The sequence below is a fragment of the Mchenga conophoros genome, linkage group LG5, assembly GCF_057382185.1.
Source record: "Mchenga conophoros isolate Kocher_MC1m ecotype Shallow Benthic linkage group LG5, M_conophoros_male_GT1.1, whole genome shotgun sequence".
Lineage (NCBI taxonomy): Eukaryota > Metazoa > Chordata > Actinopteri > Cichliformes > Cichlidae > Mchenga > Mchenga conophoros.
Window position 1 is genome coordinate 1659372 of NC_140530.1, and position 71362 is coordinate 1730733.

General features: G+C 45.6%; 5 protein-coding genes across 10 annotated transcripts in view; 3 read left to right on the forward strand and 2 right to left on the reverse strand.

Annotated features, from left to right (window-relative positions):
- Window positions 1-5007, forward strand: part of atxn7l2a (ataxin 7-like 2a) — a 16076-nt gene extending 11069 nt beyond the window's left edge. Inside the window, exons 8-10 of one of the 2 annotated variants that reach the window (XM_085272812.1) lie at window positions 2062-2183; window positions 3327-4188; window positions 4865-5002. In XM_085272812.1, the coding sequence (XP_085128938.1) occupies window positions 2062-2183; window positions 3327-4188; window positions 4865-4882 (1002 nt within the window). In that variant the 3' untranslated portion in view covers window positions 4883-5002. Of the gene's footprint in view, window positions 1-2061; window positions 2184-3326 lie in introns of both variants that reach the window. The other variant, XM_085272813.1, reaches the window with a different exon arrangement.
- A 4318-nt stretch (window positions 5008-9325) lies between these two features.
- cyb561d1 (cytochrome b561 family, member D1) lies at window positions 9326-20617 on the forward strand. Of its 3 annotated transcripts, none has more exons than XR_014892388.1 (4): window positions 9326-10058; window positions 10424-10461; window positions 12648-18709; window positions 18749-20617. XR_014892388.1 is itself a non-coding variant. In XM_085272814.1 (3 exons), the coding sequence occupies exons 1-3, from the start codon at window positions 9902-9904 to the stop codon at window positions 13152-13154; spliced, it is 702 nt and encodes a 233-aa protein (XP_085128940.1). In that variant the 5' UTR covers window positions 9326-9901; the 3' UTR covers window positions 13155-20617. The 3 variants fall into 3 exon arrangements, 1 of the variants encoding a protein (XP_085128940.1); XR_014892389.1 differs by having other exon boundaries at window positions 12648-13652; window positions 13792-20617; XM_085272814.1 differs by having other exon boundaries at window positions 12648-20617.
- Window positions 17358-30276, reverse strand: zbtb40 (zinc finger and BTB domain containing 40). Its single transcript, XM_085272815.1, is given in 13 exon segments — window positions 17358-17647; window positions 18700-18748; window positions 18750-18882; window positions 20714-20870; window positions 22087-22301; window positions 22953-23117; window positions 24920-25126; window positions 25790-26161; window positions 26335-26548; window positions 27695-27837; window positions 28183-28607; window positions 28920-29102; window positions 30016-30276. Coding segments are annotated over 13 exon segments (2502 nt in total). The 5' UTR covers window positions 30042-30276; the 3' UTR covers window positions 17358-17434.
- Window positions 30277-31319: 1043 nt separating this feature from the next.
- usp48 (ubiquitin specific peptidase 48) lies at window positions 31320-59109 on the reverse strand. Of its 3 annotated transcripts, none has more exons than XM_085272811.1 (27): window positions 58388-59108; window positions 57702-57822; window positions 57421-57562; window positions 56201-56328; window positions 54859-54983; window positions 52873-52981; window positions 52577-52710; window positions 50379-50464; window positions 49742-49921; window positions 47513-47650; window positions 47254-47403; window positions 42903-43103; window positions 41926-42037; window positions 41700-41836; window positions 40918-40992; window positions 40666-40790; window positions 37633-37755; window positions 37459-37520; window positions 37207-37317; window positions 36709-36839; window positions 34715-34821; window positions 34518-34625; window positions 33892-34074; window positions 33683-33808; window positions 33515-33563; window positions 33403-33429; window positions 31320-32036 (listed from the first exon to the last, which is right to left on the reverse strand). In XM_085272811.1, the coding sequence occupies exons 1-27, from the start codon at window positions 58519-58521 to the stop codon at window positions 32014-32016; spliced, it is 3147 nt and encodes a 1048-aa protein (XP_085128937.1). In that variant the 5' UTR covers window positions 58522-59108; the 3' UTR covers window positions 31320-32013. The 3 variants fall into 3 exon arrangements, 2 of the variants coding, with proteins under 2 accessions (XP_085128937.1, XP_085128936.1); XM_085272810.1 differs by having other exon boundaries at window positions 41694-41836; window positions 58388-59107; XR_014892387.1 differs by lacking the exons at window positions 31320-32036; window positions 33403-33429; window positions 33515-33563; window positions 33683-33808; window positions 33892-34074 and having other exon boundaries at window positions 34593-34625; window positions 36709-36834; window positions 41694-41836; window positions 58388-59109.
- Window positions 59110-66817: 7708 nt separating this feature from the next.
- Window positions 66818-71362, forward strand: part of camk1ga (calcium/calmodulin-dependent protein kinase IGa) — a 20436-nt gene continuing 15891 nt past the window's right edge. Inside the window, exons 1-2 of the mRNA XM_085272816.1 lie at window positions 66818-66974; window positions 70020-70120. Of these exons, the coding sequence (XP_085128942.1) occupies window positions 66843-66974; window positions 70020-70120 (233 nt within the window). The 5' untranslated portion in view covers window positions 66818-66842. The remainder of the gene's footprint in view (window positions 66975-70019; window positions 70121-71362) is intronic.

A 71362-nucleotide genomic window follows, 5' to 3' on the forward strand; every position in this document is an offset into this window, starting at 1 on the left:
GACACACACACAGGAGACACACACAGCAGAGACACACACAGGAGACACACACAGCAGAGACACACACAGCAGACACACACACACAGCAGACACACACACACAGGAGACACACAGCAGACACACACACACAGCAGACACACACACACAGGAGACACACAGCAGACACACACACAGGAGACACACAGCAGACACACACACAGCAGACACACACAGCAGACACACACACAGCAGACACACACAGCAGACGCACACACAGGAGACACACAGCAGACGCACACACAGGAGACACACAGCAGACACACACACACACACAGCAGACACACACACGGGGGACGCACACACGGGGGACACACACACGGGGGACGCACACACGGGGGACGCACAGCAGACGCACACACGGGAGACGCACACACGGGAGACGCACACACGGGAGACGCACACACGGGAGACCCACACACGGCAGACGCACACACGGCAGACGCACACACGGGAGACCCACACACGGCAGACGCACACACGGGAGACACACAGCAGACGCACACACAGCAGACGCACACACAGGAGACACACAGCAGACACACACACGGGGGACGCACAGCAGACGCACACACGGGAGACGCGCACACAGCAGACGCACACACGGGAGACACACGGCAGACGCACACACAGCAGACACACGGCAGACGCACACACAGCAGACGCACACACAGGAGACTCACAGCAGACGCACACACAGCAGACGCACACACAGCAGACGCACACACAGCAGACACACAGCAGACACACACACGGGGGACGCACAGCAGACGCACACACAGCAGACGCACACACAGGAGACACACAGCAGACACACACACAGCAGACACACACACGGGAGACACACAGCAGACGCACACACAGCAGACGCACACACAGGAGACACACAGCAGACACACACACGGGGGACGCACACACGGGGGACGCACAGGAGACGCACACACGGGGGACGCACACACGGGGGACGCACACACGGGGGACGCACAGCAGACGCACACACGGGAGACGCGCACACAGCAGACGCACACACGGGAGACACACAGCAGACGCACACACGGGAGACACACAGCAGACGCACACACGGGAGACACACAGCAGACGCACACACAGCAGACGCGCACACACAGCAGACACACACGGGGGACGCACAGCAGACGCACACACGGGGGACGCACAGCAGACGCACACACAGCAGACGCACACACAGGAGACACACAGCAGACGCACACACAGCAGACGCACACACAGGAGACACACAGCAGACGCACACACGGGGGACGCACACACGGGGGACGCACACACGGGAGACGCACACACGGGAGACCCACACACAGCAGACGCACACACGGGAGACCCACACACAGCAGACGCACACACAGCAGACGCACACACAGGAGACACACAGCAGACACACACACGGGGGACACACAGCAGACACACACACGGGAGACACACAGCAGACGCACACACAGCAGACGCACACACAGCAGACGCACACACGGGAGACGCACACACAGCAGACGCGCACACAGCAGACGCACACACGGGAGACACACAGCAGACGCACACACAGCAGACGCACACATGGGGGACGCACAGCAGACGCACACACGGGGGACGCACAGCAGACGCACACACGGGGGACGCACACACACAGCAGACGCACACACACAGCAGACGCACACACAGGAGACACAGGCTGTGATAATGAGACCTGTGTGTTTCTTGTGTGTGCGTGTGTGTGTGTGTGTGTGTGTGTGTGTGTGTGTGTGTGTGTGTGTGTGTGTGTGTGGATAAAGCAGCATGGTTGCAGTGGTGCCACAGGCTCTTCCAGGCACTTCTCTGAGAGACTGACTGCAAACGGTGCTGGAATAGATACAAATACAAAAGTAGACGTGTGAAAAGCAACTCAAAGGATTTTGTGAAGTTCCAAAACAAACAGTTGTGTTGAATGTAAACTCAGACAGCAGCATATCTGCACAGCCTCTGTGCTCGGTGTTTAAAGGTGTGTTCTTGTTTTTAAAGGTGTGCTCGTTCGGAAGCCGTGTGTTGGGTCAGGGCATCTACACGTTTGACAGGAGACTACACCACCTGAGGTCTGCCTTCAGCAGCATGCTGGAACAGCACATCAGCGCCCATCTTTGGAAGTAAGACGTCCCTGAGCTTCATGTGAATATATGTGTGTTTACTACTCAGAGTTACTGTCAGCAGCTGTGGTGCAACAATGGAGCGACCCACGGACACCGGGGTCAGTGTCAGTACTGGGAGCACCCTGACTGCACCCTGCACAGGCTGCACAGGTAGTGCTCCAGCTGTGTGCTTTTCAGCTGGTTTGCTGCCTTCCCTGCACAGCCTCAACAGCATGCAGGAGTCTCCAGGAGATGGACAGATGCTGCAGGAGGTGCTTAACCCACATCAAGACTGGTGTCTGCTCCTCTGTGTGGGAACTCTGAGCACTGCCAGAGCCCCACAGGACGATCTGCAGCAGGCCACGGGTGTGAATGTCTCTGACATTATATTCTGTGCTTTAGACAGAGCAGTTCACCCTGACTGTGACACACATGGAGATGCTGACTGTAGCCTAGTTCAGCACGACAGGTTTGGTTGTCAGTCAGTGCTGATGTGGGAGCATGCCCTGACACTGTCAGCCGTGAACAGCAGCATGGAAAAGAGTTGGAGCTGCTTTGGTTCACTGTAAAAAGCCCAAACATTATCAAACAGTGTAGCTCCTTTTGTTCCTGACACAGGAAATGTGTGAGACACTGTCCTGCTGGAAGCTTCCATTAGAAAATGGATGCAGTGTGTTGATAAAGCGATGGATGCAGTCGGCAACAATACAGGTAGGCTGTGGCATTAAAACCACTCGGTCCATAACGTCACATCAGTGGGACTCGTTCAGGCAGAGCCGGACAGACAGAGCAGCAGTGTGACATGCTCACGATGCCACGTGTAACGTTCTTCCTCCATCAGATGCTCGGTCTGAGCCTGAGCAGGTCCTGAGGAGCTGTCGTATGGCAGCAGTTTCCTGCTAACAACGTGTCTGCTGACATGCTGGGCAGTGCAGGAACAGACACTCAGGGCTTACATGTTACAGCAGCACAAACAAGGCTGGCACAGAGGTGCACCCTGGGTTGTTTGGTTCAACGCCCCCTCAGAAGATGACCTCACAGTGCTGTCTGGGCTTTATGTTCCCCGTGGCAGGGTGAGGCGGGGGTGTGGCCACTGTAAACATGGCTGTGCTGTCAGACACTGCAGGTGGGCTCATCTGTTCTTTTTTTCCCTCTGTCCAGGAAAATACCTCAAGCTGCAGACCTTCAGTCTCCTCCTCCTCCAGCCAAGACCATCACATCCGTGTCTCCCACCATCATGTCCTCCTCTTCATCACATTCTAAGGTTCGCACAGGAAGTCATATTAGCTCCTCCCTCAAAACGGCGTCATCCTCATCATCTTCCAGTCGAGGGCCGGGGAGGCCCCCGACATCCACGCAGTTGGAGAACTACGGGAGCAATAGCAGCAGCAGCATCGCCGGTAGTCACGGACGACCCAAGAATCCAGTCGGACGTCCCAGCAAGCAAATGCTGAAGCTGCGAGAGCAAGTCGCTACAGCCGCTGTTCTCCGCAAGCGCAAAGTCCCATCCCAGGAAGGAGAGCACTCGGGTCCCGACAGGAACTGCATCGTCCTCCAGGACAGGGGCCGCCCGCCTTCCAACACGTCGTCTTTATCTTCCAAAGCGCACGCACAGACCAATGGCACGCTCTCCCCCAGCAGCAAACCCCACCCCCAGCCTTCCCCCACAGACGCCCAGTCGCCGAGCACAAAGGCTATTTGGACTTACAGACGGACACACCCTCCTCTGGGGGACCCTTCTCCCACCGCCAATTCCCACAGCCGTGCTTGCGTGGGAGACTCAGGGCTGCACGGGCAGGGCAGCGGGAGGGTCTTTGAGCACCAGATGGGAACGGTGAAGAAACGCAAAGCTGGTCGTACGGAGGATAACGCTCCCTCCTCTAAGCCTTCAGCCCACTGCCTGACTTCCTCCTCTTCTTCCAGCTCTGCCACTTCGTCTCCACGCTCAAACTTCTACCCCTGGAAAGACAATAAAAGCGGGACGCTTTCTGGGGGTGTGGAGAAGAAACTGGGCACACAGAAGGTAGGTTTGGACGAGGGGAAATGGGTGTACTGAGCAGTTCCAGTCCACACTTGGCCCCTGCAAAGGCGACTAGGAGTAACCCTTGAAGCTCTTTTGAGAACGGAGTGGTTTCTGTTGTGTTTCTGCTTGTATGGCTGCGTTAGTGAGGGCGGCCTCTGCCTGTGCAGCTACCTCGCAGCTCGTCACCTGTGTTCACTGGTGTAGCTGATGAGACTGCCTCTGCACAGCTGAAAGGATGCTGCCAGTCAGACAGTTTGTACCGTGCAACCAGCTCAGTGCCTCACAGTGCATGTAGAGGAATCATGTTTCTGCATAGACGCAGCAGTGTACTGCTGACGTGTTGAAGGTGCAGCTGCTGCCCTCTGGGTAATTACAAAGTGCCATAGATAAGTCAGGTCATACTCCTCAGAGTCTCTGTTGTCAGCGACGTAGTCTTGGACTAGACTAACACAGGTCTGCTGCAAGGTATTAAAAATGACTATTACTCAACCGAGAGCTGTTTCCATGACGATCAGTGACGCCCAGCAGCGGTGGACAGAAATTCCCGCCACGCTCCGAGGAGCGGTCTTAAACTGGCTCTGTGTGAAACATGGATCTTTGTTTATTATGAAGTGAATGCAAAGAGCAGCTGTCTAAACAAAAGTAATAATTTGACTAATTTTCTTCTGTCCTACAGCCAAAACTGCACCATTAAGTGTGCCTGCCTTACAAGCCACGATGAGGGAGCCAGCTCTGCTCAGTCCAGGACTGAGCCAACAGGACTGTGTGTGTCTGTGTGTGCCTTCTGTCTGTGGAGCGTACGCTCGGGTGTGGATGTGACCGCTTGTTTGTATGTGCAGTGTCGATGTAGTGTGGATTGCAGCTGGGTGTGTAGGTCTGGGTGAGTGAAGGAGGGTGGGAGGAAGTTCAGAGCGTATGGATTTAGAAATACCTCACGACCATCTGGTTATGCTGCTAAATGAAATGTTGGTTTATAAAAATTGATTAAAAATGTCATTTTCACTTGGTTTCTGTCACTTCTTTATCACTTTGGAAATGTGCTCTCATGTTGGGCTGAAGTCAGTGGTGCACGTTTTACAATTAGAAACTAGATGATGTGACTGCATTAACACATTTATCCCCACAGCTGCCTCAAGCTGCTTTGTTATTAAAGACTGCTGTAATAGAGGGAAACCCCAACAATGACCCTCTGACAGAACCGGGCTGAGGAGGGGGCAGCCGTCACGCCTGGTAGGGAGTGAGGGGACACGTGGAAGGTGGCCAGGGCTTAAATGATTAAATGCAAAGAGTGAGTGAAGACACAGCAGATTCAGGGTCACCTGATCCAGCCTTAACTACATACTTGATCATCTTAAAAGTCTGACATCTATCAGTACCATAGTACTATGAAGTCTTTTAGATTAAGATTGTGTATGAGGAGCAGAATTTGAGTCTGGATCAACAGGCAGACTGTCTCGAGTACCTGCCAGTACTCTGGCTGCAGCATGTTGGAACAAATAAAGGAAACGGGACATTTTTAGGATCGCCTAATATCAAATTACTGCAGTCCAAGCTACATCCAATAAATGCACAAACTAGTTTTTCACTATTACTCTGAGACAATATCTTTATAATTTTAGATTTTTTTTGTGTATTTGCATTTTCCGCACTGAAGGACAAGGTAATGCCACCCAGAGGAAGAATCTGCTTAGATACCATATTTCTAAGCTTTTCAGGGCCGAGTACAATAACCTCAGTTTGATCTGAATTAAGAAGCAGAAAGTTAGCGGCCATCCAGGTCTTTATGTCTTTAAGACATTCCTGCAGTTTAACTCATTGGTGTGTGTTATCTGGCTTCATGGACAGATAGAGCTGGGTGTCATCTGCATAGCAGTGTAAATGTATGCTATGTCTTCTAATGATGCTGCCTAAGGCAGGGTCCAAACTTTTTGCAAAGAGGACCAGATTTGGGAAGTTGAGCATGTGTGTGGGCCGACCATTCAGCCCGAAATATTTTGAACCATTAACATTAAATGCAAATGAACGACTTTATACGGACCCTGCAGGGGACATGGGAGAAAACAAATTAAGACGGACTTCTGCGAGATCTCGCAAAACAAACTCGGGATCTCGCAAAAGTTTTAGCCGCATTCTTCGGAGGCCGCCAGCTCCAAGCCGACCGGGAGGTCGAGGCACGATGTGCCGGGAAAGCGGTGTTCCTCCCGGCTGTAGTAGGTCTCGACCTCCCGTTAGCTTCGAGATGGCGGGTGTCAGATCTCCGAAAACGTCGGAGCACTTTTGCAAATATGTGATGTCTTGTAAACCGAGCAGGTATCTGACGTTTACACAACTACATTCACGCCTCAAAATATCTTAAAAGTGTATTTTGTGACCCAGAAAGAGTAATATCACAACTAAGTAGCTGCCGCCATTGTTGGAATTCAACTTTTGTGAGATCTCACAAAAGTCCGTCTTAATTTTTTTCCCCATGTCCCCTGCGGGGCTCCGTAACTTTATCATGTTAATTTTTCACACAAATTTTATTATGAATTTTTTTATCATGAATTAATAAATTTGACCAAAATAATGTATTTGAAAAACACAAAATGAAGAAAAATTAAACATCTAAATTCAAAACATGTGAACAGGAAAATAACATTAAGAGTTAACTTATTCAAAAGTACAAACACTGGGCCATATAAATCCGTACATCGCTCGTTCTTTAGGTTTTTAAATTGACTATCAAAAATGAAAAAAACTACTTTATGTTATTGGATTTTGAATCAGATCTCAAAAACAAAAATGGATGTTTTTTATTTCAATTTCAAAAATATGAAATTGAAATAAAATGTAACCCTAACCCTTGTAAATGGCCCAGGGCTGGCTCAGAAACAGTGGTTCTGATGCGCAAAATGTCACGCAAGTGAGTCGCTTAATCTCGTCCTCACGCTTCTTGTTCATGTTCATGACGGGGAATGTCTTCTCGCACAAGTATGTGAGCCAAACAAGCTCAGTATTTTCTTAGCAAATGTTCGAATCTCTTGGAACACGCCTTTATCTAGCTGGCGGTAAAAGCTGTTGGTGCTGACGGCGATACTCGGTGTCACACTGCAGCTCAATGAGCTCCGGCTGCAAATGGTCAGGAGCATCATCAGGGTCTATGGAAGAGGGAGAGGAAAAAGGCATGATTTTTTCAATAGCTGCAAAATCCCAAAAGTGCTGTTGAACCTTCTCAGCCAGAGAAGTCTGCTGCATCACCTCATTGCGCACTAACATTGGTCTGTAGGAAACTAGTCATTATTTCCTGTAGCGATGGGAAATGTGTGGTATTGGGCTGCATTTGTGACAGATGTCTTTAGAAAAGTAGCAGTTTGGTCCCAAAGGCTTTGATGTGTGAATACAGTTGTCTTACCAGTGCATTTTACCCCTGAAGGCTCCTGTTCAGCGTGTTCACATGTTGTGTTATTATAAGAGTTGTCTGATTTCCTCCCTAAGAGAGTAGAAGCGCTGCAATTCAATTCAATTTTATTTATATAGCGCCAAATCACAACAAAAGTCGCCTCAAGGCGCTTCAGTGCAGTGCCGACCCCCGACTGAGCCATCTCAGGTCATTGTGATACACAACATCCCTGTACTCAGCCTGGATGTTGAGTACAAACTGTTGACACTGGCGGTGGCACAGGGCTTTGGAGCGAATATCATTAATAGCCTTTATTGCCTTTTTCAGAACATGGTCGTATTTCAAATGTTTAGCAGAGTCCTTGTAGGTGAATAATACAGTGGAGTTTTGTAGCTTTACCTCCTTGTTTGCTGACTTTGTTACAGACTAGGGTCCATTTCTCTCCCCAGCCACAGCAGGTGCACCATCCATAATAACCCCAGTGACTTTATTCCACGGTAGCTTCATGTCATCTACGGCGGAACAAGCAGCAGCAAACAAATCTGCTTCTCGTTTGGCCCGTAAGGCTCTGGAGGCTCACTCATGTTCATTTCATTGTCCACCCTTCTAAGAAAAAAAATCAGTGACAGAGGCTGCGGCCAGTGGAAATTTGAACACGGGCCGCATTTGGCCCGCAGGCTGGACTTTGGACATGCCTGGCCTCGGGCCCCTCAGGTTAGCTGACCAGCTCCTCCTGAGCGTGCCCAGGACTAATCATAAGCTCAGAGGGAGTCGGGCGTTTGCTGTGGCAGCACCAAAACTGTGGAATGAGTTGCCTTTACATGTTAGACAGGACCTTCCTTATCTGTTTTTAAATCACGTCTTAAAACATATCTATTTGCAGCACAGCAGGACCTGTTGATCTCTCTTAATATGTTTTTTATTAATTATATATATTTATTTAATTTTAAGATATTTTATATGTAATTTAAACTGTTTTCTCTTTGTTTTATATTTGTAGTACTTTGGCCAACATTGTTGGATGTAAAGTGCGTTATAAATAAAGATGCTGCCTAAGGGAAGCATGTATAATGTAAACAGAAGTGGTCCTAGCACTGAACCCTGTGGAACTCCATAATCAACCTCAGTGTGTGAAGAGGACTCTCCATTTACATGCACAAACTGGAGTCTATTAGATAGATATGATACAAACCACTGCAGCACAGTACCTGTAACACCTACAGCACATTACTCTATACAAAGTATTATGGGTAACTGAGCGCTGCACTGAGGTCTAGCAGACATGTGTCTGCTCTCAAAGCCCAAAGAAGATCATAACTGTGATAGTTTCTGAAACCTGCAGATGATCAGCTGTTTCAAGACTTTTTGGGATACAAGAAAGATTGGCCTCTAATTAGCTAACACGGTAAACAGAGGACTTTTTAACGGTCTAATTACTGCTACCTTGACAGGCCTGTGGAACAGAGATCATATTTAACATACATGCATACATGATGTTAATGTCCTTGCCTCCATTTACACCAATTAGGCATAATGTTGTTAGTTAGCCCTTTGCTGACCCCTGAAGGTGCTGTGGTACTGGGAACCAAGATGTTAGCAACAGATTCTTTAAGACCCGACACTTGTGAGGACTTGTTTGCACTGTGAGATGGGGAATGTGGAGATTCAGCACCTCAAAGCGGTCCTGGACCACGTGTTGCATTAACCTGCTGAGAGAGGCGTAGCCATCAGCCATCCTTTCCACGCCCACCCCCGTGACATCACGCTCCAGCTCCAAAGCCCTATACTGTTTCCACGACAGGCTGTACATGATCTGCAACAATGTGCATTAATAATTGATAAGTCTACAATAATCATTTTCACCCATCTACGTGTACATGTAGATTCGCTCAGTTAACGCTGTTTTGTGCCTATGCACGGTTCTTAGTGTTTCTCCCTGCGCTCGGCTACAGCGGCTGACACGAGAATCAGGAAATACAAGTCGGGTCAGCTCACTGCGTAGTTTCTTCGAGAAAAGGTCGAAGCAGGAAGCAGAAGCGACGGTGTGGCAGCTCGGTGACTGTGTGCAGACTCGGAGGGATCGCACCGCCCGTTCTGTTTGCGTCCTCAGGCCGGAAATGGCCTTAACAAAATGGGTTTCGTAGGAAGGATGTGTGCGCACACACGAGCCTGGGCAAAGCAGCGACTCTGATGCTGCTCGGCTCGTGCTCGCTGTAACCGCGCGACTATGGAGCTCGTGCAGCCTCCCGACAGCACGGGCTCCTCGGTCCTCTCCAGCACACCTCGTATTCCCGCCGGACGCTGGAGCAGGTAGCCGGAGAGGCTGTGAGCAGCATGCGGTCAGACGTGGAGTACAGCCCGGTGGGAGAGGGCCTGGGTATGCGGGACTTCTGGCTGTACGTGTGGCTGCGGAGAGTGGCGGTGATAGCGACTCATGTCACCGGCCTGGGCCTGACGCTCGTCCTCTCCCTGCTGTCCAGACCCGGAACCAGTAAGTGTTGTGTACAGTGTTTTATCCCCGTCATCAAACCTGCCAAATATAAGGAAGTGATTTTGGTTATTTGTGATTTAGTCATTCACGTGACTGATCAGCTGCGTGGGCTTCTTTACTGATCAACGTAGTAGTAAAATAAATATTATTATCATGGTTTTCTTCCAGTAAACAAAATGATCCCGTTTCTGATGATAAACATGTAAACGAGTGCAGATTAGAGCCCGTGTTTGAGCTGTTGCATCACAGTGCGTGTCCTTGAGTGGGTACGTTTAGGTTTTGCTGACGGTCAGCTTGCTGCTGTTGAAGCTGCAGCACATGGTCAGCTGATGATTGTGTCATTAATCTGCTCTTTGTCTCTCCAGGTCTGTTCTCTTGGCATCCCATGTGTATGTCTGTCGCTGTAAGTTTCCAGTCCTCACACAAACACAGACACTCGTCTCACTCCTCTCACCCACGACCGCTCGCGGCCGAGTAAACGGGCAGCTGTGGCTCTTCTCGCATGGCTTTCTAAGCTGCTTAAGGGGATATTTCAAGTAATGGATGGAGATGTTGTTTCCTGCTAGCTTTCAGCCCACTACATTCCTCCAGTCTCTGTCAGCTTTCCACTGTAAATAATAGATTTGAGGGAGGATATGTTAACACTCAGAAAAGGAAGCTTAGAGATGGGTGATATATACAAAATATCTGATGCAGTGATAAAGTCTGAGTAAGATCCTGGAAAGGATTGTTCCCACTCAGCTGTTGGATCACCTGAATGATTCCAGAAGCTCCTCAGTCCGGCTTGAAGCCGTTTCACAGCACAGAGACGGCTCACAAAGGTTATGAATGACATTTTGTTAGCAACAACTGTGGTAAACCTGTATTGCTTGTTTTGGTGGCTCTGACTGCTGATCTCTCGACTACTGCATTGTGTGGGAATTTCCACATTGGCACTTTCGTGGATAAGATTTTGTCTGTGGCCCCTCTGCCGTCGGGTGCACCACAGGGATCTATTCTTGGGCCACTACTGTTTCCATTGTATCTCCTGCCACAGGGTGCAAAAACAAGAAATTTAAACAAATGCTGACGATAGCCGCCTTTATCTGCCTTTCAGTCACTGATAGCTCCTCGACTGCACTCCTGCTTGATCGTCTTAGCGATGCTAAGTCATGGATGGCTCTAAATTCTTTAAGTTTTAATGAACGTAAAATGGAACGAACCCCAGAGGTTACTCTGCTGCTCTGACTGTCACCCGACAAGCTCAGTTACTAATCTTGGGGTAAAAATTGACTCTGTGCTTAGTTTTGATGGCCACGCAAACGGGGTGGTCAAGTCTTCCTTTTGGCACCTCATGCGTCTGTCGAAGGTTAAGCTTTTTCTTTCCAGGCGTGACTTGGAAACTGTCATCCATGCTTTTATAACCTCATGCTTGGATTACTGCAACTCCCTTGTAATAGCGGTTGGCCGTGCCTGCAACTGCACGGTTTGTAACTGGTAAAAGAACATTTGAGCATATTACTCCGGTACTTAGAATCTACTTTAAAGGGTTTTTAAATCCTTGGTTTTTAAAACCCTCAAATGCTCCGGCGCCTGTATATCGGCCCTATGCCCCCCTCTTTTCTAGTCCCTAAGGACCCCAAAGCGCTTTACACTACATTCAGTCATTCACCCATCCACACACACATTCACACACTGGTGATAGCAAGCTACATTGTAGCCACAGCCGCCCTGGGGCGCACTGACAGAGGCGAGGCTGCCGGACACAGGCGCCACCGGGCCCTCTGACCACCACCAGTAGGCAAACACGGGGTTATTATTTTGCCCAAGGATATTTGGCATGCAGGCAGGAGGCAGCCTGGGATCGAACCACCGACCTTCAGATTAGTGGCTGACCTGCTCTGCCACCTGAGCTACAGCCACCCATTAGGGAGTCTACATCAGTCTTTGAATCCAGGTTAAAAACGATAGAATAACGATTTATTACTCTTATTGTACTTTTTATGTCTGCTGGTCGGCCATGTGTTGTTTTTAAAGTGCTATATAGATAAATGATGGTATGGCCTAGTGTTACACACTGCTAGAATATGCTGTTCTCTCAGTCTCATCAGAGACCGGCAGCCATAATAATGCACCAGATCTGAATGTTAATTCAACATATGCAGTTACTATGAAACTCGAGTAGCTGAACAGGTTGTGGTCAGCTGACTGGCAGTTGAACAACGCTCTGTTTCTTTGCCTTGAGAAAGTCTTGGGTAAAGCTTCGGGTTATTGTCCTTAGGTCTGACGTCATCATTTATCCTGCTACATCTGTCTGTAATCATCCACTTACAGGCCCATCCCATAATATGCTGGTGCTGTGCGTTGCTGTATTACAGTTTGTGATTCCCAATCACATTAGATGTCACTCATGTACACAGCACGCACTTTGTCTCCTTGAATGAACTGGGCAAAGCTTGATGTGCAGAAAAACAGGAGTTTAGATCGTTAGAATAAATTCCCACAACTCTACATCTAATTAATCGCTTGTTGAGTTTTCATGGCTGGATCTGTATCACCACTAATCACCAAATAAGCCCCTTTACTAACATCTGTTTCCTCTCACTGCAGTACTGCCTGTGCATGACCGAAGGTATCCTGCTGTTCTCAGCAGAGGGATCTCCCTTCTGCTTCAAATCATGGAAGAGTAAAGTCCGTCTCCACTGGTTCTGTCAGGCTCTGGTCCTGATCGCTGCAGCCACTGGACTTGGGTTCATTGTGGCCAGCAGGAATGTGTCGGAGCTCCCACACCTGGCCTCCTGGCACAGCCTGCTGGGTATGTGTACGCTGACCGCCACCGTGCTCCAAACGGCCTGCGGCATCGCTGTGATTTTCCCCAAGCTGCTGCGTCTCTCCTGCCCCTCGTCCAGACTGAAGCTGTACCATGCCACCTGCGGCCTGGTTGTCTACCTGTTTTCCACCGTGACAGTGATGTCTGCCATGTTCACTGACTGGTTCCAGGCCACGGCGAAGGGGGTGGCGTGGTGGGCCTTCCTCATCCTGCCTCTATTCCCTGCCTTGGTGGTGATGAGCCAGATCACTAATGCCTATCTACCCCGCAAGAAGCTGACCAGCTAGGAACCAGCAGCAGGTGGCAGAGACATCCAAAAGGAATAATGAAGAAATAAAGAGTCTTCTTTAACTTGCACCCTTGCAAGGGTGGAATTTATCCCTGAGTGAAATGTCTTTACCAGTCATCACTGTTAGCAAGCAAGCTAGCAGCTGTGGTGTGGTGAGCTATATTTGTATTAAACTACAACTGAAATAAGGGATTTTAGGGCGTAGCTTCTGGGAGAGGTTCTTTTTCCTTTTCTTCATACCTCGAGTGCTACAAGTAGCTGGCATCTAGTGGCCTGTAGAAGAACTGCAGCATGAAACATTATAGGGTTGGTGTTTAAGTATGGCTGCCGACTACTGTTGGAGTCCCACAGGTGGAGCTGGTGGACACACCTGGACTGGTTTTGTGTGTCTGCGGCTGTGGAGTCTCACTGCTGTTCACTGTGTATGCTCGGTGAGACTGTGTGCAGCCTGATGAACATTTACTGCTGACTGTGTGAGAACATGGAGCTACACCAGGTTATACACCAACATGAAAATTCTGATATTTATTGTTTCATGATATTTTTTGCTTTTTGACTTCTTATAGGTGCTACATTGTGACACAAAAGGTCTACCAAAACGTTTTCAAATTGCAACCCTGTGGCCTTCTCCACAGATTCACAAGGCTGATTTGATTTGATGCACATTTACAGCTGGTATCAACCAGCTAAGAACAACCCGACACTGTCCGATCTGCTCTGCTCCAGGCTGGATCATGGAAGTGGCTGATAGTGTGTCCTGCACTAGAAGCTGTTCTAACTTCCACCATCATCAAACCCTGTTGGTGCATCCAGGGCAGACTCAGCTGAGTTCACAGAAAGGTTGATCTTCAGCTTTCTAGAAAAGCAGATATTTTGAGACGCAGTAATCCAGAAGATGAATGTAAACTATTTAAACATGTTAACTGGATATACAGTTCAACTTTACACCAAAGCACAGAAACAGTCGCTTTATATTTTAAAGTAAAGACCCCACAGTAATACAGAGAAAACCCAACAATCATGTGACCCCCATGAGCTCAAAACAACATACTGAAACAGTTATTCATCACTTGGTTGCTTCAATACAACCCTTGGGCACATGTATGCGGACGTTTCGTGGCTGTTTGGACCTCGCTCTCTCTTCACCGATCAGGTCTGGCTGTGGTAGCAGCTTTAAACCCAGGCTGATGGAGGGGCCCAGTCTGGATCACATTCCTGCATTTTGTAGGCTGCTTTTCCTACAAGCCACCGTGAACAAAGCAGCCAAGCAACGAATTCAAATTAAGACTTATTTGTCACCTACATCAACAATTATGTTGTGATACGCAAGGCAAGGCAAGTTTATTTGTATAGCACAATTCAACAACAAGGTGATTCAAAGTGCTTTACAGAGACATTAGAAACAAGAACAAATAAAAAGCATGATTTAAAATTGAATAAAACAAGCAAATAAACTAACTAATTAACAAACAAACAACAGTATATAAAATCAAAACAGATAAAATCAGAACAGTAGATAAAATCAGTAGTTAAATATAAGTTTTGAAATTTAAGCTTAAAGTGTGGATTTGGTGCTTTATTCAAATGCAGCTGAGAACAGGTGAGTCTTCAACCTGGATTTAAATAAACTGAGTGTTTCAGCTGATCTGAGGCTTTCTGGGAGTTTGTTCCAGATATAAGGAGCATAAAAGCTGAATGCAGCTTCTCCGTGTCTGGTTCTGACTCTGGGAACTGATAAAAGACCGGATCCAGATGACCTGAGGGATCTGGATGGTTCATACTGGGTCAGGAGGTCATTGATGTATTTTGGTCCTAAACCATTCAGAGCTTTATAGACCAGCATCAGAACTTTAAAGTCTATCCTCTGACGGACAGGCAGCCAGTGTAAGGACCTCAGAGCTGGACTGATGTGGTCCACTGTTTTGGTCTTAGTGAGGACTCGAGCAGCAGAGTTCTGAATGAGCTGTAGTTGTCTGACTGATTTTTTAGGTAGACCTGTAAAGATGCTGTTACAGTAATCAAGCCTACTAAAGATGAATGCATGGACTAGTTTTTCCAGGTCCTGTTGAGACATCAGATCTTTTATCCTTGATATATTCTTGAGGTGATAGTAAGCTGACTTTGTTATTGTCTTAATGTGTTTTTCTAAGTTTAGGTCTGCATCCATCACTACACCCAAATTTCTCGCCTGGTTTGTGGTTTTTAGATGTATAGATTGAAGTTCTCTGGTGACCTGTAATCGTTTTTCTTTGGCGCCAAAGACTATTACCTCAGTTTTGTTTTTGTTTAGCTGGAGAAAATTGTGGCACAATACAAAGTATTTCCTGTTTTCTAAGTATGTTTTGAACCAGTTTAGTACAGTTCCTGAAAGACCTGTCCAGTTCTCCAGTCGTTTGAGTAATATGTTGTGGTCAACTGTATCAAATGCTGCACTGAGATCCAGTAAAACTAGGACTGACATTTTTCCACTGTCTGTATTCAGACATATGTCATTAAACACTTTGGTCAGAGCAGTTTCAGTGCTGTGGTTCTGTCTAAAACCTGACTGGAAGGCATCGTAGCAATTATTCTGTTTTAAGAAGTAACTGAGCTGTTGAGAAACTGCTTTTTCAATGATCTTACTTAAAAACGATAAATGACGCATTAACTGCAACAGCAGACTGACCTCTGTGTGAATGCTTGGAGCAGACTAACCTGTGAGCTGGAGTGCTCTGGGACGTTACATTTGGTCTTTGAATGGCTGCAATCCAGGCCATCCATCAGCTCTTTGTTACTACGGAAACGTGGCTTCCATGATGTAATCTGATAACAATGATCTCTTTACTCGTCGGCTTCCTGTGGCCGTCATGTGACCGGCTATTGCACCCATATGGAAAAGATTTATATAAATCTTATAAAGTTTGTATCTGTCTGTGTGAAACTTGTATGAAAAGCAAACAAGAGTGAAAACATATAAGATCCCTTGAAAAATTATATAATGAAACTTGTATGTTTTGGATACTAAAACAATGTATGAAAGTAATGAGAAAGTGGCCACTTTCATGAGTAATCACATAAGTTTTTACTATTTCTTTTCCATATGGGCAGTTAATAACACAACAGCTCCTTGCCATTCTTTGTGTTTCTTTTCATCGCTGTGTGACTGCTTCCATATGAAAGCTTGCGTGCTTCTAGTACCGCTCGCCACTCGTACCTACAATCCTTTGCGGTTTTACCCCGGAAATGACATCACGTGCTCAGTGTCTATATGCAAGTGCTTTGGTGACAGTGGGAAGGAAAAACTCCCTTTAACAGGAAGAAACGATGCAGACAAGGCTGAGGGAGGGGCGGGGCCATCTGGGTGAGGGGAGGAAGACGTCTGCTTCCAGATTCTTCATCCATGTTAGCTGCTGGCTTATGCAAATATAAAGTGCAACATAAAAAGCTGATTGCAGTGATTGAGACAGCAGGCAGGTCTTTCTTACTGTGTCTGATACAACAACACAACCTGTCAAATACAGACTCGTCTTCTATTTGTGAGAACTGCAGTTTCAGTGAAGGACAAACCAAAGATCACATCTAGTCTAGAGACGATCCTTTCCTGGCACAGTCTATCCTAAAACATGGATTTTATTCATTTCGAGCTCAAAGAGCGGGTGAGGATAACTAGCTGGGCGTGGATTTGTCTCAGGGTTGCTGTTCATGAGCTGACCACAGTGGGTGTTTGTATTTATGTGACCCTCTCAGCTCTTTGCTTCTGTGAACCTGTAATAAATAAGGGAACACATCTGTAATAAAGCCACATCTCTCTTTATTTGCAGTTAACGATCGTTTGTGAGCTAATACTGACCGCTGAACAGGATAAACAGGTGGGAACTATTTGATGTGAGAAATCGTAAATGCAGTCGTTTTATTCGTGCAACAGCACGAACCATTCCACAGAGCAGCGTCAGGTATTTCGTGTTTATTAGCGTTCACAGGTACCAGTCCACAGTGACCATAAACTTTCACGGTTTGGTGATTTAGTCCCACGCCTGGAGTCTAACAAATGCTCCCACTGCTTAAGGGACAATGCAGACCTGTACATGCAGAGATCTGAGTGCTGAGAGCCACAGAGCAGCACTGCTGTCATGTCTTTAAAGCAACACAAACCTATGCTTGCACCGTGTCCGTGAATCATGAGCAGACTGAAAACGTCGGGCTGTCATCAGCTGGGACTGTGGGACAGACGAGCGCAGCAGCCAGTGTTGCTGATGTTTTCTGCAGGCGTGTTTGTGGCGCTGGGAACCAAAGGGTCGGCTAAGAGTCGCCGCCTGCTGGCTTGTCCTCGCAGATGAAGGCCACAGAGTTGTTCAGAAGGTCGTACATGTTCACCTCCACCAGCTCTGCTGATGATTTCACCTCTCGCCCATCTGCCAGAGCTAGAAACACCTGCTGACCAACCCCCTGCTGCCTTGGCTCCTCAGACTCCGCCCCTTCCTGTCTGCTCCCTGTTGGATTGGCTGGTATCACCTGTGGGTCAGACAGAGATAGTTTTGTAAAGGTTAAACTGTTTCCAGCTTTTCTGCACGCAGTAAACCCACAACTTGTTTTAGTTGTGTACGTCTGAAGTGACAAACCAGCGCTCGTCTCACGCACACTCAGGAAAGGCTCTGAAAGCTGAATCCAAGCACACCATTGTTGTTCTTGTGACATTACCAACAAGTCTGATGTGTCACATGACCCTCTTCCTACTGAAAAACTAAAGTTGTATCCAAGATGGCCGACTTCTAAACGGCCATGGTCACCGCCCACGTGGAGGAGTTTGCCCCTCACATGTACTAATGTGCCACAAACAGGCGTTACTATCACCAACCGTCCCCATGTTGTTACGCTGTATCCATAGAAACGGCCCCCCTGTACTCTGGGGCACTGGTCTGTGGCACATTCTGGTTACAGTGTGCAGGAAACACATGAAGTGAAAGCATCATATCAAACTTGTAACCAATCACAGTTTTGTGTTACTGTTGTTATTAATATTAGAAAGCTAAACACACAGCACAGCGGAGCAGTGTGACTGCATGATCGGGTCATCCGTTCATCAGCCACACAAACGTCAGCGCACATGGATCAACCAGTCGACTCATTGCTGCAGAAACATCGAGTCAGCATGTTTGTACACAGGAAGAGCAACAGAGTCCCGTTGCATGCAGGGAGGAGTTTCAGCTGGATCACGGCTGCTTACGTATTTCAGGATGTCGTGTTGGGACCACACTGAGGCGGCAGTGACATCAGAGCGGCGTCCCGCTGTGTGTCTGAGGTAAAACAGCATTATTTGACTAGCTCACTTGAGCCAAATGCAGCGATGTGGTTGGTCAGATACGCTGATTCAGCTTGGTTTGAAAAGTAAATGCTGCAAATTCTCCCAGGATGCACCTGAGCTGAACAAACTGTACTCCACCATCATCCTGATGAGCCTCAAAGCTCGACAAATACAGGACACACTTCACTCCACATGCTGTCAGCCAGGAACGGGACATTATTATTTCATCTTCATCTGTACGTCTGTGTGATGTGCTTGTTACCGTGTCGGAGGTGGAGGCCTGCTCCTGCCGTGTCTCCACATGGCAGGAGCAGGTGCTCCTGCAGCTTAAGCTGAGAGGAGCAGAGCGTGGAGCAGCGGGAGCACCTGAATGCCTCGCTGCTGATATGCTGCGTGCAGATGTTCTCCTGCATGTCCTCATCTCCACCCAGCACAGCCACAGAGCCTGCAGCACAGACACTCGGGGTCAGTGACAACAGCACAGGAGCTGCTGCTGTGATTCATTAAACCACCAGCTGCCTCTCTAAGACCTAACACAGGAAATCCCAACCATCCACTTACCCAGGTCACGGGGGACTGGAGCCAGGCCTGGGTGACACTGATATCACAGTATTTCTTTGGCCATTTCACAGTACACCATAACCTCCACAAACAAGTGTTTATTCAACCACACAGGGCCTACAACCGCAGTGGTACACTCACTCGACCACGCCGTTATATGAACTGACGTGTGTTGTTTTAACCACCAGGTGCACACAGAGGTTTTCCACAGTGACTGTACTGTGACTCTGTGGGCAACACTGAGCTTTAACTACAATCACAGCAAGGATTCATGAGACCAAACTACTGAAATAATAAGGTGCTCATAACATGAGATGACCTCAGGTACAGAAACCAGAGGTATGAGTGGAACAGTCACAGGTGTCACAGCTGGTGGATTCATCCTGTTCTGTGGGGAGACGTTCACACGTTTAAAACACTGCATTTGTCCTGCAGAAAATGAGGAAACGTTCCGGTTGGGAGGGGGGAATAAATGATGCATTCACAGAGTGTGGGAGAAAATCAACTCGCATTGCATGCAGACAGCTTAATATTGCCATGGCAACTTCTACTCGATGGTTATGATCATTTTAACCATTGTACGTGGAAAGCCTCACTGCCCACCCCAGCTGTTCAGTCTAATTGTTGAATGTTGTCCTTGTGCTTCTTAAGTTTGTAAGGTCTGAGTTCAAGCTGTAGGATCAAGACGTTCCTTTGTCCCGGACCACCTCTGCAGCCTCTCTGTGCAGGGGAGGATGATCACACCTCCCCTGTTTGGTTCCTGCCCTTTGTATGGCCTCACTGTGTTATCTGTGGTGAAGCACACACAGAGACACACACACACACACACACACACACACACACACAGAGACACACACACACACGCGCACACACACACACACACACACACACACACACACACACGCACACACACACACACACCCTTGTCTTTGTAGGGGGGGTCACGAGGGGAGGTACTATTGTATATTGTGAGGCCGTCGTCGGGTCATTTTGTGGCAGACACCGACTGTCTTGTTTTCTTCATGAGGAGTAAGTGTCTAAAGCAGCGGGCTCGTGGAAACACAGACCCAACACCAGCTATCTGAATCATATCTGTTATTAACCTCTGTGTCTCTTCCACAGCATGTCTTTATCCTGTCTTCCTTCTCTCACCCCAACCAATCACAGCAGATGGCCCCGCCCCTCCCTGAGCCTGGTTCTGCTGGAGGGTTCTTCCTGTTAAAAGGGAGTTTTTCCTTCCCACTGTCGCCAAAGTGCTGCTCACAGGGGGTCATATGATTGTTGGGTTTCCTCTGTATGTATTATTGTGGGGTCTACTGTACAAAATAAAGCGCCTCGAGGCGGCTGTGGCTGTGATTTGGTGCTGTGTAAATAAAGTTGAACAAACTGACACAGGGCCAGAGGCGGTCAGTCTGCACACAGACGATTACAGAGAACACTGCAACAGGAGGCCTAAGATTTTAAAGACAAATGAAATAAATGTTTTATTAATATTTGTGTTTTTACATCTGTAAACGAATGGTGGACATGCCCTCTGCTGTTTGACAGCTGTACAGTGTACTCTCTGGGATCTTTTGCAAACGCAGAGATTATTATTATTATTGTGTCTTTGAATTACAGACAGATTGTGTTTTTGTTGGAGCTCCAGTGAAGGACGGTGCACGTCCAGGACCGGCTGTTACAGGACAGTGCATCAGTGCGGGGCTGGCGCTCACCTTGGTGCTCAGCAGCCTGGTGTTTGGCCAGACTGACAGAACTAGGGAAGAACTTGAAGCAGACATCGCACTGGACCAGGTTCTTGAGCTGCCGGGTGTGGTTGGCAAACACATCAGGGTGGTTAGTCCTGTTGTGGTACCACAGTCCTGACAGTTGCTATGGCAAAAGAAAGGTTGAGAGATGTCACAGACTCTGTAGCACACATGTGTGTGAATGCACGTGAAGATGACACATGAATGTGTGCGTTTAGTTGTGCAGTCACAAGTTGCCCAATACTGTCCTGTGTGGGTCTAAGAGGCCTCCACAGCTGAAACATGAATCCAACACACTGCACTGAGCCCATCCTCAGCCACGCACGGTAACACAATCTGTAACACACTGTTGGTGAAGCCACGCATCGATTGACAGCGTAAAGCGCTTTGGGGTCCTTAGGGACTAGTAAAGCGCTATCCGGTTGTTCAGTCTGACATCACTAGCCGTGTCTGGGCCTAAACTCCGCTGCAGGTCCATATATCAAACGATCACTGTGGCATTACTGAGAGTTGAAAAACTGTCTAAAGTCTTTCATCTTTAATAAAATGATCAGCGTTCTGCTCTACCAGGTGTAACAATTGAGTTTAACATCCAGGCATCCATAAAAACGGAATTTATGACATTTAACGGAGTTAGAAGTTAGCAGGAAGTTAGCTCGCTAGCTTCTATCTAAATACAATATAGCATGTCCTGACTGCGGGGTTTTGGAAACAAATTAAAACGTACAGCTCTGTTATCACTTCCAACATAAATGAAGACAGAAAACTAAACAGCAGTGACGTTTGTAGGGTTACTGAAGTTGGGCTAGCTGCTATATAATGATGTGCTACGTGACCGCTAGCGACACAGCTATGTTAGCATAATATAAACAAGCTAACTTTTTTTCCACTGGATAAAAGTTAACGTGAGTGTTCTCGGTGGTCAGGAACAAATGTAATCGCATGGCAGGATGCTGTAAAAGGACCAAACTTCAGCCAGGAGAACAACTGAGATAATCCATCCACAATACGAGGTTAGTCATTCATATACTGCTGCATGGGCTGGGCTGTAGTTACATCCTAAGGTTTTAAAAACTGAGCTTAAATAAATGATTAGCGGTAATAAAAGCCGAGGGAGGTCAACAGTGATCACTGACTGTTTTAGGAGCTTTTTGAGATCAAATAGAAGAAAATACAAAACATTAAACATGTTAACAACACAAACGCCATATTAAACGCAGACTACTTTAGACCCGGAAGTAGGATTCGTCGTGTCATCCCTGAACAACCGGATATAAATACAGATCATTTACCATTTTACAAACATGGAGTCGTCACGGTGTCCAACTGGCTCGGTGTACCTGGTATGACTTGTTGCAGAGATCACAGCTGAAGGGTTTTGTCCCAGTGTGCGTGGGCTTGTGTTTGTCCAGGAGGGCGGCGCTGGTAAACAGCTTACTGCAGGTGGGACACTTGTGGAACTCCTTGGGGTGAAACTCCTGGATGTGCTGCCGATGCTCGTCCAGCGACGAGAAGCTGAGACAGCACTTCTGACAGTCGTGGGGCTCCGACAGGTCTGACACAGAGCAAACACACCGTCACTGAAACCTGACCAGCACACACAAGCTACCACAGTGTTTGGTGCATTCCCTGAAGAATCCCATTGCTCCCAGTAAGGAAAGGAAACTGAACCTTGGTGCAACCCCTTCATGATGTGTTCTGATAACTGGCACGAGTTTAAGTCGGGCTGCAGCTACACCCGTGTTTCCCCACCTGATGGAGCCACGGCGCACCTACGTGCCGTGGCTCCATCAGGTGGGGAAACACGGCTGCAGTGTGATGATGAAGGTGATTTGTGAAGACCCAGGCAGCAGATCTGATCCACGCTTCTACTGGGTTTCACACCATTAGTACATATGAGACTGTTACTGGCATTGGTGAGATGTGAGGCCCCGGCAGGACCTGAGAGGTCGTCTGCGAGGCTGAAGACACGACGTCTGACGTGTCAGTAATAGTCACAGGGCAGCGATCAGCTGGGACGTACAGGTACAGTCGGCCTGAAGCCGCTACAGGAACACGTCTGCCTTTGACAACATGGCTGTTAAATGAAAAGTGCCCCACCCCAAAAACAGCTGCATGTATGGATCATCAGTGCCAGTCCTTCATATGTCAGAGAAGCCAGTATGTAAACGCAGATTTCCAAACTTTACTGCAAAAACGTTCTTACGGTGGAAGGTGTGCAGGTGCACAGTGAGCCCGCTGGCCTGGCTGTAGCCTTTGCCACACTCTCGGCATACGTAGGGCCGGTCTCCCGTGTGCGTCCGCACGTGACGCGTCAGCTCTATGGACTGGGCGAAGACAGCCTTGCAGTACTGGCACACATACATCTTCCCTGGAAAATCAAAGAAGCACACAAATGTTGTCTGTACATGCTGCATGATAGAAATACTGCATCTGTGCACGCTGTTGGTTTCTGGGTGTTGCACAGCAAACAGCCTGGAGGAGCCAGGACACCCTCTGATTGGCTCGCCGCTGCGCCGTCATCACACAGATGCAGTGAGACCCAAAGGCCTTAAAGGTGGGCAGAAAAGTACAAAACAGCACAGCCAGACTGGAAACTGCCCAGTTTGGCTGCGCTGTTGTGTTTTGTTGTCCACAGACTCGAGCTGAGTCGCACAAACCTCTGTGCGTCTGTGCGACTCTCAGCTTCTCTGCAGGATTATTATTGAAATGCTGCTTTTAAAAAACATTGTACGCTCGAGTCTTCAGCGCGGCTGCGACGCACATCAGCCTCCTGTGTGTTTGTGTCACACGGGAGGTTATAAGCTGCCTCTCTGCGTTTGGATGAACCGCAGCACCTTCTGCTTGTTATGTTTTGCACATTTCACCAAATGAAGCTCTGTTTAGGTACTTTGTCGGCTTCATTTAGCACATTTTTCACCACTGCTGCTTTTTACACTTCAGCTGGCTGGTTGCTGATCTTATACCATTAAGCTCATTCATCAAATTCTACAAACATCTGAAAGCATTTCAGTCTTCAGCCTGTGTTTCTGCTGGGAAAGGCTTGTTCCAGGTAGTGTGACTGCCGATGAAGCGCTCCATGTTCCTCAGCTATTCCACCACCACTAGATTCCTCTTCTTTTGTCATGTGTGCTGGTGTGTTTCTTATTTCTAACTTTATATTCAACTTTATTCAACAAATTTCCACAAATCCATCCAAGATTCATCTGAAGCGTGATCCTTCAGCTTCATCTTTGAAGGCAGTGACGTCCTCCCACTGTGTGGGAACCAGTGTCTCCAGTGGGAACCAGTGTCTCCAAGCCTATCCTTGTTTCCTGCTGTTCTCTAGCAACACAAACCTCCAGCAGCAGCATCACAGCAGACTTTTTAATGTGATAATTATACGACCTTGTAGTTTACTGTTATATTCCTATGTTCCTTATAGATTTGAATCACCAGTTGAGTCACATGATCTGTGACACGGGATCTCTTAGATTAGCCCGATCCTGCCGACAGCACACCTTCATGTGGACGTGAAGGGGAAACCCCGGGTTGGTTTACAGAGTCAGAACCTGATGGACATGTCAGGGTGAATCCAGATGAAGCAAACGAGCTGTGTAGCACAGGTCCTTGGGTCCAGCTCAGCCTTGATTCATGCTTTTGGAAAAGGCTTCAGGCTTAAAGCTGCTCTTTGAGCTCTGTCTCCCAGTAACACTCTCCTAAAACCCAGTCTAACCCTGCAGTGGTCGCCCACTGTCTTTAATAAACACAGACCTAAAAGTAATGACCACAGCCCTGCCCACTACAACAGCACAGTCACCTCAACTGGAACAAAAGAACCATACTGGTGCACTGTGATGATGCGCGGGACTCTACAGCTCCACACTGACACCACTAAGGTGGATATCACAGCCAGCCAAACGGAGCTTTTCAACCTCCACGCTTTGTGCCATCCCTCCTTCCTCTCTCTTTCTCCCCTTGGTTTCCTTGGTGATAGGTGTGTCACCTATCAATAACATCATCATCATAACTCTGTGGGTTTGAAGTCTCAACACTTTATCTCTCTGGTTTGTCCTGGATGTTGAATCTTTGTTTTGTTCTTGTATCAGTGACAAGCTGTTACACGTGAAAGACACATATCACCACTTGTATATCACACAACCCCAAATGTGTGTGTGTGTGTGTGTGTCTTACCCTCAGAGTGTCTCTTTTTGGTGTGGTATGCAAGTGCAGCAGCCACGCTGAAGCTCATGTCACAGTGCTTGCAGTGGTAGGGTTTCTCCCCTGTGTGCAGCCTCATGTGATTCTTCAGAGATGAGTTTGCACCAAACTTCGCGCCGCATTCATCACAAGCAAACGGCTTCTCTTCAAAGTGCTCAGTGCGCTTGTGGTAAATCATACCTAAGAAATGAGAAGCACTCATTAAATGGAACAAAGTGAAACGATCGCTGTGCTGTGACGCGCGAGCTGGCCCCAAACTGAGCTCAGAGTTCATGTTACGACAGATGTGATCTTTCCCACGGTCCTTTTGCACACGGCAGCACACGTTTGCTGCCTACGCTGTACGCACTGCAGCTGTGCTGACCAGAGTCGAGTGCACAGCGGGGAAACCACACATCTGTCAGGTACGGTTTCTTTGCTGGTGAAATGACCTGTTTCAGGTCCTTTTGAGATTTAGACTGTAGCCTAGCAGCAACATCAAATGTAAAGCAGCACAAAGTTATACTCCACTCACACAGCAGCAGCTAGCAGTGCTGGCTGCCAGCTCGCAGCTTCCATCTCTGACTGGGATTAAACCAGCAGCCCCATGTTTTCATTACATTCATATTTACCTGATAATTCAGGTAGTGTTACTGCTTGTGACGCTTCTGTATAGTAAATGCTGAAACCAGAAGCCATAATAAGAAACACGTCAGTACCTCATCGACGGTTCCTGCTCTGATCATTATCAAACACCAACACTGTGGATGCAGCCTGAGAACAGCTGTGAGATCAGCACGCCGTTTGCTCCAGCACAGACACTGATCACATCAATAATCTTGCTTTAATGTCACGTGACTTTACCCGACGGGTGGGCGAAGGTGCGGCCGCAGAGGTCACAGGCCGCCTTCTTCTTGACCCGCGTGGCGCTGCGGTGAGCCTCGGCCCGGTGGCGCTGCAGGGCCCGCTTAGACAGCTTCTCAGGACACTCGGGACACTGCTGCTCACACTCCTGGGACATGGAGCAGCGCTTCATGTGTGCTAGCATTCGACACTTGTAATCAAAGCTCTTCTTACACCAGTGACAGCAGTAAGGTTTGGCGTGACAGGAAGCAGGAGAGGAGCAGGGAGGGGAACACTCGGTTGCTACAGCTGCATCTTCCTGCTCCGCCTCGTCACCGTTTTCATCTTCTTCCTGGACACGATCTTCACTCCTGTTCTCCTGCTCTGAGTCAGCTGCAAACATGGACGACAGACTCAAAATACGTAGACGACATCCACTAAAAAAGCTTCCTATCACATCCTGTCCATTTGCTGGACGGACACAAATGTATATAAATACCGAGCTGTCCTTAATGAAGACAGACCTACACATCGTCTTTCATGTTACTCCCGGTGCTCGTCTTTACCTCCAGTGTGGCTGCCATCGGGCTGCCGTACGCTCCTCTCCAGCTCCTCCAGCAGAGGGAGCAGCTGTGTGGGACAGGACGATGAAGCTTTCTGCTTGGCGGTGCGCAGCAGCTTGATAAGCCCCTCCTCTCCGATCTGACCCTCTTTCACTTTACTCATCAGCTTCTCCGACACGGAGCTGGGATCAGCCTCCTCACAGCACCGACACACAACCTGAGAGAGCACAAAGTGCAAACAAAATGAAATTGTGGAGCAGCAGCAACCTTCCAGTCAGTAGATGGCGCCCTCGAGCTACAGCCAGGAGCCGTCACAGCTGTAGCTCAGAGCGAGTTGTGCGCTCACAGTACGCTGACCATGAGGTGGTGCGGTCAGCGAAATGGGAACAGAAATGTGCTTTTGGCTCCAGTACGTGGAGATACACGGTTACTGTCGTCGTCTTCTATGTGGAGCCACAACTGTGCTCGAGTGATTCCTGACACTGTCCAACAAAGGGGGACAGCCTGGAGAGCTACTGTTCAGGGCTCAAACATGTTAAACAACGTGCAAGGGAGGGGTTCTCAACCCGCGGCTCTGGAGCCACGCGGGGCCTGGGACAATGAATACATTAAATAAATTAATAGTGTTTAATTGAAACGTGTTTATTAGTGTTAGTGACTTCTACACTGGGAGATTACTGTGATCTTGAAATATGAAATTTAAATGATATTTGATTATTTTTCGTCGGTCAAACGAGCGCCACACTTCACCTCAGGAGGCCACTGTCACTGCGAATAACTGCAGTGATGCTGAGGTAACCGAGACGTGCAACGGCATCCCGACACGAACGTGTGGATCCTCAGCTCCACAGACGGAGGTGAGCAGCTGCTCTCCACCCACGCCTCACAGACGACAGCGGGAACTTCCCATCGTCCCGTTAACCAGGTAAGATTAATATTTATGATGATGCAGATATTTTTCAGTGACACAGAGATTTGTTTCCAATGTATTTCTTAAATTCAGCTCGAGGCTCAGGAGGCTCAGAGGCGAGATGACCGTTAGTTTGCTACGTGAATCCTTCCAGCTTGTTATTGTGTTGGTTTCTTGTTAGTATTTTAGTACATAAAGAAAATGTAGTTTTCTCTGTAGCACTTCATGTGTTTCATAAGCAACACACTTTGTATGTCGTTGTTTCTACAAAGCATGAAGGTCAAAGGTCAGTATTTACAGGGGCAGCTTCATTTTGGATGTGTTTGCAGCTCGGTGGCTTTTTTATGAAACCGGGTCCAAACGGCTCTTTGGGTGTTAAAGGTAGCCGAGCCGTGAGCTCAGGTGGTATTAGATGGAGTCAAACTGTAGAAGAACCAGGGCTTCCTGTTGTACCTGTCGCTCTCTTTCTGTCAGGCTCTCTGCTGCTTGGCTCAGCAGTTCCACAACAGACGACGTGTTGGCGAGGAGACCAGACTCGCTGGACAGCCTGGCTGCCGACGTGTCGCCACCTTCTGAGGATTTGATGTCTTCGGGCCCTGTGGACAGAAAATAAAGTCTAGTTGTTATCTTGTTTATTGTAGGGAGACTATTTTAGACCAGGCGTGGGCAACTCCAGGCCTGGAGGGCCGGTGTCCTGCAGGTTTAAGATCTCATCCTGGGTCAACACTCCTGAATCTCATGATGAGCTCATTAGCAGGCCTCTGGAGAACATCTGGAGGTCAATCAGCTGTGTCGGATCAGGGACACACCTAAAACCAGCAGGACACTGGCCCTCGAGGCCTGTTTTAGACTCTATTTCCAGTAACGTGTGATTTGAATTATTCCTAGATCGACTCACACTATTAAATTCCCCAAACTACGGGTTTAAACATAAGAATGACCTGATGTGTCAGGGAGCTCCACGCGGGCCCTTTTAATCGCCGGCTCGTCATCGCGGTCATGCTCAAACGATTCTTTTTTCAGCTCGTCCGTCACCTCCGCCTCGTCTGAAGACGGGTTGTGCTTGCTGGGCGAGGCTGAGCCTTCAGGCTTCATATTCGGGGCTTTGTCGGTCACGGTGAGGTGTGGCACAGCGGAGCTCACTGATACCGGGGGCTTCTGGTTCACCAGGCTGGTGAGGACTTGCTTAAAGCCAACGGCCACGTCATACATCTGCAGGCTGTCTGCAGCGGCGACTATGCGACTGACGTTGTGTTTACCTGGAGGCAGTTTACCAGTGTAGACCATGTCCAGGAGGCAGCCAAACTCCTGCGAGGAAACCACAGCTGTGTCGATGGAGATGGTGTCGGAGCCATCCAGGAGAGACCTGACGGAGACAGCACCGTTCTGCTTTTAAGCTGCAGTGTAATAAAAGCGAACAGCGACTGCAGCAGCCACCTGTACACCGTGCTGGCATCAATATTAAAGTATGACGGGAGCAAACACAAAGAGCACATCTGTAACAGCTGCTCATAAACTTTACTCACGTGTTAGATTTCATGGTCCTCAATAAACACATTTTTAAAAAAGCCAAACTAAAAGTTCATGAGCTGAATTTGACTCCACAGGAGCGCTGCTGAGATTAGATGAACGACTGTAAGGTCCAAATATGTGACTGCAGAAGAGTCACCAGGTCTACCTGAAAAGCATGCTGGAGGCAGCCAGCACCAGTTTATGTGCGCGATGACGACCCTCTCCCACCAAGATGGTGCAGTCGCAGAAGTGCTCGTCCTTCCTCAAGGCCCACAGCTGCTGCATCAGCTGGCTGCTGTAGTTGGGTAGCTCCATCATGTTGGTTTCAGGGCGACTGCACCAACCACAGCTGTAATCGTTTCATGTCCAAACACACAATCAGGCCTGCAGCATTATCACAACTCATCACTGGTACTTTTCACTAAAACTGCGTTTATAGCGTACTCACTCTGTGCGCCGGCAGCACGAGAAAGACTCACACAAAGCTGCAGTTTATCCGACTACTGTGTAAAAAGCTAATGTTTTTATTACAACATCAACTAGTGTATGAAGCACCACGTGATGCCGGACACGGTAACGCGTGGTGTCTTATCAGCAACTAACGTTCAGTCTTCTTAAACAGTGTTTACCGGAATGTAACTAGCTGTAGCCTAGCTAAGGTTGCTAATGTGCTCCAGAGAAGCTAACTAGTTCCTGTAATATTAGTGAAGCACGCTGCGATACAGGAGCGCTCCCAGTAGAATAAACCCCAGACCATCACTAAGGGCTGTACCTTGAATTATTCAATCCGAGTCTTTATTTAAACTTCTCTGCTGAACAATTCTGCCGTGCGCAATAAAGCTCAACTGTTTTGAAAATGGCGACACGCAGTACGTGAACAAATTGCGACACTTCCGGTTGAAGAAGTCTCATCACAGCGAGCGGTTCGCTTTAAATCTGTTTGTATGACCGTTGGGCCTTCACCGGAGCAGTCATTCAGGGACGTGCGGTGTGGGCTCGTGTCAAACAACAGCTCCACAGTTCATTACAAATATATTCTCTCAAAATTATTAAATTAACGACAAATACATAAAAGCTTTTGCCTGGAACAAGAATCTGTTATATATTCGTAATACAGCGGATGTTCCCCGGGAACTGGACCGGTACCGGTCCGTGAGTGGTTTGGCACCGGGCCGCGAGAGTTGAAGCTCGGGTGTGAAATGTCTGGTTTCCAGGGGGTTAGTCGTGTTGTAGGTGTGTCTTATTTTGAAAGAAATACGTACCCGTTACTATAGCGACCAGAGAGCATTAAGGGGCAGAGAGGAGGACGTTACCGTCAGTGTTGGCGCGTTTCAGCAGCACGCTGCTAACAGACAGTGAATTCACGTTTACTGTTATATTTACAAAATACCGCCGCGGTTCTCTCGGTCGTATCGGTTTGTTGTTGCATTTGTCCGCCACACCTTAAAGGCCGCTCCGTGACGGTCTGACGTTAAACCGTCCGGGGAGCACAAGAGGCTGCGCACCGCTGGTTTAGATGTTCACCACAGCGACTGTTGCTTTGAACATTTCTGACTTCCTCTCAGTTCACTGCATTTGTGGGATGTTTCAGAGAGCACTCGATGCAAACCAAAGCATGACTAGGACAACAACAGTTTAACAAAGTCATTAGTTCAGTGGTTCACTAGAATTGAGATAACAAGAACATTTTGACAGGAAAATAACGGTGCAGGTTTCAACTACTGAGACCATGTCTGATCCAATGAGCAGCCGTAGTAGATGACTTATTGGACATCTGTAGTAAATGTGATATTTGCTTTCTATTCATGCAGAAGTATCAAGAAAACAAAAAGCTGCTGCACCGTCTCATCTACAGAAAATATACAATAGAGCTGAGGCAAGACCCGTGATGCTGTGTGAGGAAGTTAGGAAGCACAGAAAAGTGAGGGTGGGAGTAACAGATGAAGTCTGTATGGCCTGTGATACCCACAGACACTGAGCTACAGTGTCTGTGCAGAAAGACCAATGAAAATGGGTAAAAGAACATGAGGCGGGTGGAAAGGTGAAACTGGAAGTAGTGAATGTGGGCAGGCTTAAATTCCTGGTGTCAGCTGGCACAGTGCACAAGAGAGGAGGTGAAGGTGCAGGTAGGGTGGAGAGGTGTTGGTGTAATATCTGAGAGGGAAGGTTTACAAGATGGCAGCGAGAGCCGCTCTGATGTTTGGGCCCGAGACGCAGCACTGACGAGAGGCGGAGCTGCAGGGCGTGAGATGCTTGTAGTGAGTGATGAAGATATGAAAGGGACAGCACAGGCGGGAGTTTGGAGACAGAGGCGCGGCTGGCATGGCTTATACATGACCTGCTGCCAGGCAGGAGGAGAGGAAGACCACAGAGGAAGACCACAGGGATGCAGTCCAGCCAGGTAACAACAGACCATCTCGGAACAGGACGATATGATCGCAGACCTGCTGCTGCAACCTGGAGCAAGTTCATTCATTGGCTGTTAGTGAACACTGATCAGCAAGTATCCCATGAACTGACACAGACGTGTCAGGCCCTGAATGAACTCAACATTATGAAGGCAGGGTGCTTTGAAAATAACTTTATTGTTTATAAGAAATAACAGTGAAAAGAAGACAACGTGTCACTGCTTACATTTGTTTCTCACCATTTCATTCTCTCCAGCGTATGATTTCCATACTTTGTAGCTATGTAACTGCAAATGCCACATCGAGTGTGTGTGTACAAACACACACATATGCTTATATATACACATACATATACATTTATATATGTATATATAAAATGACTGTGTGGAGGTAATACATGTTCTAAGATTTATGAGCCAGTATATTTGCAATAATTAACAGTAACTAGTGCATTCTTCTGACAAACCTGAAAACGCTGCAGTTACAAGATAAGCTTACACACAACAGAAAGAAAGAGCATCATCTTCAATTTGTCTTCTGTCATAATTTAAAAGATTGAAAAATAAAACATTTTCTTGACCCACAGCAGATCTGAGCTGAAGCCAGGTCTCAGAGTGCAGCGTCTCCAACCTGCTTTCTTTACAAACGTTCGTATCACAGGCCAGACAACCTCATGTAGAGGAACTTTGCAAGATAGTCACAGTTTTATCAAAGAAAGCCTACTCAAAAGGTAGAAAAACAAAGTACAGAACAAATTTAAGAGCTTATTTATATGGACACAACATATTCAAGCTTTTTTAAACTTTCCATCCGTCATCGTTCCAGTTCAAGCACAGCTACAAACAGCTGTCCTCAGTGGCCGAGCAGCCCGGTGCCTAGAGGAGGTCACAGTGATTAGAAAGAAATACAAACACTGTCCGGTCACACGCTGTGTCACAGGTCTGTATGACGAGTGATATGATGAACTACACATCGTGGCAAAATACAGTTTATGGCAATATTTCTTTCTCTTCTACCGCCCCCACAAGAATCACGTGACAGTACGAGAAAGAGCCGTCAGCTGCTCCAAATAAAGCTCAGACTCAAACGTTAGAACAGGCTTTCCCCCGCAGCACGCCGTGTAATAAACACTCACAAAGAAACATGTTAGCTTCATGCGTGGGCCAACACACTCGACGCCCAGCTGGAAACACTTCACACAGGTCGAGGTCACAGAGTTTACAGTGAAAGCACTACTTTGTGACGTGTGGTTATCAGGATGAGAAATGTCTTATATGAGAGTTTGGTCACATTGCACAGCCCTAACACCAGCTGTTTGTGAGTCCTTGGGTTTATGTCTGTGAAGGATCTCAGTCGTCCACGTCCTCATAGTCCAAGGAGCTTGGAGAGAAAAGCGTCTGGACTTCTTTAAGTTTCTCAAAGACGTTTTTAAGATCTCATCCGAGAAGCTTCTTCAGTTCTGAGGAAGCTTCTCGTCTTCAACGAGCTTTCCAAGCTCATTAGACTTGACTTTATGCTTTCTGCTGCTGCCAACTTGTGGATGGGACTGGGAAAACAAGGACACTGGCTGCCTGCTGAGGCGGGTAGGCCTGTCTTTAATAACACGCTGGGTTAGGCTGGGATTGTAACAGCGCTCATCATTAGAAAACAAACACGTCGTCTCTCGTTATACAGCAGCAGCGCTTATGCATTCACACACATTCATACTCCGATCAGCTGGTTCAGTATCCAAGGATACTTTGGCATGCAGACTGGAGCAGCCAGGGATCCAGTCAGTGCAGGGGTGTCCAACTCCAGGCCTGGAGGGCCGGTGTCCTGCAGGTTTTAGACGTGTCCCTGACCTCCTCAACATGTCCTGAAGTTCTCCAGAGGCCTGGTGATGAACTAATCATGTGCTTCAGGTGTGCTGACCCAGGGTGAGATCTCAAACCTGCAGGACACCGGCGCTCCAGGCCTGGAGTTGCCCACCCCTGACCTACAGCCAGCACTACCTGTGGCTCTCCTGCAGCTATTAGACAGAGGGCGTATATACAGCCTGTTTCAGACACAAAGAACTTGGGACAGCCCACATGTGGTTCCTATTCCCAACATTTGGGCTTGTTAGTAAGAAAGAGTTTACTGGTGTCATTCCAACTAACGTATTTCACTTTTTTCCTTCACCTGCTCCATATCCCAGCTGCAGTGGCTCTGTGCCCTACACTGTGACCCACCACTATTATGTTTGAAGTAAAACATGCTCACCTTTAAATCCCTCCTCAGGCATTCTCACTGTGAACAAAGAGGAACAGCCAATTTAAGAAAGCAGTCCTTCTTTTAATCCAGCTGTAGTGGAAGCAAACACAGGCCTACTTACCTTGATAGACATCATCCATTGCAGCGTAATCTGCTATTGGCTCATCAGCCTGCAGCCAAACAACAGAACATATTTGGAGGAAAAGGAAAACGTACGGGATCCCACTGTAGACGTCAGATTATCGTTCTAGCGATTGTTGTGTCAGGATGAGGAAACTGTGATGTGTACCTTCAGACAGATGATGCTCTCCGGGATGATTCCCAGGCTACCCAGTGTGGCTGAGTCATCTGTCAGACTTTTTCCATCAATGAAGAGATTTTGGTCAAATGGAGCCACAGAGAAGGCGTGCATGATCTGGACAATGACAGGCACAGTGGATTTAGTCTGGTCAAACTGGCCCACTCACTACTTTGCGTTCAATAATCTGAATTCCTCACTTGTATTTTCAGCTCTTTCAGAGTCTGATTAGCTGAAACGATGAGCGCTTTCTCTCCTCGGAGTTTCCTGTGTCGGGTGCTCCTCCTGATTCCACCTGGTTTGGCCACGTTGGTCACAACACCAGCAGCAGCTGTGGACACACTGCTGTCACTCAACTTTAGCCGTTTTGCACCGTCCTGTGACTGAAAGAAACAAAGTCTTCATTTGTAACAGATGATGAATTTGAGTCAAAGATACAAGTCTTAGGGGAAACCCCCCCAAAAGACTCAGGGACATCTGTGCGTGCTGCTAGCAAAGGACTAGCAAACTAAATGGGTTTCTTCAAGGTCACGTGAGGTTTTAGAGCCGTCACAGCAGAAGTGACTGTAAAAACAAACTCCTAGATTTAGCAGCAGCATCATTACTCAGACATTTCTTGTAGCTGCTTAGCAGACTTGCACTATAATGAGATATTTTTGTCTGGGTTCATTCATATTTCTCAGTCGTGTTAGTGCAGAGAACCTGCTGTAGCCTTTCTCTGCTGACAGCTTTGACGACATCGCTCGTTGTTGAGCCGAGACGTCCTGCCACTGAATGTAATTACTGAGACCTTTCTCTTGCAGACGCGTGGTGCTTGTGTGGTTACCTGGCTGAAGTCGGGGTCTTTCTCACCATCCAGTTTGGGATGTTCTTCCTTCTCCTCCTCTGCTTCAGAGCTGCTGACGCTCAGCTCTGGAGCAGCCTCCTTTATCATCTACGCACAGGTAAATAAATGTGACAGGAGAGGCTGTTAGACACAGTCAGCGCAGCAGCTGTGAAAAGTTTGAGGTAAAAGGTCTTTACTCTTTTGTCTTCAATAACTTTGCGTATATAGATGGTGGCTTGGGTATACTCTCTGAGGTCCCTCTGCTGCTGGAAAAGGAAGCTCTCTCTGCATTCCCAACACAGATCTGCACACAAACACATCCATTTGAAATAAATCGAGGACAAAAGCCAGAGCATCACTGATGAAGTATCTGATCGGGCTCACGGGTGAACTGTGCCTACGAACCAACCAATGTGACCTTCAGCACAGTTTGGGTCGTGATTTTTGGACGGGCAGACAACCACGAGTGCTCACTGGTCCTTTAGCTGAATGAGCTGGTTAAACTGTATTATAGCCTGCCCTGCCTTATTTAAGGTGCTGTGGAATGAACCAGATGTGAGGTGCACTCTGTACATGAAACTGCCTCAATGATCTCATTTTCATGCACGTTTTTGTGACCTAATATGTGATAACTTGGATAAAGATCGGGCATCTGGAGTAACGCAGCCACAGTTTGTGAAAACCTCAGGCTAGAGCTGGGCGATATGAGATTTTTTCATATCACGATATGTTTTTTCATTTCAGGCGATAACGATATCTATCACGATATCAGCCAAATAACTATATTTGTAAGATTTAAATGTGCCGTTGCTCACAAGTAAAATGTGAAATAATCAGCAGCTTGTTTTTATTTAAATATTTATTTCCCATAATAAGTTCAACAGGGTAGATGTACTTAAGGAACATGAGACTTTTTCAGATAAATAAAGGCAAATATTGCAAACTACACAAAAGGCAGCCGCTAAAGCGTTTAAGTTTCAAAATAGAACAAACGAAACAGACTAAATTGTCAATTCCACTTAGAAACAAAATATTAATTCTAAAAATAAATCTTAGTTTGTTTTACAGAAGAACAGACAAAACTGACTAACTTTTGTCAATATCAAATAAACTGAGAACTAAAAGGAAATTCTCAATCTCTCCTTGTTGTATAGCTGAGCTTTTCAAACAGTTTTAACAGTTACTTTAGTCTGACAAAAGCCGAATGACGAATTAGCGCTTCCAGTCAGAGACTGAGGCTACGTCCACACGTACACGGGTATTTTTGAAAACGGAGATTTTCCGTTTTCGTTTTAAAAAATAATCCCGTCCACACATAAAGGAAGAAATGAAGGAAAACGCTGCTATGAACATGCCAAAGCAGCAGGTGGCGCTAGATTCCTAACCGTGCAGAAATGTTGGCCAATCAGAAGTCTAGAAGCCTCGGTGGGAAAAAGTAAACAAAGCTGGGGCATAGAAGCAGAACCGAGTCGTATGTGTGGAGGGACAGTAACTGTGTGTATATGTAAGCATTTAAACACTGCAGAGAGTAGAATTAACAGTATTGTAGAAATTCATTTCACCGAAACAATAACGTGGCGCACAGTGTGACGCATGCACCAGTTTATTGTATTTCCAGACTTGCTTTCGGCACAATTTACAGTGCAGCTACTCTGTTTTTTGTCAGACTTGAAATAGCCGAAATACCTTCACACTACGGAACTTCTATGGCTCTTCCGTTCGACAATCTCTCCGGCATTGGAACCATCATCTGTTTTCTCTTCGGTCACGCTCGGTTGATTTTTCTAGTCGGCACACTCATTTCCTCCATTACCCGCTGGCTGCTTCCCAAACAAACACACGTGCGGCTTGGCACTTGTGCTGTACGTAACAAGTCACGCGACGTGACGCTGCGGCTGTGATTGGTTCGGCTCTGCGCTACTTAATTTGGATTGGCTGACCTTTTTTTTTTTTTTTTTGAGGACAAGAGCGGCGAGGTCTATCGCGATAGCTTAATTTCTCTATCGAGTAAAAGTTATATCGCGATACATATCGTTATCGTTCTGTCGCCCAGCTCTACCTCAGATGTTTGTCCACATGCAGTATCCACAGCTCTATATGATCATTAGAAAAATTACAGTGGAATTTAATTCTTCTCTTCAATTTGCTCGACCCTCTTCTCCACATACTTCACCCCACTTTGGACTTTTACCAGGTTGAGTGGTGTACTGGGTGGTGGAGCCACTTGGTGTAGTCAGTTTCAAGCAGTGGATGGAGATTGGCTGGTCCACGATGAAGAGTCTGCTGATCACATCCCATTCGCTTGGCCACAGCAGAGCTACACTGTGCGAAACAACCAACAAAATCATTTTTGTCAACACAGCATGAAAAACAAACAGCCCAACAGCTGAAGAATGGCAGCAGGGTAAGGCCTGAGCCATTAACCAAGCATTATGATTCGTTAGCTGCATGCTGACTTCTAATTGGCCATCCTGCAGAGACAATCTAAAACTTCTTTGATCTCGACTGCCAATCAAAGTGCTGATCGTGTGGAGCTCACGGACGTTTCCAAACAGAAAAACCACAACACACTTTGGCCATGAATATACTGCTGGGAAGGTAATGCAATGAACACCTCGGTAAGAACGACACACACCCAAATTTAAAAGCAAGACACAGGACAACTTTGGGACATGTAGGCAGAACTCACTGTTGTGCCTCTCCGTTAATGAGCGAGTCGTAGGTGAACATGAAGCCTCCGTGTGGACAGAGCAGCAACGTGTTGCTAACATTGGACACGGGGGAGGATTTCGTAGGTCTCCTGTGTAAAACACACAGAAGAGAGAAAAACAGAAAGTAAAAGTGAAACTGCAGAATGGCAAGGATTCAAAATCAGCTGTGAATGGTGCATACAGTCAAACTGTATCATCATATAATCACTTTACTGTCAAAACAAACATACCTGATAAATTTTCTCCACTCATCCACAAAAAACAGAGGAACTACATAAAGCACATCTGTGCCCTGGGTACACAAACCAGAAAACAGCGTCTGTATTTACCTTCTGTCATCATCATTCAAACAGTATTACTCATATGAAGAGGGATTGGTGTTGAGTACGCGCTGCTCGGCTTACCTGAGGCCATTTGGTGAGCGCTGGTCGATTTTTCTCATGGAAGAGGTTGAGCAGCTGGTTCTTCTGGTCTAGGGCCATCATCTTACTGACGGCCTCATTGTCCTTTTCCTCCTGCTCCATCGTCTGGAAAGAGAAAACAAATCTTTCAGTTCCTCAGCTGACCAAATGGCACATCTACCACCGCCTGGTAATGGTGCAGAGGTCCATGTTCATTTGTAGGGGTGGGTTTAAAAATGTATTTCAGTTTGAACTAGAAAGTGCATTTTCTGAAGAAACTGTGGATGCCTTTGAAGCATCCACACAACTAGAAAAATGTTCATTTCCTGCGAAAATGCTGTGTGGATGCCTCAACGCTGAAGCTGTCTGCTGAAAAAAGCTGAAAAAGATTTTAAAAAAGTTGCAAAAAGTTGTATGGTGGTGAAGAAACCGAAAATTCTGCTATAAAAAAGGTGCAGAAGCAGAAATTTTTGCTGAAAAGTGGTGAAAAGCAAAAAAATTCTACTGAAAATGGGTAAAGAAGCTGAAATTTGTACTAAAAAGAGGTGAAAACACATGTTGCCAGGAGCAGGATTCGAACCTGGCCCTTCTGATCTCAAGACCGTTACTCATCTCACTGAGAGACTGACAATGCTTCTGAAATTAGCAGAAGTTGTTGGAAGTTGTGCTGATAAGAGGCAAAAGGGCTAAAAATTCTGCAGAAAAGAGGTGAATCAGCAGAATTTCTGCTGAAAACACCTGAAAAAGATGGGATTTGTGCTGAAAAGGGGTGAAGGCAAAGGTGCTGGGGTGGATAAGAGTTAAATAAGTTGAACTGATAACTGAAAAAATTGTTGCCTTAAGCGGGATTTGAACCCGGGCCTCCCAGTCTGAGAACGGCTGCTCATCTCACTGAGCTAAAACACAGCTCATCCCGGCAAGCAAAATCAGTCACCCCATGGATAATGTGGAAGAAACGGGCAAAAAATATTGCATAAAAAATTCAATATCTCAAAAAGCATAGAAGTGCGGAGCACCAAAAGTCATAGCAGAAAGAGCAGAATTTGAACGGTGTAACTAGCACCAAAGCTGAGGGAGTAAAACGTGCGCAAGCAACCAGAATAATAAAGAGAAACAGGAACTCAATAGTGTGGATGCCTTTGTGGCAATAATACAGATGTAGAAGAACAACACTGTGCTTTTCAAGCATTCACACTAATAAAGTGATATCAATTCATTAAATCCTCAAATGATTAGTGAATAAAAATGTATTTTGCCAGATTCTCAGCTTAAAGCTCACAAAACTATTTCAACAACCTCCAAACAGCTGAAACAGTAAATGAGAGCAGGTACACGAGTTCCACACAAAGACGTAAACTCAGAGTGTGGATGGCACACGGCGTCGGGCTGAAAGCCGACAGCTGACGCTGCAGGTTTCATCACTCTGAGCGAGACCGACTAAACCAGCAGCAACAGAAACTGCGCGTCCCGTTACACAACATCATCATGACTCTGCCTGTTTTGTTTCCACCATGATAAAATCACACTTCCTGCACAGCTCTGTGCTCAGAGACCAGTTTCAACTCTGTTTTCTGCATTGTTCGCTTGCTTATTACACACCAGTCTGCCGTTGTCTTTTTCTTTTCAAAACTGACCTCTCACACTAAAGCCTCATTTCTGTTGTTCAATAACGAAGAGATCTAAACTTTTTAAAATGATCACAAATTGCAAGACACTTACCCGTGTCTGCAATCAAACCTCTGTAACTTTGCTCTGCTTCAGCAGCATCAGCTAATGTTCAGGTGCTGATTCCTGGTTTCCTTCAGTTTTTGATCGAATGCAGAATATTTTTAAGGTTATGTGCTATAAAAGGCCAGGCAAATCTGCTTCCTGCTTCTGTGTTTTACCCTCGATACTCTGACACAGAGGCGCCTGCTGTGACGCTCTCACAGTGTCAGCTTTGGTTTATACGTAGATGTAAAAATATGAAGCTGTACTGATAAGTGATCAGAAATATTTCTGACTGACTGAGTCTAAATGGAATCAAATCTAGAAATTGAATGTGATACCAAGCTCTATTCATTTGTAGCTCAATATTAACAGACGGAAGTTTGTCAGCTGTGGTTATCATCAGAGGGACAACATATTCATTTTTCAATATGATTATATCATACGTATTGAATATATCCATCCATTCTTTTCCAGGGGCTGTTGGGGAGCCTATCCCAGCTGTCCTGGGGTGAGAGGCAGGGTACACCTTGGACAGGTCACCAGTCTGTCGCAGGGCCAACACCCAGAGACAGGCAACCACTCGCACTCACAGTTAGAGTTACCACTCAACCTATCCCACTAACTCCACGTCTTTGGACTGTGGGAGGAAGCCGGAGTACCCGGAGAGAACCCACAGAGACACGGGGAGAACCGGCAAACTCCACACACAAAGACTCGAACCACTGTGCCACCATGCTGCCGAATATAGAATACCAATACACTGGTGGAAACCATCAGTATTTCTGTGCATTAATCATGAAGGCTGTCCAGCTGATTTTAATTTAAGGGTCACATCAATGCCAGTTTCATCTGGAGCTGTGTGGATTAGTAACACCAAACCATTTCATTTACTGTAAACAAATGTTCATGTGTAACCTCCTAGGACCTGCGTATATGTGGACGTCACATTTTGGGTTATTTAGACCAACATGCTCAAGTTTGCTCTGCAAGGGCCTGATATCCACTTACGAGGACGTTAAACTGCTACTGTTCTGTTGAAATTTTACATGAATAGCCTCATATGTGGCTCTCATTTTTTAGAAACAAAAATCAGGTAATTCTTTGTTTTTACATTCATCAGGTCCCAATCAGCCCAGATATCAAAGAGAAATTTAAAATGCTGCCGTGGAAGAGTTCGGGTCTGAGGAGGTTAATGAACCATCCATCTACACAACATGAACTGTGTCTGACAAATTGTGATGCAGGCTTAAAGAAAATATACTTCAAACATAATGTAGCTGCAGTGACGGCACAGGGGATCAGTGTGACGCACTGCTGTGCACTAACCAGGCACTGCTGACAGGCCTCTTGGTCCTGGGTGAATTCTGGGGCTTTGGGGAAGTATTCCCGAAACTTGGTCCAAACTTCAGGCGACACCAACTTCCGTTCAGTTTCCAGAATACTCAGACCCCCTACACAGTAGGCACATAAGAATTATATTATGGATGTTAGCACAGCCATAACAGCGAACGTTGTTTTGTTTTTAAAGTGTTTAAAACATCTGCATATCTAATAATTACTGCTGATGGTGGCAAATACCGTGACTGCAGGCGATATCTTCATTAAAAGTCTTCATCTCATCCTCAGTGCACTCCGACAGCTCTGAGCTGAACTCTGCAAACAAACAGGTAATGTTCATATCCAAAACCATGGTCGCAGATGCCAAACGTGGCTGCACATGCAAAGCATGACTGGTGCACACACATAGTCACTGGACACTTTGCTGGTTACAATAAAAGCTTCTCTTTTTCTGAAATACTCAGAACAGCGTGGCTAGCCCCTGTGCACATGCCACGCTCAAAGTAAATTCATCTTTCTCCCTCATTCTGATGTTTGGTTTGCACGTCAGCAGGTTGTCTCGGCCACGTCCACATGGCTAAATCCACGAGTGTCTGCCAAGGAACTGGCTGATTACACATTTGTGTCAACAAGCAGCTGAACAGATGTACCTAATAAAATGGCCTTTGAGTATATTCAAGAGTCTGTCTACAGTTGTGAACAAAAATCTATGAATGTTATTGGCTTTTCTGGCCACTTGAAAAAGATTTTATGAACAAGTAAACAAAAGAATGCCTCAACAACCCTGGGGAGGTCTCTTTAGGGAAAACAAAAACAGGACAAGCATCAGAATCAGGTCAAAATCAATACTTATTATGTAATTAATATGAGGAATATTATGTGCAGCAAATCTGCAAATGATGACTGAATGAAACACAGTAAATGTCTGTTATTTTCAGCTTGGCTGACAGGTACAAAAACACAATAATGGAAGTGGAGGGCAGAAGAAAAAATACAATTGTAAGGGTTATTGGAACCTTTACTGTTGTTGGTGTGTGGTCCCTGTCCATTGGTCTGGCTGTTGTTGTGTGCGGTTTCATGTTCATCCTCCTCCAGCTGTTCCAAAGCCAGTTGCCTCCAGCTCCGCAGAGATGCTTTGCCTACCCAGAAACCTGCACCACTGATACACAGTGCAATAAAATGTACTTTTATATGGACTTAAGTCAGGACATTGATTCGCCAACCTACGCTTAGCCAGAGTGTGCTTACCTGAATGTGCGCTTCACCAGGTTTGAGATTTCCTTGTAATCTTCACTGAGCTGGTTCTTCAGCCGAAGCACTCTGCATCGTTGGCTAACACACTCTCTGCACAAAGACGACTCTAAACAAACACACAAAGTGACCTATACTGTTGTACGGAACATACACTATAGACAGAGCTAATCTGCAGTATTTTCATATTCTAGCATACTCGTGAGGTTACTGACCTCTGCAATAACTGCACTACTGTATAGCTCTGTGTAAATAATCATTCTGCACATTCAATGATATTTAATCCTACAACTGTTTACAACTTGCATAGTTCCCATTTCTGTATAGCTGTATATCTCAGATTCTGTAAAGTTATTTATTTCATATTCTGTATAGTTTTTCATATTTATATCCTGTTCATAGCCTGTACATAGCTTGTACTCACTACAGCCTGTACATACTTAGTTATAGAATATTCACAACATACTTCATACCGTGTACATTATAACATACCATAATAGACCCATTTCTGTAATATACTCACATATCTATATTATTGCTAATATATATTGTAATATATCTATATCACTAAAGCACTTCTGGATGGATGCAAACTGCATTTCGTTGCCCTGTACCTGTGCATGTGCAATGACAATAAAGTTGAATTCTATTCTAACAAACTTTTTTAAACAAATGTTATCGGTTTGCTGCATTCTCAGGCACACCCTATCAAAAACTGTTAAAACACATTTAATAAACCTTTTTCAAAGTGAACAGGTGAATCTGACAGCTGTCTGCACTTGTCATCCTTACCAGTGGTAAATGTGTTGCAATGACACAGTTTGTGCTGAAACAAGATCATTTTGAGTGTAATTTGAAACTCTTAGTTCACTTTGTCATTAGTCTGACATGGTTAAATATGACAACGATGGATGTGTAACTTGAAGAAATGAAACTATGACGGGTGCAGAAGCTCATGATTTGAAAAGTCTAACCATTCAGTCTAGGCCCTCCACCATAGCGTTCATACAGGAGTTGTGCAGCTTGCATGGAAACCTTCCTGGAGTCTCCCACTTTGTCTGGGTGAAGTTTGTCATGAGAACACAAGAAGCGGGAGCTGTCAATTTCTTTAGTGGCAGTGGAGTCATCAAGCCACTTCTTAAGCCAGTCAAGGGGGATAAACTCATACGGCTCACCTGTACACAGAGAAAGCAGAGGGACACAACCATAAGGAGAAAAATCCAGGCTTCTATTGTGGTAACAGCAGGTTCCCTGTACCTTATCCCAGACATACATGTGTTAACATTATCATGTTACACATGCAAAATTACTCTTTCAGTTTCGTAAACAAACAAAACCAAAAACCGACAGGCTCAGAGGCACAGTGCCAGGGAAGGCAGGCTGGCACCGTTGCAGCTGGAAAGTTGCAAGAGATCACCAGAGATCACCTTTGCAAATAAATGATCACTGGCCTGTAAACCTGACTGTATGTGTGTGATGCTGGGGTCCCAGAACACATGTGTCTCAGTGGTGCCAAAACCCAGGCAGGCATGTGGGAACACAGCCTGCACACCCAGTCCTATTACTGGTGCAGACGGTGGTGGACCTAGCAACGTTGCAGCAAGAGCAAGTGGTGATGTGGCAGATGCAAACGGAGAAGCTGCAAGACCAGGCTGAATCGTGGTTCAAGAGTTGGGAGTTCGCCTTGTAATCGGAAGGTTGCCTAGTCCTCCCTAGGGGGGACTAGAGAAAGCGCTATACAAATGCAGGCCATTTACCATTTACCAATCCTGGACGCAGTTTCTGCAGAGGCTAGCTGCTTGGCCTGCCTCCTTTGGCACCGCTGCTGCTCCCCCTGGCTCCGGTGGGACTCTACTGGATCAGGGAGGGGGGTGACCCCCAGGCGTTCTGGTTTGTTGAGTCACAGTGGAGGTGTGTTAGTAGCCCGAGGTGGAGTGGGTCCTGCGGCTGCTGTCACTCCTTTTGGGAAAGCCCAAGCCTTGGCTCTCAGCCTATCCGCAGCGGCGAAAGTCAGCTTCTAAGACGTCCAATGAGCAATAGTGGATTGGCTGTGGCTCTTCCCAGAGGACCACCATTGATGCTTCCGGAAGGCGCTAATGTGGCCGGAGGAACCGGCCTATTCCAGGTGGCTGCACGACTTGGCAAGCTAGGCAGTTGGACTGTGCTTGAGCAGTTCATGGAGGGGCTCCTGGCTAGGGCTGCTCGATTATGGCAAAAATGATAATCACGATTATTTTCACTGAAATTGAGATCACGATTATTTGACGATATTTATTTAACCCTTTAAGACCTACCATAGAACCAAGTCCACCAGAGCTTATATTATTTTTTTACATGCTGTAGTGCCATTTGTGGGAGCATTTCAAGTTGCTATACATCAATACAACTGTTATAGCCCATATTTTAATAATATGTATGCATTAAGTCCATAGTAATTACATAAATTGCAAAAAAGTGCAATAAACTACAAAAAAAATTGAAAATCGCTTTTGTTTACATATATTTCTACTTGGAGAAGTTTAAGAGGTTTATCCCTCAAAACTTTAAATACAATAAAGTTGCAAAAAATAGTTTACAACAACAGGAAATTTATTTTGAGTGTCTTCATAGTTTTATTTTGGAGATACAGCAATTTTTATATACTGCAGGAAAAACAAAAAACAATCCTATGATGCAAATTTGCAAAGAAAACAGCAGGTGCATCATTTCACTGTGGGAAGTGTTACGAACAGCTGATCAGATCGGCAAAGCGTGTTTCTGGAATATTATGTTTTTGTTCCTGCAAGCGCTTTTTATGCAATTTTTGCAAAGCTATATGTGGAAGGAAACCGTGACCGAGGACAAGCTGATGGCATCAGATGTAAGTACAACTCCTCCGGTTTCATATGCAAAACAAATTATTGCGCTAGCTTACACGGTTCAGGTTCTACAGGGATTTAACAATAGTTACACAAAACGGAGCGTGCTGCTCTGACCGGCTTTAAAGGGTTAACAATGACTTTAAAAAAATAATATAACATAGTGTGCAACACCACTGAAGTTTTTTTTTTTTAACTCTTTTCAACCAACGGCAGTCACTCTCCAAATAACTTCTGCTTAGCTTTCCGAGCTTCCCTCGGGTCCTCTTAATCAGCGGTCTCCAACCTTTTTTGCGCCACGGACGGTTTATGCCCGACAATATTTTCACGGACCGGCCTTTAAGGTGTCGCGGATAAATGAGGGAGGGGCTAATAATCGGCTCAGTCATTTTTAATGATCGTTGAAAGCCCAGATCGTAATCGTGATTAAAATTCGATTAATTGAGCAGCCCTACTCCTGGCAGACACATTGGAGTGCGTCCACTGATGTCGACCAGCCAACTGGAACATCGTGGTAACGGGCGAGACAATCGGTTAGGGAGCCACAACAGGTGGCAGGACATCGTCAGGATCCAGTGCCAAGGAGGTGGCTCCGGGAGATAACACCACTGTGGTCACCACTGCCTGCACAGAATACCCCGTCTCTCTCTGCTGTTTCTTTATTGGTCTCAGCGGCTACAGACACTGGACCCCACTCACCGGGAGCTGCACGTACATCGGGGCAGGAATGTCGCAGGTGCGGGCGACCAGGAGACGTTCGTCAACAGTGCCCAGGGAGAGGTGGGGGAGATGTTCTGTTTTGCCAGCCCTGGAGCCGGAGATGCCAATTTCCACCATTACCTCCTCCCTCCATTGTGATGATCAGATAGCGGATGTGTTTTTCATTGCAACAGTGTTTTGCAGATATATTCTCCCCCATGCCCAGATATGCCAGTTTCATAGAGCACTATTCTGTAACGTGCCCTGGTGTGAAGGTGTGTTCATAACCCTACAGGCTGCCTGAACATAACAGTTAAATTGTTCAGAAGGAATTAACTGAAATGCTGAAGATAGGAGTGATAGAAGAGTCGCACGCTTATCCCATGCCCCGGCTCAACAAGCTCCTGGGCCAGTTTGTCACACTTCCATTCGGCTTGTTTGGAGGCCAGGCTTCTTCCAATGTCTCATGGACCGCTCGCTGCATATTCTGCCTATGCGAATGACATTAACATCCATAGTGACACCTGGGGGGAGCATGTACAGCAGGTGCCCACAGTCCTGGAGTACTTGAGGCAGGCGGGGCTCACCAGCAACCCGAAGAAGTTTTGAAGTTGAATGGAAGAAGGTACAGTATCTGGGGTAACCACTTGGGAGGTGTGCAGTTGTACCCACAGGTGCGAAAACAACAACTGTCGCATCCTGACCATGTCACAAGACCTAAAAAGAGGTGAGACGGTTCCTGGCTGATTACAACTGCTGGTTCGTGCTGAACTTCACGGACCAGACCAGCCCCCAGTCTCACCCGAAAGGATGCCACAGATCTGGTCCAGTGGACAGAGCGGTGCCAGGTGGCATTTGTGCAGGGGAAGAAGGCTCTCTGTGGGAAGCCCCTGCTCCACACTCCTAACTTTTCCTTCCCTTTTATTCTGCAGACTGACACCTCAAATAGAGCGCCGTAGGCAGTTTTGCTCCTGAGGGTGGGGAGGGGGTGGGACCGCCCGGTTAAATCAGCCAGAAGCTGTCAGAGTAGGAACCCTGGGACAGCACGACTGAAAAGGAGTGCTGACAAGCTGGTGGGTGGTTGACTCTGTTATTACCTCCTGGGCCACCCTTTCACACTGTGTTTGGATCACAGCCCGCTGCATTGGCTCCATCGCATAAAGCATGCCAACGTCCAGACCACCCATTGCTATATCCCAAGACATGTGTGTCTTAACAGTACAGGGAGGGAATCTGTTGCACTAATAACTGTGAGATCAACAAATCACATCCTATTCGTGGCCTGACATGGCCGTGTTTGTGTGTGTGCATGTACGCATAAATAATTATTCACACGTCACATGCACTGTGTAACAAGGATGCAAAAATAATCAGGCAGTTCCACTGCCTTGGACTGCAGCTATCAAGAGCAAACCTTGTTTAGCAGCACAGCACAAGTTCTCCACCTGCTTGAGTTTCTTTGTTGACCTTCTACGCAATAGACACAGAACATAAAGACTAATACTGACAGCTGCAGTCTGACACAGTAGAGCTGGAATATGTCCAACAGTGGCACCAGAGACTAAAGGTGGTATGGTTTTTTGTGACTCCATCGTGTTGTTTCAGAGGATGAAGATGCTCGAGGAGCCAATAATATACCTCAACAGCCTGACGAAGTAGAGTTTACACTGTGTGCATGTAAGAATACTTTGAACTGTAACAAACATGTGCACACTCTAAGTGTTTCTGTTAAGTGGACTGTGGATGATTAAGGCATGATTTTACCGACCGTCTCTTGCGGGTAAAAGCTTGTAGAGCTCCTTCACCTCTTCATGCTTAGCCTTGCCCTTATCCACACTCTGTTTTCTCATGTCAGTCATCTCACTGCACCATTCCTCAAACTTATGGTTGTCTTGGTCTACCAACCTCTGAAGAAAGGCTGTTGGTCAGAAAAGAGAAAAGACAATCAGACATGCATCACCCAGAGGTCTCCATTTGTTTTTACCAATTGTAGAGGTCATGCAAAAATCAATTCAAAATCGACACACCTGGCACCTCCACATTAGTCCTGATTGGACCTGAGCTTTCCTCCTGCTGGACCTTATACACCAGCATGTATGCATTTCTGGAGCAGTGATAGCCTTTACTGCACTTTGGTTTTTTTGTTTGGGATTTTACCGTCTCAGCTAGGAAACAAGTGGAGTAAAGAAGAAAAACAACTATAAGAAAGTGTATACGTCCCTCAGGTGGTAAAATTGACAATACATTTGCAAAACAAACAAACAAACAAACAAACAAACAAAAAAGCTGGTCCACTGTTGTTAGGAACCTTGTGTTTACATTTTTAATAGTAAAGAACATTATACACCCCTATAAGTGACAACTCTAGTGAACAGCTCACTCTGTCTGGGGCCCCGCCCTGAAGCCAGGCCTGGGGTACCCGGAGGCCAGTGCCATGGGCCCGGCTGGGCACAGTGGCACTGGGTGGCGCAGAGGGCATGGAAAAAACACTTTGACTGCTTTGAAGAGTTTCTGGGAAACCATCAGGCGACTCAGGAGTGGTGCTCAACCCACATTGTGTATAGAGTGGGTGGAGCTCTGCTGGCTTCAACTGAGGATATTCTTGGGCAGTGGAAGGAATACATCGAGGAGCTCTTTAATCCGACTGACATGTCTTCTGTAGTGGAAGCAGAGTCTGGGGACGAGAGGGACGATTTGACTATCTCCGGGGGCGAGGTCACTGTTAAACAAGTTTAACAGAGTTCCTGGGCTGGATGACGTTCACCCTGAGCTCCTTAAGGCGCTGGATGTTATAGGACTGTCTTGGCTGACAACTCCACAATGTTGCGTGGAGATAAGGGGCGGTACATTTGGATTGGCAGACCTGCGTGGTGGTTCCCATCTTTAAGAAGGGGGACCAGAAGCTTCAGCTATAGGGGGGATCATTCTCCTCAGCCTCCCGTGCAAGTCTATGCCAGGATGCTGGAAAGGAGACTCCCTCCCCTAGTTGAACCTCGGACACAGGAGCATCCCAGGTTCTGTTATCTTCCTGGTCACAGATCACTGGACTAGAGTGGGGCGATATGTAAAAACTTTCCAACCGACAATCGTCAGTCCAATAATCGATGATGAGTGATACATTCATGCATGCGCAGACCTTTTGAATGTAATCATGCACGGACTGATTTGGGCGTCTAAAAGACAGAAGTCCACACCTGGACAAACTAATTTCCCTCCAAAGTTAGGGCTGTCAGCGTTAATGCCGTCATCATGATTAAAGTTTTTAACGCGCTCAACCCATCTGGAGCGCAGAATGAACAAACTTTGGACCAACTGTCTGAAATGCGTTGACAGAGACTTTTCAGGGATTTTGACTCAGTCTGCGCTCCAGATGGGTTGGGTTAACTGTTAACTGCGTTAGTCACATTAACGCTGACAGCACTAAAAATATTTGTCAAGGATTTTTTTCATAATGGCCTCTGGCTCGCACTGGAGCGGCTCACAGCCGAGTGTGAAGCGGCGGGAATGAGAATCGGCACCTCCAAGATTGATAGAGGCTCCTCAAAAGGGTGGAGTGCCCACTCTGTGTCAGACATGAGTTGCTGCCCCAAGTGGAGGAGTTTAAGTATCGCGCGGTCTTGTTCACAAGTACAGGGAGAGAGGAGTGGGAGATCGACAGACTGGTGCTGCAGCTGCAGTGATGCAGATGCTGTACTGGCTCGTCACAATAAAGAGAGAGCTGAGTGTAAAAGGTCGATCTATGTCCCTACCCTCAGCTGTGGTCATGAGCTGTGGCTGGAAGAACGAGATTGTGGATACAAAAAGCAGAAATGAGCTTCCTCTGAAGGGTGTCTGGCCTCTCCCTTAGGGACAGAGTCAGGAGTTTGGCCATCCAAAAGGGCTCAGAGTAGAGCAGCTACTGCTCCACACCAAAAGGATGCCTCCTGTGTGAAGTGTTTCAGACATGTCCCACTGGGAGGAGACCACGAGGCAGATCCAGGACACGCTGGAGAGATATCATCTCTTATATATATATATATAATCTCGGTAAGATATAATCGCTTACCGAGGAATGCCACGGTGCTCCCCCAGACAAGCTGGAGAAGGTGGTTAGGTCTGGGCTTCTCTGCCCAGACCCAGGTAAGCAGAAGAAAATGGACGGATGGAAGAACATTATACATTAGAAATAATATTTGGCAACAATAACACAACGTTACATGGGGATTTCACAAAGGTACTACTGAAGTGCCCCCATTTCCATGCTACTTACTACGTACCAATGTCCTCCTCAATACCAAGCTGTAGCTTTTTGCCTTCCATCTTTTCAATTTCCTCATCGTTGAATTTGTACCAGTCGCCAGTACGAGCATCTTTCACGTGGGCGATGTAGTGGCCGGAGTAGGCACTGATTCCCCGATGAATCAGCACTGCGCTCAGTTCATAGACACATTTCTCATCTGGCGAGACGGAGACATAACATTATAACTCATGTTACTGGGTAGTAAGACCGTCCTCAACCATACAGGAGATGTAATCACTCAGCCCAGATTCAGAGATGGTCTGTGCTGGGCCCCTTTAGTTTACCAGTGTCTACATACACAATGAGTCTGGGGCCACTTTAGAGACAGGCTGCAAGTGAACTTTTTCACATGTCACTTTGTTAAAGTGCAACAACTGGCAGACAACAGATGATGTATTTATTTAGGTACCTCAAATACATAGGTGCAATCCACATTTGAGCTATGCTATGACTAGGTGTGAACTAATGTAGCTGTCAACGTGTAACTGAATCCCTCAAGACACAGTTGTATCTATAAGCTGGACCACATTCCTGTTGTATAGCTGCCACAAGCCAGTGCAAGCTGTTGAATCAGTGCGGCTACTTTCTGTGGCACACGGAGAAACTGCTCATACCTTGCTTTTCTTCTAGGAAAGGCCCCATGTCCAACTGCTCTGGAAAGCTGATGAAAGAGTTGAGCTTCTTCTTGTGGCCTGTTTGTCTGGAGGAGAAAACACATGTCTGACCTCAAGGCAGAAGAAACCAATGACATAAATAGTTTAATTAATTAATTCCAGCTAGTTTCCTTAAAAAAGTGACTTTAAGAGATTTAAAAAAAAGATTAATTTTAATACTGCTATGTATTTTAGTTGAGACTAGAGCTGGGCGATAGAACGATAACGATATGTATCGTGATATAACTTTTACTCGATAGAGAAATTAAGCTATCGCGATAGACCTCGCCGCTCTTGTCCTCAAAAATAAAAAAATTAAAAAAAAGGTCAGCCAATCCAAATTAAGTAGCGCAGAGCCGAACCAATCACAGCCGCAGCGTCACGTCGCGTGACTTGTTACGTACAGCACAAGTGCCAAGCCGCACGTGTGTTTGTTTGGGAAGCAGCCAGCGGGTAATGGAGGAAATGAGTGTGCCGACTAGAAAAATCAACCGAGCGTGACCGAAGAGAAAACAGATGATGGTTCCAACGCCGGAGAGATTGTCGAACGGAAGAGCCATAGAAGTTCCGTAGTGTGAAGGTATTTCGGCTATTTCAAGTCTGACAAAAAACAGAGTAGCGTGCACTGTAAATTGTGCCGAAAGCAAGTCTGGAAATACAATAAACTGGTGCATGCGTCACACTGTGCGCCACGTTATTGTTTCGGTGAAATGAATTTCTACAATACTGTTAATTCTACTCTCTGCAGTGTTTAAATGCTTACATATACACACAGTTACTGTCCCTCCACACATACGACTCGGTTCTGCTTCTATGCCCCAGCTTTGTTTACTTTTTCCCACCGAGGCTTCTAGACTTCTGATTGGCCAACATTTCTGCACGGTTAGGAATCTAGCGCCACCTGCTGCTTTGGCATGTTCATAGCAGCGTTTTCCTTCATTTCTGCCTTTATGTGTGGACGGGATTATTTTTTAAAACGAAAACGGAAAATCTCCGTTTTCAAAAATACCCGTGTACGTGTGGACGTAGCCTCAGTCTCTGACTGGAAGCGCTAATTCTTCATTCGGCTTTTGTCAGACTAAAGTAACTGTTAAAACTGTTTGAAAAGCTCAGCTATACAACAAGGAGAGATTGAGAATTTCCTTTTAGTTCTCAGTTTATTTGATATTGACAAAAGTTAGTCAGTTTTGTCTGTTCTTCTGTAAAACAAACTAAGATTTATTTTTAGAATTAATATTTTGTTTCTAAGTGGAATTGACAGTTTAGTCTGTTTCGTTTGTTCTATTTTGAAACTTAAACGCTTTAGCGGCTGCCTTTTGTGTAGTTTGCAATATTTGCCTTTATTTATCTGAAAAAGTCTCATGTTCCTTAAGTACATCTACCCTGTTGAACTTATTATGGGAAATAAATATTTAAATAAAAACAAGCTGCTGATTATTTCACATTTTACTTGTGAGCAACGGCACATTTAAATCTTACAAATATAGTTATTTGGCTTATATCGTGATAGATATCGTTATCGCCTGAAATGAAAAAAACATATCGTGATATGAAAAAATCTCATATCGCCCAGCTCTAGTTGAGACAGTACAAAAGGTGAACACAGCTACTCCAGCATCATCCATTCGACTCTGAAGTCTCAAGATGAGTGAGTGCCATCTTGGTTTAAAACACATAACAGATGTAACGTGGAAGAGTGGGCCGGCCTGTGAAACTGTGTTCAGCATTTCATGGATAATCCTACTTGTTAAAGCATAATGTGATCAGGATCTACCAAACTTAAGTTTTCATTTGTTGCGATCCAAAATGAGTGAGCAGCACACAAACATTTTCCTCAGCCTTCTCTTTATAGAAACTCTAAATCCTTTAGGTTTCTTGGCTGCCCCTTGTCAACTCAAAGCTTCAGATCACAGATCGTCTATAGGACTGAGTTCTTTAGGCTGGCGAGTGCACTCCACGACCGTGCTTCTCTTTACCCACTTCTTTGCTGCCTTCTATTCTAGCTGGGTTGTAGGAGATTAAGTACTTAATTCATTCAATGACATCCAAATCAATTGATTACTTTTATGTAATATTAATATTTAGTTGATATCCTGCCCCCATTTAAATGAAACCACCATAAAAATTACAGATCAGAGAAATGCAGAGTGATGGCTGACCTATCGAAGACAAAGCGCATGAGCTGCAGGTTGAGGGTTGGAGGAAGGCTGTGCAGCTTGATCCTTCGGGTGGCATTCTGCTTACTCTGACACGTCTCACAGAAGTAGCGGTTTTCCCCATCCAGCTTCTCCTCCTGCAGAGTGAGGAGCAAGGAAAATAAAGTCAGAGCATTTAAAAGGCAATTCAATTCAAACTGGACAGATCTAATATATGCTAACATGTGACTGATTCTGATTTGAAATAAACTAATTCACTAATGTCATCTACAAACTGCGTGTAGCTGAATGACAGATACCTTTAAGAACTCGGTGACACACTCAGTCAGGCTCTTGTGGCCCTGGATGTTCAGCTCTAGCTCGTAAAACCGCGATGGAAGAGCAGATGATCGTCCACACTGGTTACACCTGATGAACAGCCAAAACAACAGATTTCCACCTCTGCTTTATGCACTCTCAAAAACGCCAGCTGGGTCATTTTTGAGATGAATGTTTTAAAGTTTGGGGGGAAAGTCCTGAAGTTTTTCAGTTTTTTTTAAATACTTACTAAGCATCCCATTCTTCTTCAAACCAAAACCATAAAACTGCTGAGCACTAGGGATGGGTATCGAAACCCGGTTCTCAACAAGAACCGGTTCCCACTGTTTCAATTCCTTGGAATTGTTTGCCATTTTTAAAAACGATTCCCTTATCGATTCCAGTCGCCCCGAATGACGTCACCACGTTGCGGAGCGTCATTTACCTGGCAGGAAACATGGCGGCTCAAACGCTCAAAAGTTTGGTTACACTTTACGAGAACGGATGACAACAGGGCAACTTGCAATACTTGCAAAGTAGATATTTCATCAAAGGGAGGAAACACTACGAATATGCAAAAGCATTTGCTCACAAAACACACGATGACCTTAAATGAATGTCGTGTTTTTAATTCGCTCCGGACTCGTGAATCTCAACCGAGCAGCAGCGGTAACGTTTGCACGTCCTCTCCCGTTAATGCGGCAGGTAAATAATCAACAACAGTGCATATTATGTTAGCGCGATCTGCCTTATTACAAACCTGCCATTACTGTGCATTTAGTGACCATGATGAGAGAGACAGAGTCTGGCTCAGATGCTGGCAGCTCTCGCTGCAGTCTGCCGGCAGCGTCTCCTTTCAGGCCAGGATAGACGAATGTCACCGAGCAGTGACTCAGTTTGTGGTCAAAGGCTTGCACCCGTTTGCCACAGCAGATGATTTTCAGTAAGTGAATGTGTTTAATTGTAGGCAGGGACATTACTGGATATTCTTGTGTAATTGTTACAGAATAATTTATGTTATACTTTGTTATTGCTACAGAAGAATATTTATTTTATTATTTTACATTTACAATATTTTTTCCTGGGGACCCTGTGACACCCCATTGAAGAGCCGTAGGCTGGATCTCTGAAGCTCTCAGTGTTGGGTTTGTAAGGCCATGTTACTCCTAAATTTCTATCTTGTTCAAAGAGAAGATATAAAACACAGTTCCAAGTGTTCTCCTTTTTTAAAGAGAATCGATAAAGAATCGAATCGTTAAACAGAATCGAAAATGGAATCGGAATCGTGAAAATCTTATCAATCCCCATCCCTACTCAGCACATTTGAATGATTCATGTTGCAGTCCAAATGCTAACTCTAATATGAAATAAATATGCACACACACTAAGCCACACCTGTGAAACCCCTCCTATGTAGCAAACGGCAGAAACATAAGATAAAGAACTATTTTCCAAGAACTGTAAACATAAACAAGCAGCACATCTGTGTGGAACAGGAGACCTTCCTGTCTTCCTCATCACTGCATTCTGACAGGAACCAGCCTGACACACAAATGTGCCGTGTCCAAATCACTGTGTAGTTTTGTGTCAAAGTCAGAAAAGCCATTGTATACAGTTCTTATGAGCCAAGGCCCAACAACTCACTCACAGTTGGGGTTCAAACTACAGTTCTGTAAGGGTTAGCAGGGATACAGACTGATGGAAAACTTAATCTTCAGCAAAGAAGTGTATGTATGCTGAGTTTCTACCAACCAATGTAACGTGATGTAATGTTCTGTACTGACGCTAAACATGTTCTAAGAACATGTTCTCCAAACGTTAAGCACTTAGAGCTTCAGCTTCACAGACAGAGCTCCATCTGCGTCAGGCTTTGACAGCAGAGCTCTGAGGTGAGCATTTACACGTGTTAGTACTATGTCACATGTGAAAAACAAATCCACACACAGCAGTACTCTATTGAAACAAGTGTAAGTAATAAGAAGCCTTACACAGTAACATAGGAGAACTGTCCACAGAACTGCTGCTGAATGACGTTCCGCAGGTTCGGGTTCTTCTGTTTGGACAGTGTGTCCTCCAGCAGGGACAGGAACAGCTTCGAGAACTCCTGGGCATCCTGAAAATAAAGGCTCTGAAGTCAGTAGGACAAAAAGCAGAGTGTGTGCACGTTCCTAACAAGCTTGAAAGCCAATATTTGCTATGAGCACCTTTATTCTTCAACACATTCTCAACTCTTAGGCAAATTTTCTCTGAGTGTCATTTGTATACGTGTTTGTAATCGGCTGCTCGTCGTTTTTGCACTGCTAGAGCTGCAGCTACTGAAACACAGAACACCCACTAAGAATGTTCAACGAGTAAAATTCATTTCACTTTGACCTGCAACAAACCAACGCGATGGCCACATCTATGGAACAGTGCGCTTTAATGTTTGAATGGATCCAGTTTAAAGTGTGGAGCTCAGATGTGCAGCCATGAGCAGCCAACAGCAGCACCAAAATACACACTCGGCCATGAACTAGTTCACTGGAATTAAAATGTTTATCTGACCATTTTGTCTGCTAAATCAACAGAACAGCCACTTTCTGCAGCATTAATTGCACGGGCTTTGTTGCAGCAGTATTGTATTTTGTGACCTCGGTTCTCTGAAAATGTCTGACTGGAGTAGGTGACACATTTTCTGTGGAGGAAGCCTCCAATGACCCATGAAGTAGCTGTTTTAGATTGGTCACATGATGTCAACGCCACACACAGGGGAAACCTTCGGTTAACTAGCTGATAACTAGCTTCATTTGACTGTTTATCCAGTTTGGCAGTGTTAGGGAGTTAATCCAGGCCGCACACTGGTTGACCTGACTTTGTAATACAGCCCACAGTTCTCGAGGTGACTTACCTTGAAAACAAAAAACCTTAAAAAACCCCAAACACCTAAAAACATAAAGTACAGCACAATAATTGACTATATCTGGGTTTTTCTTCCTGATTTACTGCTAAGTGTTGATATTATTCAATTATAATGTAATTTGTACATGCCTCTTATGGGAACCAACTGTGGCTTCTAGTAACAAAATGGCTAAAAATACAGTTTTGCCAAGTTTCTGTTATGTGTACAGAACAGCGATTCATCCTGTAAGTTACGTGTGCTTTTTAATGCTCGAGTGATTCACAGATCAGTGTTTAGTGGCTTAACAAACATTCCTTTGAAAATGTTCAGGGACAAAGACTGGACTGAAACAAAAGCAGTGTGCAACAAAGAACTTCAGATTGTCTCAAAAGATATTGTGAGATCATTTTGCCTGGCTCCTTGGACACATAGATAAATGGGACTGAATGTACCTGTTGCTGTCCTGTGTCCAGACCAAGTGCTTTCACTAGCCCTGAAGGGTCGATGTACTTTCTGTTGCTATTCTGCAGGAGAGCGAACAGATACTGTAGATGCTCACAGATGGACTGGGGCTCGTAATCTGAAATAGACAGAGGATAAGCCTTCACAGTATACTGTATATGCACTGTCACAGTAGCTAACATAAAAAGTCAACTTTTGCTTTAAGCAAATTATGTCAGTTACTTGAAAATACATTCAAAACAGTAGAAATGAGTACTAGTCCAGCAGAGCATTGGGCCTTTCACATTTCACACAAGAAAGTTTGAATTTTGCTGTGCGCTTGCCAAATACCCCAAGCTGCTCTCCAATGCATCCATCAGACTGAATGTGAGTGAGATGACTGTATTCTCCTCCGTTTTGGTTGTTCCGTGAAGTGATGGTGCATGTAATGATCAGTCTTTTTGTCACACACTCACACCGCGAGGTGCAACTGGGGCAACTCAGGGTTCAGTATCTCGCCCAAGGACCGAGATACAGACCACACAGACCAGAGAAACCAGGACTGCAGGACCAGGGATTGATCCTCCAACACTGGGATTGGTAGAAGACCCAGGTGCTTTACAAGAAAAGTTACATTTACTCATACATTCACAAACAGCTTGATTCTGGACACTTTTGCATCACACACACGGCCAATTTAGAATCTAACAACCAACCCTGTGTTTGTACTTTGGGTAGGAACCAGTATGGGAAATGGACTGGTTCTTATACAGCATTTTTCTACTCTGAGCACTCAAAGTGCTTTACACAACTTGTTCATTCACCCAATCACACAAGCACTTTTCCCTAATAGGTTACTAAGTGCTTTCTAACTAACGTTCGCACAACATTAATACTCCGATGGACGCATCGGAGAACAACATGGGGGTAGTATCTCGCCCAAGGATATTTGGCATGCAGACTGGAACAGACTGGGATCGATCGAACCACCAACCTTCCAGTTAGTAGGTGACCTGCCTGCTCTACCACCTGAGCTACAGCCACCAGTATCAGTAGGAATCTATGAAAGCACAAGAACAAGTGCCAACTACTGCATACCGACGTGTGTACTATGTTATTTATATGTACAACAAGCAACAACACCTTTCCAAATCTGGCTAAAACCTGCCGAGTTTACTTGGAAAACAAATAAAAACACAGAAGCAGCCCAGGATTTAGTTTTGACTTATACCAGACTCAGTGTCATGTTCCTCTGCTCTTGAATTTTGGCACTGATAGAGACTCCTACGCAGCTCCAGGTTGTGGAACCATACTTGCAGAAATGTGTTGACGTAACATGTTGCACCAAGGTTGGTCAACCCAACAAATGTGTTCTAGAAAGGGGCAGAGACAGACAGAGAGACATAACCTTATCTTTACATATACTGTTTCTACATGTGGCCAGGACTTGGACTGTCAATCATCAAGCAAGGCAGCCAAAAAAAGGCCATGTGAGAAAATCATTTGCAGTACCTTTTCTCGACGTTCTGAATTTGGGTCATCGATACTGTGAAAAGCACTTTCATCAATTTCTCCAAGCCATGCCTGTTCACCAATACCAACCAGGCAGTTGGGATTCCCTTTGCAGTTCCTCCTGGAAAAGCAAATGAATACTATTAACTTTACTGGTTCACACTTTGGCTACATTGCTCTTAAACAACGCACAGCTGACAAACACAGCCACCCACACATTTAGAATAGAATTCAACTTTATTGTCATTGCACATGTCACAGGTACAAGGCAACGAAATGCAGTTTGCATCCATCCAGAAGCGCTTTAGCCACGATATAGATATATTACACATATATTAGCAATAATATAGATATATTTGTATCCAGGTAGGGGCCACGGGGTGAGACCAATAATGGTTTTTGTAGCGCAACCATAGCAAACAGTGCGGACCTTAACAAGACACTAGCAAAGTGTCTGTGTGCTAGGCTGAGCTAAGTTGTGCAATGTCAAATTCGAGAGTGGGTCTTCATTAGCTTTCCTACAGTCTATAAAACTGCTCCACAGACTTGATGCTTGTCCGCAAGCGAGGGAACAGCCGACCATTAAGCCTTTAACTAATCTGAATATAATGTAGTTCAACAAATGGGGTATTTTCACTAACATGCGCTATCACAACAAACATTGTTTAGAAATGTTGATACTGTACCTGCAGGCACCTCTTTTGCAGGCCGGGAGGTTGATTCGATATGCTAGCTCTATATGCTCCTGCCTGATTTCTTCTGGTTTCACAGTTTCCACCCAACGCCAAGCCGCTTTCTCCAGCTGTACGCGAGGCGCCATAATTCTATGGAGTAACGTTAACCTCTGCCACACATACGACACGAAAAAACCCCCAAAAGACTCAAGTTAACTAAAGTGGAAACAGGAATGCTAAAACTGTCGGCTAGCCGGAGTTATCGCTGGCCGTGGCTTGTTTCTTGAGCAACCTCCAGGTAGCCAGCTAATGCTAGCGTTCTCTCATAACCCTGTTGAACATAGTTGTAAGTCCATGAGTCCACAACGTAACAACGGAAGGGTTAATAAAAGACGACAAACTACCACTAACAGTATTTGCAGGGTAACGCCAGAAAAACAACACTCTTACTACGGTTAGCTAGCTAGCTAGCTAAAATGTAGCCCGACCGGCTGTGCTAGCAAGTCATTTTCCTCTGTACTTTCTATTTAACGCTCTCTAACGCTAACGTAGCAAGTTTATTGTGTTAAGGTCAAATTTCTCGAATCGTTCATACGTGCAGCTGCTTCACCAAAGGTATTTATGTATTTTCACATTTTATTCACGGTTTATTTTAGATTTAGCGCCCTTGCGTCAGTTTATAAATAAATTACTTCTCCGCTCAAAATCAACACGACGTCAAAATGTGACGTCGCTACTCTTCGGAGGAGGAGGGGCCTGCTCTCTGCACAAATGATGGGAAAGCGTCAGTTATGAGTTTCACTTCAATAAGCTGCTGCCTGTGTTGTCGACGCGGTGTTTACTCCTCGGATACTGTAATTCTGAAATTTCTCGCTGTCTGTCTGAATGTAATAGAAAAGCCAGCCGGATGGAAACGCGCTGTAAATATAGTTGGACCGAAGCCTGTCAAGCCTGCGATACGTGTTTGGCACTGATGTTATTTAGCCTGGGGCTAATGTGGGATACCTGTGTGTCTGTGTGTGTTAGAGGTGGCCAAAAAGAGACATTATATACTTCAGTAGGAGGTGACATGCTTATTAAAACATTCTGGTAAAAGTATTGATTTAACTTTTTTACTCAAGTAAAACTGAAAGTGCAGGTTGTGAAAAATAGTCAAAGAAAGTAAAAAGTAGGACGTTTCTGTGCAAAACGGAACCTTGTGCTGTATTAATCTAATAAAATGATATTAGTTAGTGATGGGCAGATGAAGCCCCATGAAGCACTGAAGCTTTTCATCCAATTGGTTCACCCCAACGAGAAGCTTCATGAAGCTTCATTTGCTCTAGCAGGACACCTACTGGACGTAAAAATAATAGCTGGCATGAATTTGAAGAGTGTGGCCTTTTGCACACAGCCTGTAAATGTCAACAACAAAAGGAGTGTGTAAAACATGTATATTGTAGTGATGGCAGCATACTGTGTATATTTATAGTGGCAGTATGGAACATGATTATTTGGAAATGCTTGAAATGGAAATGATCATTTACTGTGAGGTGAGGTGTGGTTGGGGTGTGGACAGTAGTTGTGCTTTTGTAACGTTGAGGTATGGACAGCTACACACTGAGGCTTTGAGCCTCAGTCCTGCCTGTTCACATTTTATTCTGTAAAAACTACATTTTCACTGCTTTTATGACCTTTTTAGTGGGGAGAACATAGCTGGGATTTAATGATTTAACAAATCTTTTGAATCCTTTGTCCTCCACAATGCTAAATGGCTGGGAGTCCTCAATCACCATGCTGACCAGGTCTTCATCTATTGGAGATTGTTCTCCTGAGGAAAGACAATAAAGACAAAGCACAGATATAAATATCACACACGTAACTTATAACAGTTGTATAATATTGTTATATCATTTAGTAACATTACTGCATGCTATATTATCATTGCATTTGATGGCTCACCTGGTCTTGCTCCACAATCTGTGTTCCCCTTATTCTCATGCAAAGCTCTGTAGTGCCTAAGCATGGATGAGGTGTTGTTGTTATATCCCAGCTCCCTGGCACATAGCAAACACTTCACCTTGTACACAAGTAACGACAGCTTAACATAAATTGTATTGCACCATCAGTATTATGAAAATACATCTTCTGTAGAAATTTACATACCTTGTTGGGAGGAATAAGATCAAAATGTTCCCACACAGGGGAGGACATCCTCCTCTTCTTAGCTGGCTCCATTCTCTCCTGACTTTCTCTCCTCACTCTCATAAACCTCCAAACTGTCTCCAAACTCTCACTAACAACTCTCCATCAAACACCCACATTTTGAATGAAGTCTGAGGGGTTTATATCGCTGTCATATCTCGCGGCAAAGTTCGAACCGCTTCATGAACCAGTCACGTGGTACAGCCGGGCAGCGAGGCTTCGGACGTCATCATTTTCAGCTCCTCCCATAAATGAAGCAAGCCTCGATACGCGCTTCGCGGAAACGCCCCCTCCATTACTCGACACACGCTCCGAAGCCTCGATACAGAACGTCCCATCACTAATATTAGTATATGGTGCTGTGTTCCAAAAGGATAACTGGAGGTGAGCCTGAGGAAAGCAGGGAGGATCATCCAGTCACACTCTGTTCACCACTTCCTCTTGTGTTATACTTATGTATATACACACATATACACATGTGTATGTATATATGTGCATGCATTCTTTTTATTTGTACATACATTCATGCCATTCATTGCTTTTTTTTTATATATTTCTTATATTTTATTTATTTATTTTTTATGTTTCTTATATTTTGGACACCACTGTTGTTTGTGAAGCTTGCACACAAGAATCTCACTGACATGTGCTGCACCAGTGTACCAGTAATGTGATGTGACAATAAAAGTGATCTGATAGAAACTGTACCTCTGTCTAATTACCCCTGTTGTGAATCAGTTATGTAGAACATGAGCACAGATAAAGAAGGCGAATGTAAAGCAAACAGTTTTTGTTGCCTACACCGTAGACGGTGATTTAGGGAAAACTCACAATCAGATTTACAAGTATTTGAAAATTCTCTTGACAGTAACAAAGTAGTGAACGGGATTCTCCTTTGTGTACAGACGGTGTTCATGTGACCTGGGCCTGTGCTACAAAGCCAGGGTTTCTTACTGTCATTTGATTGGCTCACCCTAACATCAGTAGTCAGGAACACGAAGCTGGTTAATGGTTCTTAGTCGTGATGGGCGTGGCATTGGCAACATCTGACCAATCACAGTGAACTGCGGCTTTGCAAAGGATAATTTAGTATCAATAGTGCTTCATACGTGCAGCTTGGTTAATAAGGCCAGAAAAGAGCTTCCGTATTAACGACACTTAGAATCCTCCCAGGGATCTTGCTGTCTGACCACAGAATCGACGGCTAATAACATCACGGAGAAGCTCGCAGCTATTAACGGGAGACTGAGAGACCAGTGTCGAGTGTTAAAAAACAGCTTGAAATTCTCAATTACCTTCGGCGCCAGCTCAAGGCTGGAGCCGAACAAAACACCCTGATAACGACTGTGTTGAGTCTGTTCCTTCCCATTCCATGCAAGGCCACCTGGGTTGGCTGGAAGACTGTTTACTTAGCCTGGCAGGGCGAAGGACACTGTCTCAGCTGAACTCTGGACACGCACACACAGACATATACTGATACTGATAAGCACTCACTGACGCATCACCCTCCCTACCCCGGATCCAACGCCACCTCCAACGCTTACCTCCCCCATGATGTGGACATCGGGTCAGCTGGAGGCGCAGTCGAAAGATTGCAGCGGTCCCAGATCAGACGTGCACACTGGAACTCTTTGCCATGTTGCTGTCTGTGTTTATTGTGTTATGGTGTGTTGATATCTGTGCATTCCTGTATTATCCTTCTGTGTTACACATTTCGATGTTTTTTTCCTCGCTACCTGGCCTGACCTGTCTCCCCAATGTGATGTTTGTGTTGTATGTACGGTCGGAGGTCTGTCATCTCGGTTGTGGGCAAAAGACCTGCAACTGACAAATAAAGGCCATCTCATCATCTCATCTAGGACCAATTCTGTTTACATTATACATGCTTCCCTTAGGCAGCATCATTAGAAGACATAGCATACATTTTCACTGCTATGCAGATGACACCCAGCTCTATCTGTCCATGAAGCCAGATAACACACACCAATTAGTTAAACTGCAGGAATGTCTTAAAGACATAAAGACCTGGATGGCCGCTAACTTTCTGCTTCTTAATTCAGATAAAACTGAGGTTATTGTACTCGGCCCTGAAAATCTTAGAAATATGGTATCTAATCAGATTCTTACTCTGGATGGCATTACCTTGGCCTCCAGTAACGCTGTGAGGAACCTTGGAGTCATTTTTGACCAGGACATGTCCTTCAACGCACATATTAAACAAATATGTAAGACTGCTTTCTTCCATTTGCGCAACATCTCTAAAATTAGAAATATCCTGTCTCAGAGTGACGCTGAAAAACTAGTTCATGCATTTATTACTTCCAGGCTGGACGACTGTAATTCATTATTATCAGGATGTCCAAAAAACTCACTGAAAAGCCTTCAGCTAATCCAAAATGCTGCAGCAAGAGTCCTGACAGGGACTAGAAAGAGAGAGCAGATTTCTCCTGTTTTGGCTTCCCTTCATTGGCTTCCTGTTAAATCCAGAATTGAATTCAAAATCCTGCTCCTCACATACAAGGTCTTAAATAATCAGGCCCCATCTTATCTTAATGACCTTGTAGTACCATATCACCCTATTAGAGCGCTCCGCTCTCGCTCTGCAGGCCTACTTGTTGTTCCTAGAGTATTTAAAAGTAGAATGGGAGGGAGAGCCTTCAGTTTTCAGGCCCCTCTTCTGTGGAACCAGCTTCCAGTTTGGATTCGGGAGACAGACACTATCTCTACTTTTAAGATTAGGCTTAAAACTTTCCTTTTTTCTAAAGCATATAGTTAGGGCTGGACCAGGTGACCCTGAATCCTCCCTTTGTTATGCTGCAATAGATGTAGGCTGCCGGGGGATTCCCATGATGCATTGAGTTTTTCCTTTCCAGTCACCTTTCTCACTCACTATGTATTAATAGACCTCTCTGCATTGAATCATATCTGTTATTAACCTCTGTCTCTCTTCCACAGCATGTCTTTATCCTGTCTTCCTTCTCTCACCCCAACCGGTCGCAGCAGATGGCCGCCCCTCCCTGAGCCTGGTTCTGCCGGAGGTTTCTTCCTGTTAAAAGGGAGTTTTTCCTTCCCACTGTCGCCAAAGTGCTTGCTCATAGGGGGTCATATGATTGTTGGGTTTTTCTCTGTATCTATGAAGCGCCTTGAGGCGACTTTTGTTGTGATTTGGCGCTATATAAATAAAATTGAATTGAAATTGAATTGAATCTTCGAGGAATAGCGATGCTATTTTCCGGAGACTTGGCTGGTCACAGTGATCTCTTTGGACCTGGCCTGTTAACTTAAACCACAACACTGTGTAACAGCAGCAGTCTCTTGTGTTAAGTTGTTTTCGTTTATGCCTTCTCTTGTTGTCTCTGTGAATATTCATCTAATTAGGATAACTATAATAATGCAGTAAAATAGCTTACTGGGCAGCTCTTTGCATTAGCTATTCACACATACATAATCTGCTTATCTGTGCTATCAATATCCTGCCTCTGAGAAACATTGTGTTGAGCTGCGTCTCTCACTGCTGAAGTAACCATGACCCAGCAGAGCTGAGATGTTGACACAGCTGAAACATACGTGGAGAAGGGGAATTGTGTGCAAATCTCCAGATGTGTGGGTAGACCTTTGTCATGTCAGAATATACAGACATGTGACAAACTAAAGGACAAACATGAAACACAACAAGTGCAATGTGTGTCAATGTTGGTTAGGTCTCATTCAAGCCCTGGAACCAGCCCTGGGCCTCTCATAAAACAATCTAACGAGCAGATACGCATTAAAAATATCTATCTATCTCTTAACAGTCCCCCTTTTTCATTTCTCCCCTGAGAAATGAACTAATCCCTTATTTATCCATTACATTTACCTACATGTTAAAAGCCTAGAATATAACATAAGTGATTCTGCTAAACAAAACAAAGCCTTTCAATTGCCCAACCCTACCTGTCCCCTCAACGGGTTGTATGTTTTCAATGTTTCCTCATTAGTTTGTCATAATTACTTCTATCCACAATTAATAAATGAAACAAATAAATCACGTTGTGAGACAGCACCTTGCATTTACACAAGGCTGTGATCTGCCCTAAATCCATGTCCTTCACCCCCTTTTCAACTAGAATCCCAGTTTAATTTTCTTTCAATCCCAGTTTAAAACTGACTTCCCTCAGCGCACACTGTAACTCCAAAAAGATGAAATGAGCTTTTGCTGGTAAAAAGTCCTACTTTACTTTTGTCACTGGTTTGGAAACAGCCTCTATAAAGTTAACCTGTTTCCTCTTTAAAAAGTTACCTCGTTTCTTCGTTAAACTCAGTCCTGGTTTCTTCGCCCCCTTTAACGGGTAACGCATATCTTTTATGCTCACATTTAACCTTTGTCTAACGAGCTTTCAGTCTCTTAGGCTGCGTTCACACTGCAGGCGAAAGCGCATCAAATCCCAATTTTTCAAATCCGAAAATGTTTTTGACCCTCTGCGACCCATATCCGATCATGGTGTGACAGTGTGAACGGCACAAATCCGATATTTTCAAATCCGATCTGGGTCACTTTCGTATGTGGTGCTGAATCCGATACATATCCGATGTTTTAGAAAGCGACTGCTGGTTTATGGTCAGGTCTTTTACGTCACTGACACAAGACAGACACCAATTATCAGCGCCGGAGGAGACATCGTGAAGGCTTCCTGGCCATCCGGTGAAACTGCTGGGAAGACAACGTGAACATTTTCTTTGTCCTGTATAATCTGCAGATTCTGACAGAAATCTGCAGCGATCCTCTGAAGCAGCAGTACGGATCATTATTAGGTTATTCACATTATTATGTAAATAACAAAATAAAGCAAAAATTGGGAAACGTAAAGTCCGAAGTCTTTATATTAAGGCCATCAGTCACACATACTGCTGCTCTGGGTCTAAACAGAGCGCGTTGTGTGTGACGTCTTCTTTTGCGCATGCGGGCGCTCTGAGCGTTCACACTAGAGCGCGTTTGCTGTCGCATTTTATTTGTGGTGTGAACAAGCAGACAAAAACATCGGATTTGATCAAAAAATCGGAATTGAGCATCAAGACCTGCAGAGTGAACGCAGCCTATGAGTTAGCTCTGTGACAGATTAGCGCCCTGCTGTGGGTGGAGCCTGCCTCTTGCTCCATGGCAGCTGCAGTCGTGACCCTGATAAGCAGTGGATGAATGAAGAAACTGGATGCAGTAAATTCAGTAAATTGCATTGGTTTGGGGTAAATAACCAGACATTTACACAAAACATACATATTTGGCTATTATTTCAAACTGCTACGATTTTTGAAAACATTTGTTTTAGGAAATAATAATAATAATAATAATAATAATAAATTTTATTTGAGGGCACCTTTCAGAAACCCAAGGTCACCTTAGAAAAGAACAACATTAATAAAAGGAGCAATAGTCATAAAATACATAAGTTAAAATTGCAGAGCTTGACAACAGATAAAATCAGCACTAAAGCGAATAAGCCAGTTTGAACAGATGTGTTTTGAGCTGTGACTTAAATATGGAAAGAGAGTCAATATTTCTTAGTGCAGGAGGAAGAGAGTCCCAGAGCGAGGAGCAGAGCGACTGAAAGCTCTGCTCCCCACAGTGATGAGACGTGAGGATGGAACAGTAAGATGAACAGCAGATGAGGATCTGAGAGGGCGGGAAACAGTGTTGATCTGGAGCAGCTCACACAAATATGAAGGAACAGATTTATGGACACACTTGTACGTGAGAAGTACGATTTTAAAGTTTATCCTGGTTTCTACGGGCAACCATGAAGCTGCTGAAGAACTGTTGCAATATGAGCTCTTGACAGAGTAGGAGTTACGACCCGAGCTGCAGAGTTTTGGAGAAGTTGGAGTTTATGAAGGGACCTTTTAAGGAGACCAAATAAGAGGGAATTGCAGTAATCAATGCGGGACGTAATAAGACTATGGACAAGGACGGCAGCAGCATGGGGAGGAAGGAAGGGGCGGAGTCGGTTAATATTACGCAAGCGGAAGTAAGCAGACCGGGTTATGGAATTAATGTGAGACTGGAATGAAAGAGTATTATCAAGTATGACACCCAAACTCTTACCCTGAGGGGAGGGAAGGGTGGGAGAACTTGCCTCCCTGCATTCGTGCACTGTACTGAATAAAACAGGTAAAGTGTGATTTTTCTGGATGCAGCAGTTTCATTCGTTTGGAACTATCACTTTAATTATGCAGTCTCATCATCTTCTCAATCCTGGCGCTGTAATGTAAGCCCCATGGCTCTGTGAATGCAGCACTGTGGAAGAGATGAATGGGGAGGCCCCGCCCCTGCTCAAGAAGAGGAGGAGCCACCAGAAACAGTCGGGTCACCACCGGGATACCTCAACCAACTGCGCACAGGTCCTCTGGCAAATGCTCCGTTTATTTCACGTCTGTGATTAAGGTAAGCGTTCATTTCAGTTATCCTCTCTCTCTGTTTACAAATCGTTTAATAACTGGACAAAAGAATTATCCTGTAAATAGGAAAACAAATGTAACTTTACATTTAATAAAACACTCTTGTCTCCAGCATAGATAATTAGCACTTGTGAAATGTTAAGTTATTGTATGTTATCAAATTTTCCACACAAGAAAACTAATGAAATATACACATGTCATAATTTAACATATGACGTTTAGCATGCACTGCCAATATTCAAGGAAGCTCAGTTTCAAGTCCACATAATAAAACAAGCAGTGTTTGTCAGGGGATATGGCAGGAGTGCAGGAGAAGGCAGGCTGGACGGGGAGATTAAGTAAGCACAGGTATTTATCGCTCTAATCCTCTGCCTTTTTGAATCCTGTGGCCCTGATAAGTAGAAATGGGCTTTGCCAGTGAGAAGTGAGCTCAGGCTTGGACATGCAACTGTTTATGTAACACGGGGGAACTGGGGTGACATCTTAAGGGTTGCGAAGGACTAGATAGGCTTAGGGTTCAGTCCTCCATTCTCCAAAGCATCAGATGTGTATAAACTCTATGTACATCCCCATCCCCAGGCTAAGAAATGAACTTTTCAGACCACTCTCTCATAATCGAGTAGATGTGTTGTTTAAATGTGCATATTTACATGCTGATAATAAAATTTCTCAGTTAGACAAGAACTAGTCAATCTTACCAATATACTATTTCAAAAAGAATAAACAACATATTGAAATAAACCTTTAAACACAAAATAACAGAAACACACCTGGAAGAAGACACAGGACATACACCTGAGTGTCTTAAATAAAATTTGCTGCAGGTAATACAAAGCAGAGAAGGACTGACAAATACACATCACTGACAGACGGCGTGGAGTGGACAGGAGTGGACCCAAAGGCAGACGAACGAAACGTGGAAACAGAACTAGATTGGAACTAAAAGCGTGCCTTTTATTATGGCCGAAAACAAAACATTAACCAAACATGAAAACCAACTAAATGAGAAACTAATCACAAGATCCTAAACTTGGAAAACGAAATAGACGAAAACCAGGAACACTAGAAAATACAAGAACAGTTGAGACTTGGGAAGTTAACAGATGATGAGCAGAGGGAGACACAGCTGACACACAAGAACACACACAAAGATGTAGACTGTGACAACAAGAGACGTGGAACACGCAGACATAGGGAGACGGGGCGGGACACAAGGGAGGGACACAGACGACAGAGAGACAAGGACACACACAGAGGACAGATGGACAGACGGACACACACAGAGGACAGAGAGACACAAGGACACACACAGAGGACAGAGAGACACAAGGACACACACAGAGGACAGAGGGACAGACGGACACACACAGAGGACAGAGAGACACAAGCACACACAGAGGACAGATGGACAGACGGACACACACACAGAGGAAAGAGGGACAGACGGACACACACAGAGGACAGAGGGACACAAGCACACACAGAGGACAGATGGACAGACGGACACACACACAGAGGACAGCGGGACAGACAGACACACACAGAGGACAGAGGGACACAAGCACACACAGAGGACAGATGGACAGACGGACACACACACAGAGGACAGAGGGACAGACGGACACACACAGAGGACAGAGGGACACAAGCACACACAGAGGACAGAGAGACAGACGGACACACACAGAGGACAGAGGGACAGACGGACACACACAGAGGACAGAGGGACAGACGGACACACACAGAGGACAGAGGGACACAAGCACACACAGAGGACAGAGAGACAAGTACACACACAGAGGACAGAGGGACACAAGGACACACACAGAGGACAGGGACACAAGGACACACAGTGGACAGATGGACAGACGGACGCACACAGAGGACAGACAGACAAGTACACACACAGAGGACAGAGAGACACAAGGACACACACACAGAGGACAGAGACACAAGGACACACACAGAGGACAGAGAGACTCAAGGACACACACACAGAGGACAGAGACACAAGGACACACACAGAGGACAGACGGACACAAGACACACACAGAGGACAGAGACACAAGGACACACAGAGGACAGACGGACACAAGGACACACACAGAGGACAGAGGGATGCAAGGACACACACAAAGAGGACAGAGAGACAAGGACACACACAGAAGACAGAGAGACACAAGGACACACACACAGAGGACAGCGACACAAGGACATACAGAGGACAGACGGACACAAGACACACACAGAGGACAGAGACACAAGGACACACACAGAGGACAGACGGACACAAGGACACACACAGAGGACAGAGGGATGCAAGGACATACACAGAGGACAGACGGACACAAGGACACACACAGAGGACAGAGGGATGCAAGGACACACACAAAGAGGACAGACGGACACAAGGACACACACACAGAGGACAGAGACACAAGGACACACACAAAGAGGACAGACGGACACAAGGACACACACAGAGGACAGAGACACAAGGACACACACAGAGGACAGAGGGATGCAAGGACACACACAAAGAGGACAGACGGACACAAGGACACACACACAGAGGACAGAGACACAAGGACACACAAAGAGGACAGACAGACACAAGGACACACACAGAGGACAGAGACACAAGGACACACACAGAGGACAGACGGACACAGGGACACACAAGAACTGTCCTTTATACACATAGGTTTCATGTGCTTTGATGCTACAGTGCATCAAATGAAAACGCAGACGTTTGGTATTTTTCCTTTGTATAGCTGAATAAATGAAACCTCACTTACTGTAATGATTTATTTCAGCATCATATCGACTCAAACCTGACTCTGTGTACTGAGGCACAGTGCATCAGTGCACACAGTAACTACAGTCACTTAGTTATATGTAGACACCGGAGTAAACTGGAATGCTGCAAACTTTGGCTCAGCAGCACTTTCACATGTGTTGCGTGGTGTAATGTATAAGTACATGTTTCCACTGTCAGCATGAATAACTGATGTGATTTGTGGTTGTTCAGGAAACTACGGCTAAGATGGGCCAGAAGGAGATTGTTTGCAGCTGGAAGAAAAGCACCAGTAACATCAAGGACGTGTTTGACTTCAAGGGGAAGATGGGCTCGTGAGTACTTTTCACTCATGGTGATGCTTCTGTGTGAGGAACCTCTAAGCCTCCCGGAGCACTCAACACACTTTATGCAACATTCACACAAGCCCTGCTTCTGTGTTTCTAGCTAACTAGCTTTCTAGCTAACATTCTCACATATTCAAAGTATCTTGCCTAGCAGAAGACCTGCTCTATCTGCTGAGCTGCAGGCACCCCAGACTACGGAAGCCGTTTCTGCCACAAAAAAGCATCCATAACTCGAAACTTTGAGTTATCTTTCTCAAAATTTCCGCTTATTAACTTGAAATTTCGAGCTAGCTCTGCCAATCAGTAATCTATGTGAAGACGATATATATTTTCACTTCCTTCTCAGTTGAAAAAGTTCTATATTGTTGTTTAGTAACAGGAGCTAATAAACCCAAAGTTGGTTTTCCACACAAACACATGAACAGAGAATGATGATGTAGGAACTGGTCTGATGTCACCAGTGGAAACAGGCTGAGCCGTGGAGCTGACAGGAGACAGGATGCATTTGCTTTCATTAACCTCTCTCAGGTACATCCCAGTCATGCTCAGGGCTGCAGTGCATGTGTGAACCTGTTACTATTGTACTGTTAGATATGCAGCTTCTGGGTTGGGACATTTGGATTGGCTGTGGCCTTTATGTGTGGAGTGTGTATGTTCCACACACCTGTGTGGGCTTCCTTTTGGTACAAAGGTGAGCATGTTACATTTACTGGTGATTTCAAATTGTCTGTAAGGTTGATAAAGTGTTGAATATGTATGCAGTAAATGAAATGTAACTTTGGTCATCATTAGGACCAGAACAGCGCTATAATGTGCCTCAGTTCCACAGTTCTCTGTGAATAATACACAATGTTAACACAATGTTATGGGAAATGAAAGAAGGTGATCCTTGCTGTGCTGCTGTTACTATCCAGATGGGAGTATGCTGTCTGCAGAATGCAGATAATTGTGTCACCCACTCCCAGATTTGGTGTGCAGAGAGTGAAGACTGTTTTCCCCTTGTTCCACATAGGCCACATCTCTGTATCACCTTCATGTGATCTGAGGGCAACTGGTGGATAGTTGTAAGCTCTGACAGCGCTGCCTCAGTGCAGGAAGCAGGCAGAATGCTTTCCACATGCCCAGTATTTACTGGTTAGGCTGAGGCTACTGTTTCCACACTCTGAAATGGTTACTTCATAGACAAACCCGAATGGAAAAGTTATAAATGGATACAAGACAGCTGGTTGT

Coding starts and splice junctions, on each gene's coding strand:
- cyb561d1 (XM_085272814.1), top strand. CDS start 9,902: ATGCGGTCAGACGTGGAGTACAGCCCGGTGGGAGAGGGCCTGGGTATG. Junction 10,059..10,423: donor GCTGTCCAGACCCGGAACCA/GTAAGTGTTGTG, acceptor TTGTCTCTCCAG/GTCTGTTCTCTTGGCATCCC. Junction 10,462..12,647: donor CCATGTGTATGTCTGTCGCT/GTAAGTTTCCAG, acceptor CTCTCACTGCAG/TACTGCCTGTGCATGACCGA.
- usp48 (XM_085272810.1), bottom strand. CDS start 58,521: ATGGCGCCTCGCGTACAGCTGGAGAAAGCGGCTTGGCGTTGGGTGGAA. Junction 40,791..40,917: donor AGATATCGCCTGCAGTCACG/GTATTTGCCACC, acceptor CCTACTGTGTAG/GGGGTCTGAGTATTCTGGAA. Junction 37,318..37,458: donor GAGTGGAGAAAATTTATCAG/GTATGTTTGTTT, acceptor TGTTTTACACAG/GAGACCTACGAAATCCTCCC.